Consider the following 61,410-nt stretch of genomic DNA (forward strand, 5'->3'; position numbering starts at 1 on the left):
CAAAGCCAATGTTCTTTACCCCACCATCTCCCATCTCTGTTCCATGTTTCAATGAGAAACTCAGATGCTGAATTCTTGTGTGTAATAGCTTCAAACGAGCTTTTTCCCCCTCTAGTTAGGACTAGTCACATCCGTGGTTGGGGAGATTAGGAATGGGTTAATTCCTAGTTGGTCACATCTACAGAAAGCACATAAAATTATCCATGTATCTCTGTAAATGAAACTGTTTGCTACCCATCCATAATGTCTTGTTTCTGGTTCTTGCCTCAGTGTTTTTACTTTTTTTTTATCATTCTCCTACCTCAATAGAGTATGTATTTCCAAGCAGACCCCTTAACCAATCTAAAACCTTCTGGTCATTTTTGAAATCTGCTGCTTATTCAAGCATCCTGTAAGGTGATGTTCAGAAATACCACCCAAAGGAAACAAAAATGAGGGCTGAAAAATATAAATATAGCAAACTATAGTTTAAAAATAAGATAGAAATCAGTAACACATTAAATGAAGGTAAATGAAGATTTATTTTAACAGTGTCACCTGATAGCACCCAGTCTCACTATTATTCAGTGGGGTGTATTTTTAAGTGTTGTAAAGTGCAGATTAAATCAGCATCAGTAAATTTTAGGACACAGAATCCTCTTCTCAGAGACGATCCTTAAATGGCAATAGCTGATGTGTGTTTGTGAGAGTCTGCTCGTCTCCATGATAGTTAACATCTCTCTGTTGAGCCTTTTGTTGGAGACAAGAATGAAGTATGTTCCCGATTTTTATATGCCTTTGACATTGTCAAATCATATGCCTTAGGGATTCTGGCTCATACTGCATAGATATTTGTTTATCACTGCCTCCCAACAAATGGTTCCTGAGTATTTATTGATAAGTATGACTTTTAAAAATATGGATCATGAATAAATGACTTTGAATTAAATTGGGAAACACTAGAGCAGTAGAAGCAGGAAGGCAATGAATCAAGTTTGAGGGCTTAAAGACAGAGACTGTATCCTGCCCGTCCTGCCTTGCCTCGCTCAGCCCCTTCACATCCATGGCAAGGACCGTCATAGGTTTATACCAAAAATAGTAAAAAATGTTCTGGTTGTAATATGAATCACCATAATTGAGAAATAGGTTTTTCAGATTTTATCTTAAAAAATATTTAATGCTTGAAATGGATTTAACTCTTAGAGGATGGGTGATAAATGAACATTTATGAATTTAAAGAGAATGTCTGTGTTATTTCAAGATTATCAGAGTCTGTTCATCCTCATAAATTACTATTAATTCTTACTTGAATCCTTTGAAACTGGTCTCCGGGATGGACCTGGAGCAGGTCTGCCTTAGGTGGGCTGGGGACAGTGGGAAACAAGGAAAGGCTTAGGAGAGAAGGAGCAACAGGAGCGAGTCTAGGCGGGGCCGCTTTGGCTCACTGAAAACTCAGAGAAAAGGGGCCTTGGAGACAGGCTCCAGGGATCAGTGTGGGATGAGCTGCCGCTGCTCATTGCTCCCCCGGTTGCAAGTCTTCTGGGGACCTTTAGAGTTTTAAGAGAGGAAACTAAAGATTCAGGCCTCAGAGGGAAGACAGACATGGGAGTGCTCCCAGGGAGGGAGAGTGTGCTGGGGGTCCCTCCGTTTGTGGGTTTTAAAGGCTGGAAGTTTAGAGGAGGTCTTAAGGGAGGATCACAATAGCATATTTATCAGCTTTATGCTAATGTGCCAAAATGAAATTTATTCCCTTAACTTCATTTGTCCCTGGGTGTGGCTGGCACAAATGACATTAATTGAATTTCTACTCTCTATCTCCCTGAGTAGGCTGATTTAAGCTGTTTATACTCTGGTTGGGAAGGAGAACTGTAAACCATTTGCTCCTAAGTGTCCTTGGTTAGGGAAGATACGATTTTGTGATTTACTAGATGGCTGTAAACTGCTTAGCTGTTTAACTATCTGTCTCAGTTTTCCTATTCCACCTGTCTTGGTTTACTAGCCTGTCTCACCTGTAACATGTTTGCACCCCTCCAATTGTGTTTGTTTGTTTTTAACCTAAAGTCAGAATTATTGTCTCAAAGTGCAAATCTTATCGGATCTCCCCTCCTACCCATCACAAGTACACACTGAGCATGTAGTTACCTCTTCCTCCTTCTCTCTCAGACCTCAGGTCGACATTTCCTCAGAGAAGCCTTCCATGGTCCCTGAACTGGGTCAGGCCCCTGACACATGCTCCCATTGATACAGAATTACCACTAGCAAGTCAGACAGGGGGCCATAGTTTTTAGCCAAGTGCGTGAATTTGGCAGGAACCAAAGGGTGAACATTTCCCTGAGGTAACTATGAAAGAATGTTAGAGGAATTCAAAGGTAGATTTAGATTTGGGTATGAGAAAGGCATTGTCTGAAGTAAAAGTCACTCTTTGACCTTGGAATGACCCAGAGAAATACTGAAGGCAAGGGGAGGGGAAAGTCACTTGCCATCAGCTGGAGAGTTTGTTTAGAAGAAGGAAGCAATCAAGGGAAGGGGAAGCAGAGGTAACCAATGTTTGATAAGTTTTTTAATGTATCTCAAATCTTGTTTTCAAAGATTTTCAAGAACTCTTACAAAGGCGCATACAACCCTATACAATAAAAGCCTAATATGCAAATTGACCGAATAATGGAATGACCAATTGCTATGACACACATTGACCACCAGGGGGCAGATGCTCAATGCAGGAGCTGCCCCCAGCCCACAGGCCCCAGGCCAGCCAACGTGGGTGTGAGCGGGGGCCCCCAGATCACCCCACCGGTCACCCAGAAAATGGGCCCTGATCACCAGCCAGGCCTAGGGACCCTACCCATACACGAATTTCATGCACCAGGCCTCTAGTACAGTAAAATAAAATATATTCTTATTGAAGATCTAATTGGATTTATTAAATGATCCATGAATCAGGCAGCATCTCATCTAGCAGGCCCTCAGAGAATTTGTACAAAATGGAAGGTTTTCCATGCAGAAGGGTGGGGCAAGAGAACTATTAACAAAAAAAAAAAAAGAAAGGTTTATTTGGAGGCCTGAACATCCTACTTTTGATGGGGGGCAAGAGAACAAGGAAGAGAGAGTTTTTATCATGAAGATTGCTGCTTCTTTTTATGCGGGGGCAGTGTGGAGGGGGGACAGGAGGATAGAAAGGGCCCACAGGACAGATTACCTCATTGATGTTGACCAGAAGGTTCCAGCCTGGTTGATTAAGATTATGTTTCTGGAAGAGGTTGAAATTGCAATTGGATCCAGTATTACATCTAGGTTTGGTACCAAGGGCTTTTAGTATGAATGATGCTATTTTGGGCCTCTGATTCAAATAAGTAATAAATGTGAGAAAAACAATTTATATACATGAGATTTGCAAGAAGTATCTCAGTAAGGTTATAAAGCCTTTAGCCAATACTTTAATTTGGAAATATGAAAAATCTGTCGTTGATTTCTGAAGAAGCTATCTACATATTGTATGGAAATCCACATTAATCGAGACCATTTTGGTAACAACTGTAGGTATCTATGTTTGTGAGTACTTTAAAAGTATGGGAGTAATCTGAAAGGACACACACCAAATATAAATGTGGTTGCCTATGAGGAGAGAGACAGAGACATGGGGTGAAAATTGGGATGTAAGAACAGTTTCATTATTTTTTATCTTATTTATGTCTGAACTTCTTACAATCAGCTTACATTCATGTGTGACTTTTGGAATTAATAATAATAATAATAATACCTCTATAAAGAAATTAATAATATTCAACATCGATATTTTATTATGTAAATACCTACCTATTTATTCACTGAGATCAAATAACCTCAGTGTTCAGAAGGCCAGGTAGGGCAGCCCCATTTTATTCCCCGACTTGAAAAAAGAAAAAGCAGAGGCAGGGAGCAGCTGGGTGACCAGCCTTGGCCATGAGCTAGTGAATAGCAGATTTTGCAGATACCCAGACGGTTCCATTCTTTGCCCTGTGTGAGCCTTTCCTTTTTGTCCTTGGCTCACAGTGTGTCTGGCAGTATTAGCATTTTAAAGCTGAAAAGGGGGGAAATCTTTTGACTGCTGCATTTGATTGCTCATAAAAATGCTTCATTGTAAACTGTCCTACAACTTCTGAATTATGCTACATAAATGGTTTGAGGATTTCTCAGGATTGCAGAAGAGGAAAATTTACTGCTTTCATTTAAAGCCCCAGTACTCTCTGAAGAAAAGTTGCAGTAGCTGAATATCTTTATTATACCCTTAGAGCTAATGTCTGGAAAAACTTTACTGGCTGCAGACAATAGTGTTCAGGATAAGGCATTTCTTAATTCAGAGACTTGAGGTGATAAAGCATGCATAGCAGCCTTATGGGTAACTTGAGCAAATCATATTTCAGCTTATTTGCCTCCTTAATAACCATCGACAACTGCATTTGCCTTCAAGATAGACACTTGCCTAGGTGTCTACATTGCATGTAGCTACTGGTACCTTAGTCAGTCAAGGCACTAAGTATAGATAGCCTTTCTTCTTTCCTGTCATAGTTTATTATAGCTGCAACAACTCCTCGCACTCCTGTACTCACATGCCACCCCTTCCTTCAGGAGGTAGGATCTGATTTTTCTCTCCCTGTGAGCGGGGCTGGCATTGTGACTTGCTTTGATCAACAGAATGTGATGGAAGTGACACCTTGCCAGTTCCAGGCTTGCATCCCAAAGCAGGCAGTTCTACCTTTCAGCCTCTACTTAGACTCAGACTAAAGCATTGGTTGATATGAGGTCCCACCAAAAGAGGCGCTGGAGGATGAGCCATCCCGGAAGGAGCTCCCCGCTGAATGCAGCCTTGTACTTACAGGACCACTAAGCTGAGCCCAAACACCCGTAGGAGCATTAGAAATAATAAATTCCTGCTGTTTTAAGGTAGTTTGCTACACAGCACTAGCGAATCAAAACATGAAACATCCTCTTCCTTCACTCTCCGGCCTCCCCACTGTACCAACCCAGTATCTCTGGACCATCTCTTATGCTTGTTTTCCACACCATCATTTCTGTTTGTGAAAAGGGAGCACTCACTTAACCATTCTTCTTTGTCCAACACACACCTCCCAAGGCTTCAGTCTGAGCTGGGCACTGTGTGAGCCTTTGGTAACTTGGGATGACTAGAACACAGCCCCTGCTTTCCATGACCTCCAGGTCAGTGGAGGAGACAAGTGCAAAAAAGTACAACTTCTCACTTTTAGTCTATAACTTCATAGTTCTAAAGTTCATTCCCAGATTTTCTGAGAATCACACAAGTAGGCAGGAGAGAGATTAGCCAAACCAGCTATATTTGCTTAAGCTCATTAAAAAATGTTACATTTGCCCTAAACGGTTTGGCTCAGTGGATAGAGCGTCCGCCTGCAGACTCAAGGGTCCCAGGTTTGATTCCGGTCAAAGGCATGTACCTTGGTTGCGGGCACATCCCCAGTGAGGGATGTGCAGGAGGCAGCTGATTGATGTTTCTCTCTCATCGATGTTTCTAACTCTCCCTCTCCCTTCCTCTCTGTAAAAAAATCAATAAAATATATTTTAAAAAATGTTATACTTTATTTCTGTCAGATATGGGGGTGTCTTGTCATTAGGAACCTAATATATGAAAATTAAATCTTACAAATCAGACAAATGAAGGAACAATTATTCAGTTCAGAAAACCTGACTTTTCATTTCTTTTAAATTACCTGTTGCCTAATTCATAAGACACGGAGTTGTATAAGGGAAGTGTTTTGAACTGGAAATCAGGAAGCCTGAATACAAATACTAACTCTATTCCTATGAAATTGTCAATTAACTTATGTTTCTTCTTTAAAAAAAAACACACATGTTTTTATTGATTTCAGAGGGGAAGGGAGAGGGAGAGAGAAACATCAACAATGAGAGAGAATCATTGATTGGCTGCCTCCTGCACACCCCACACTTCGGGATCAATCCCGCAACCTGGGCATGTGCCCTGACCGGGAATTGAACCGTGACCTCCAGGTTCATAGGTCACTGTTCAACCACCGAGCCATGCTGGCCATACTTCTGTTTCTTTAGTTTAAAATACCACGGAGTTTGGCTGAACAATCTCTAAGGTACTTTCCAGTTCTGGAAGTCTATGATTACATGTGGGTTTAAAGAAATGAGCATAAGAGAGGCAGAAAGTATTGCCATAAAGTGTTCAGCTCCATGGCCAAATTGGAGCTAAATTGTAAAGCAAAGCATCCCTGGAATGAAACTGAATCCAAGGGAAAGCAGGACTCTATCTTTTGAGGCCATCCCCCTATGATTTATTCTGAGAAGAGGTAGAGCTAGAAAATGAGGATTTGAATGGTCAGAAATTGAGAGAAGAGAGAGCTTTGCCCCAAAGGGCGGAGAACTGAGAGCAAGCAGAACTGCCTGTAGTTAAGCATGTCATTATCATTGATCATTAAATAAAATGTGAGCATTTTAGTCTCCCAGCTAGTGAGACCTGAACACAATGGTTACACCAGATTAAAGACTTTGGACTTTCTCCATAGACAGTGGAAGCCAATGAAGGTTTTTTGGAGTAGGAGAGAGTCACCCTTCAACGAGGATTCTGCCCCATCCCTGGCCCTGGTACTGAGGCTAGCAGAATACCCAAGTACCATGCAGATGTGTAGAAGCAGCTGGCCAAATATGCCTGTTCCAGGTGGTGGTTCACTCTCTATTCTTCATCCTGATCTACCAGGCCTCCCAGTTCAGAACTCACACTCCAGCTTTCATTATCTGTCTTATCTCTCTTTATCTTGAAGGTTTACCTGGACAACTTCCTCTGGTCCCTGCTTCCACCTAGACTTTTAATCTTGCACAGGACTTGATGAAGTATTCCAGCAGCTTCAGGTGAATGGTTTTTCAGTGAGACTCGGATCCCTAATACCATCACAAGCAAGGCTGTTTCACATGAGAGAATGGTTCAGACACACAACTCGTGTGGAAGTCAAGTAAGCCAGACCAGGAAAGGCCAACAGAGATTATTGTTTTTCTTTTGTTCTTAAAGAGACTGTGGATTTGCTACTCTAGGCTCAAAAAAAATAGGAGAGGAGGTTGAAGATGGGTCTGAAGTAGATAAGCCAGTTTATAAAGACAAGGATATGCTGGTTTTTAAGAACCATGTTTTGAGGTCTAGGATGGAAGGAGAATATTCAAGCAGAGGTGGTGCTGGTCATCAGTGGAGGTTAAGTAGGCAGTTGGGATTACCAAGTATTAGGGAGCCTGGGGTTTAGGAAAAGGAAGTCCTGGCACTAAAGAAAGGAGGATAAAGCAAAAGCATAGCCATAAAGGAAATACTTTTTAAATTTATATAGCATTTACATCTCTCAATTCACTTTCACATGGAAATAATACATATGAATAATTTCTTGTCTTGACTAAAAAACCTGTGGGATAAATAGGGCAACTATTATTCTTATTCGATAGATGAGGATGAAACCAGATTATTGAAGGCTCTGAAAGAAAGGAAGAAATGTTGAGCCTTTGATGTAAGGGCTATCGGAGGTCATGGTAAGAGGTTAAACATGGGAGAAAGCTATGGTGAACATTTAAGAAGATTCACTTCTTATGCCTTGTGCTTTGGATCTTCCAAACACATTACTCCTGTGCTAGGATGGCTTTCTATTTTGGAGCATTTATCTGTTGTTGGATATTTTTAATAGTCAAATGCCCAGCTGCAAGATCCATATCAGAAGAGCAACTCAGAAAAAAAGTAAGAAGGCTTGTGAAGTTATGAGAAGTTGTAGTGTATGAGAAAAACAAAACTTTTAGAAACTCATTTTTCTACAGCAAATGACTTCAAAAATCATTTATTTTATTTTTTTGTGTGACCAAAAATCATGTCTGAGTAACAAAGCAGGAGTTGATTCCGTTTAATTTGTGTGCTTCTTAGCACTTATTTGTTCTCTTTGTTACTATTATAACTAGATAATTATTAATATAATAATAGGAAGAAAGCAAAGGGGAGGCCAGACATTATAAGCACGGTCATCTGGGCAGCTTCACCAGGAAGCTGCAACTTTACACTCCCCAGGGGATCCCCAGTTTATTCCCTGCAAAGAGATCCAACAAAGGGGAGGGTGGGTGCACGTGCAGTGAAGTCAGGGTGACACAGGGAAGGTGCTTGCTTATCCTTCCAACCTGGGAAAAAGGTAATTCACCAAAGGGGGTGGAGCCACTGCAAGCATGCAAAATCCTGAAGTATTCATTGGCACATGCCCAGGTTGCGAGATCGATCCTGAAGTGTGGGGCGTGCAGGAGGCAGCTGATCAATGATTCTCTCTCATTGTTGATGTTTCTCTCTCTCTCTCTCTCTCTCTCTCTCTCTCTCTCTCTCTCTCTCTCTCTCCCTTCCTCTCTGAAATCAATAAAAACATATTTTTAAAAGGAGAAACATAAAAGTTAATTGACAATTCCATAGGAATAGAGGTAGTATTTGTATTCAGGTTTCCTGATTTCCAGTTCAAAACACTTCTCTTATACAACTCTGTGTCTTATGAATTAGGCAACAGGTAATTTAAAAGAAATGAAAAGTCAGGTTTTCTGAACTAAATAATTGTTCCTTCATTTGTCTGATTTGTAAGATTTCATTTTCATATATTAGGTTCCTAATGTCAAGACACCCCCATATCTGACAGAGATAGAGTGTAACATTTTTGAATGAGCTTAAGCCAGTGGTTGGCAAACTCATTAGTCAACAGAGCCAAATATCAACAGTACGATTGAAATTTCTTTTGAGAGCCCAACACCGACTTCTGCACATGGGCCACGAAGTTTCAATCGCACTGTATGTGCGCACCCGCACGTGGTATTTTGTGGAAGAGCCACACTCAAGGGGCCAAAGAGCTGCATGTGGCTCGTGAGCCGCAGTTTGCCAACCACTGGCTTAAGCAAACATAGCTGGTTTGGCTACTCTCTCTCCTGCCTACTTGTGTGATTCTCAGAAACTCTGGGAATGAACTTTAGAGTTAATCATAGTAGAATTGTGGAGTTATAGACTAGGAGTGTGCGTGTGTGTGTGTGCGTGAACTCTTCTGGAACCCCATTTCCATGAAACTCAACCATCCTATGTCTTCAACCTCTTCAGAGATGCTCCCTCCACTTCCTGATCTGAACTGAAACTGGGCTCTCCCTTGAGGACATGGCTCTCCCAAGCATCCTTCTCTAACTGAAGGAACTCCTGTATCCACTTGAATCCGAATGGGTACCTCAAACTCAGCAAGAACAAAACTGAAAGTGTCGTTGTCCCTGTATCATTCATTCTCTTTCCCCTGCCTCCATGAGGCAATAACACGGAAATTACCCAGTCACCCAAACTAGGAATCTGAGGGTCAACCTAAAGTCACTTTTCTATCTTTTACATTCTATCACTCACCAAACTGTGCCCATTTGTCCTGCTAATTACGTTTCTAACACATTTCTACTCCTATGCTTCTAAGTGTAGCTCAAGGCCTCAGTTATCTCCTATCCAGATGGTCATACCCTTATTCTGCTTTTAACTCACTCAGGAAGTCCATCTTCTCCCTGGCTGTCAGAGGGACCTCACTAACACAGAGCTGACCATGTTATTCTGCCTATACTCGTTCAGTGACTCTCCCAAGCCTGGCTAAGCTCCCTTTCAGGGAAAATTATCCTTATTGTCATTCTTACCTCCCCCAAATTGCTGCCTCCCACTTTATGCTGTAAACAACCTGTCCCTCACTCCACACATCATGCTAACCACCCTTGTGCTTTTCTTCATGTAGCTCCCCTTGCCTGGAATGACCTTTCTAACTTTACCCCATTCTTTGTCTGGCTGTCTCTCACACATTCAGCTTTGATTGGTTGCCCTCTTATCTAGGAACTATTTCCCAAGGGATTATGCCAAGCTCAGTAACCCTCCTTGTGCTCTCCCAGTATCCCCTGCTTGGTTTGTATTAACCATATGAGTATGTGTGTATCTTTCTCTGTACCTATTTTCTTAGAAGTCAGAGACTCTGAATTTTTTACTTTCCGCTCCCCTCCCCTTCTCACACACACACACACATTTCCATCTGTGGGTCTAGCAAAGTGACAGGAACATATTAGGTGCTTAATAAATATTTAATGCAGCAGAATAATTTCCACTGAAAATGGATTTACCAAGTCCTAGTGGCCTTCAGGCGTGTAGGCATTCATTTACTCATTCGATAATAGAACACCTCCTAAATATTTATATCCTACTTATCTAGCATTCTTGACCTCTCTGCTGTTTAGATATATTGTAACTTCTTGAAATGCCTCAAATTCAGTTTCACTCAGCACTGTCTTCTGAACTACAGAATCTGGCTTGTGCAAAATAACTGATATAGGTGATCTGGGAAGAGGCAAAGCTAGGGTAGCCCATGTCCCCATGAATTTACAATCTGACCTGACTTCATACATCTGCAATATTTGGCAATACTATACAGCATTTTTAAAAACCTTTCAGCAAATGCCAATTAATGACACATAAACTGAATACCTAAATGTCTAGAGAACTCAGAGAGAAAAAAGGTCAGAACTGGGTGAATTTAATAAAAGAACTAGCTACAGACGTTAAGGTCTTTAATGTAGAGACTCAGTGAACATGAATGGCTTAAGGAGGAGGAAAATAGTATTTCTAGTTAAAGAAATAACATGAGCAAAGGAAAGAGGATAAAAGCTCTATTGAGAAAACAGTACGTCATTTGCTTGACTGAACTACAAAATCTGAGCTAGGATATAAGAACAGGAAATTATGTTAAAAGGAATTAGCAAAATTGATAAATATTTGGATGATGACTGTCAGAAAGATGATACATTTTTATTCAGGGAACTGGAAAAAGCCAAGTAGTTCTCTCAACAGAAATAAATAGATAGATGATAGATGATAGATAGATAGATAGATAGATAGATAGATAGATAGATATGACTATTAGGAGAGAACTATTTGAGTTTATTTAATAAATTAAATACAATATATATAAACACATTCAAATAACATTGTCCTGCAGGATTAGAGATGTAGGATTAGAAAGAGGGTATGAGATAAAAATCACTTTAACCGTGGTGTTAGTGGATGTTACAAGTGAGGACAAGCTGCCCAAAGCAATACTCATCATTCCAGATATGGGGTCTGTGAGACTGGATTAGGGTCCTGCCCCACCTATCCAACAAGAAGAGGAGGTTTTGATGGAGCTGGACTCACGTGTGAAGTTAAATGACTCCATTTTCAAAGGCTAGAGGAGTAGATGGAGCAAACCCAACAGAAATTTAAATCAACATTTCAAACGGAATAAAATTAAGGCCAAATTATCAGCTGTTCCCCTCACCAAGCCTCCTGCCTAATTATATGGCATGATTAGAAGCCCTGCCAAAACCTTCTAACTTTGCAACAACAACACTATCTCAGGCTCCGTTTCCTCTCCCTACACCCCAAATAGTTAATTCTTACTTCTTCAGATATCTCATCTCAAAGGTAAATCCTCTGACTCCACAGCCACTGAAAATTCCTCATCTACGTGTAACACCCACCACAGTAAATCCTTCCACAAGTTCTCCAGATAATTAGTTTCATAAAATACTACTTTGGCTGGGATATTCTGCCAACAGCCCCAACTTGCCTAGTAATGAAATAAAGAAAAGATGTTTTTCTTGCCAACTCTCTCACCGCAAGGTTATTTTAATGCAAGTTTAATTAATAGGAAGCAACACACAATAAATAATATCCATAAATGGCGAATGGAAATGGCAATACCTAGTCCTGCTGAAATTCTGCATCTTCATAGGTGCATTTTTTCCCACCTTCTTATAGTGACCGAGGAGGAGAAATTATTTCCTGACTTGGCTTCCCCACTGACTTCTGTGAGGGTCCCTCTGGTGGATCCCTCCTGGCTCCCACCTTCTCCATTCCTTTCAACCCTTCTAGAATACATGTATAGCATTTCTGAGAAAGCCTCAGCCACACATGTGCTCAACACTCTAGGATCCTGAGAAGTCTATTCTTCCAATATGTTAATGGAAAGGCAGATGGAAAAGCCTCCATTGATTGGCTGCCGCCTGCGCACCCCCATCTCCGCCCCCCACCTCCCAATTCCCGCACCCCACTCACTGGGGACCAACACCACAACCTGGGCATGTGCCCTGACCAGGAATCGAACCGTGACCTCCTGGTTCATAGGTCGGTGCTCAACCACTGAGCCACATGTACAGGGCAATTTAATTTTTAATATCAACCATGACCCTAAACATCACTGTACCCAGGTTTTATGAAAAAAAATTAAAGAGCAAGTTAAATCCTTTACATAGATCCTGTCATTGGGTCCCCTGGTTCCTAGCCTTGCTGCCCTGTCCCTCCTCTGAAATAGAGAAAAACATTCTTCAATTCCTTGTGCTGCAAATTTCTACCTTCCTCTAGGAAACTTTATCCTTCCATTTAAGGGGGTTGGTTTTATCCTAAAATATAATCCTCTACCTCCAATTAGAGAAATCCATGAGACATAGCTCACAGCGGTATTTTCCTCCCAAGACTGAGTTGTTCAATGTGAAACAACACTTTGGACTTTCATCTAAACAACAGGCACACTCAACCCTCGCAAAACAAATACACTCAAAATCCCTTTTAAAGAAGAGAAACATTTCCCTAAAGGCACCATGATCTGCAGAGCTGCTCCAGGTCACAAAGGAAATAGCAGTTTTACATTATTGACAGAGAGATATCAATCTCCCTTTCCTATTCTTTTATTTCCAGACCCTGTCCAGGTTTTTGCAAACAAACAAACCAACAAAGGAGTCCATTATGACATCTTTGAGAATAAGCTGTGCCATCAATTTAATTGCTACTCTTTAACTTGCTTTTCTTTATCTTGGACCAAATCCTATCCTAGTCAAACTTTCCTCCCATTCTAATGTTGGAAATAGGGCACAGACTAAGAGAGGCATATTCCACCAAAGCCATTCTCTGCAGAATTGCTTTGTCCCTACTTTCCTGGGGTTAGCTTCCCCACAGGGCCCTTTCCCCAGATCACATACCCCTCCTGGGTTGTACCCTGGCCCCCATTTGTGAGAATCCATGGCTGACCTGGCAGCCCTTTGGTTATACCTAGTTAGGTCACCTTGGCTTTATTATATAGCCGTTTCTTTAATACATTTCTCTAAAGCTGAGCTTGCTCTGTATCCAAAGCCATTCAAAATCCTTCTGCCAAATTGTCTTCTGTCTCTCACGTTATAAATCCTTAACCTTCTAAATCCACATTCTCTAAGTCCCTTTATTAGTTCCCATTTCCTTGTCAGGTTTTATTTCCCACCATTGGGTAACTCGGACTTTTGCCAACTCTTCTGCTCACACCTTTCTGTTGTTTCTGGAATTTCTCTTTTCTTGCCCCTTTTCTACTCCACCTCTCCACATTTTTTTTTCAAACCACCTGACCTCTATTTAGAATACTTTTTCACTTCTTATCTAACAAACCAGCTCTCAGCTATTAAAATTCGAGATATTTCCCAACCACTCCTACACACTCTAAAGCCAATGGTGACAACATCACTGTTGTCGGGAGACAGTTCCTTGGGCTTCATTGATCAAGGCCTTGATGGCTATGCTGCAATGGCAAAATCTATGCATTACTTCTGCTCCCGCATAGGTACCCCAGCTGCCTCATTAATCAAACAACCTTTGTGGGGTAACCCAAGAGTCTAACCACCATTTATATCATTCTCTGTTGGGGAATATGATGTCTCCATTCTAAATAACCACAAAAAACTTTTGAAAGGTAATTGGTTCCTACCTGGCATCTGTAGACCTTATCGTGATTTCCCACCCGCGTGCAGCTACATCTGATGCAGGAAGCCGCAGCTTGTCTGTTTCAAACACCTGGGTAGACGCAGAAGAAACACATTGCTGCAAACTGTGGAAGCCCACTTGCTGATCAGAGTGACAGTAAATGATTTATTTCTGTATATTTTCACTTTTTTTTTTTTTTAAATCACATCTAAGTTTCAAAACCTCCCTTAAGATTTTTAGAGTGAATAGCATGGATTTGGGCAAGGAGCAAACTATTTAGAGACAGGCTGGGTTAAGGCTTGGTTCTACTGTGTATTAGACACCTGGTTGGCCAAGTCACTTCATCTTTCTGGACTTCAGTTTCCCTAACAGTAAGGCAAGAGCAGTAACAACGACAATATTCTCCCTATCAAATTTCATGATTCCTCAGTGAGGCAAGAGCAAGGTGGAGCTGTTGAAACAGGTTGAGGTTAGGGTGACAATAGAAATTCCAACAAGCAGGTAAGGCATAGTAACCAAGGGAATTAAGTAGTGTCCAGTCATAAAGCAGGCAAACATTAGGTTAAAAGGCAGAAGTAGCAGGATATCCCCAAACATGGTCAGAGCCTGGTGAACAGAATGGAGTGGGTGGTATCCACTATCCCAGTGGTCGGCAAACTCATCAGTCAACAGAGCCAAATATCAACAGTACAACGATTGAAATTTCTTTTGAGAGCCAAATTTTTTAAACTTAAACTTCTTCTAACGCCACTTCTTCAAAACAGACTCGCCCAGGCCGTGGTATTTTGTGGAAGAGCCACACTCAAGGGGCCGAAGAGCCGCATGTGGCTTGCGAGCCGCAGTTTGCCGACCACTGCACTATCCCAATATATCATGAGGATCTTTGCCAAAGCCATTTTCCAGCCCTCAGGAACAGAACAAAGAATTAAACTTGATCAGAAGATAGACCACATGCCTGGGAGTCCAGGGAAGCCCTGATCCATGAAATGAGGACAGAGGACACTAGGAGACAGGTGGCCAACTATCATGACACTGTAGGGTGACTTAACCATGATTCCAGACAAATCAATAATTCTAGTGATCATCCTGAGACCCCCATACCCAGCAGCAAAAGAACCTTGGAGCATGTCATTGAAGCTCACACATCATCAAGGAAGGTTATAGGTTATAGGTTATAGGTTATAGGTTATAGGTTATAGGTTATAGGTTATAGGTTATAAGTTATAGGAATGTATACTGAGTTGGCAGAGGGTGGTTTGACAAAAACAAAACCTTTTCCAATAGAATTAAGGTTAGCTCAGTCTGTTGGGGGCTCTGTGCACTCAACCAAGTGCTCACCCCCAGAGCAGCTGAATCCTTCTCACTGCTTCAGGGACACAGCCTTCTTTGCTCCGGCCAGTTACCATGTAAATGCCAGGGCACCATAGGGGTGAGGCATGTCAGCACACAGCAGGTACAAATGTCAGATGAGGATTGAATAATGAATGCAACAAGTTAAAGGCCATGTGTGACAAGTAGGGATTCAAACGCAGTAGCATTTTGTGCAAAGAGGAGCCTGTAGTTTTTTTCATGCAAAGGAACCGTAAGGATGTCTCATTGGTATAGTTGGGCCTGCAGACATCTTTACTGAGTCCTCTGTTCTCCACACTTTGGAAGGTAGAATGCAGCCCTCAAGTGCATTTTAAGAGCTGTGTAGGAAAAGACACATTTACAAGTCAATAAAAGATGAGAAGCCAATTGTCAACAAATCCAGAGTTCCTATTGGAGGTCACTCAAAACTAGTAAACAAAAAAATGTGTTAGGCTGAGCGTTCATCACTTAGTTAATACCTTAAATGACTGACTTATCAGTCCTGATATATCTCCTTTGCAATGCCTTCACGGAGGAGTGTAATAGAGGATGGAATCCAAGGTGTCTGATCGTGGCTTACTGGTGATTACGGAAGGAATGTGAACTAGACTGGTGAGGGCCGCCCTGGAGCCCTGCAGGATCCAAGCCTGAGTGTGAACCTCAACAAGTCTCCATCTCAGGAAAGACACGTGGACCTGTGCTTCCCCAGCACTCATTCCTTCACATTTCCTAATTAGGTTATATTCGATGTTCGCAGGCTGGTGATGGATGAGATACTGAAGTGTAATCACAGCTGATATTATTCACGTCCCAGGAATGCGCGGCCCAGGCTGCTCGGCTAGCTCCAGCAGAAAACAATGGTACCGCTGACAAGTAGCCTTTTTACATTTCAGATTCTGGTTCGGATTTATTCTTTCTGTTTGCCCATGATTGCAGAACAGGTATCTAGAGAGGAGAAATAAACACGCTGTATGTTACACTTCCTGGTTGTGTGAGGCTCATTAAGTCACATAAACACTGGCACGGCCTGCCTGCTAGAATGTCCAGAAATGGGGCCAACTAGGCCGCCTCTGCATCTGCCTTGAGATGTTTGGTTGCCTAGAGGCCCAAATAACCACGGAAAGGGTAATTAAAAATCAACAGGTGTTGTGCCAGACCTTGTGCTCAAATAAAAGATAAAGATTAACTGCCTATTCTGAAATAGTTAACAATCAGGCCAAAAGCCAGCCAAAACATGCCAGCAACTAACACAAGTCAGATGCAACTCAGAACTATAACAGAGAGGTACATAGAGGAAAGATTAACTCTGACTATAGGGAGGAGGGTTATCAAAGGGGAGTCTTGGATGATGAGTAAGAGTATACGAAGGAGGGGAGGGGTGTACATTCCAGAAAGTAAAAAATGGGATGGAGCCATAGTCAAGGAGCTATAAGAGCACAGAAGAGAGATAGTAACCCAACCAACAGGACCTCACTTCCTCACAGGAAAGGTGAGCCTTGAAGGATACGGAGGTGGCAGTCAAATGGAAGGCAGGGAGGAGAACATTCTAGAAAGAGGAGGCAGCACTGCCCACACAAAGAGGTGAAAGAACATGTTTTAAATACCACAAGTAACTCAGTATGTTTGGAACCTGAGGATGGGTTAGAAGATGAGGTTGGAGAAATAAGCAAGGGCCAGGGCATGAAAGTTTTGGGGTTTTGTTTATTTATTTGTTTTAGTAGCCAGCTGTTTTATCCTGATGGCTATGAGAAGCTGCATAAGGTCCAATCTATTTGACTTGGTGACTCATTGGAGCTGGGGAGAGGTTATAGATGAAAGATCCAGGTGAGACAGGATGAGAGCTTAAAACAAAAGCATGAATGACAGGCAAATGAACTCAGGTTTTAAGAAGCAGGAGAGGGAAAATGGAGTAATTCTCCTGTCTACTCAGTAATACTACTTTCCAATGATCACGGTCTACCTTGTTGCATCATTTAGGTGCAAATGTTACCTCCTCTATTAGGTTGTCAGTTCCTTGAGAGAAGACCAGAGAGATGTATGTCTAATTCAACTTCGTGTTACAATTCCTAATACAGGTCTTACACATATTAACCATTCTCCAAATATATATATTGAATGAGCAGAAAACACAGATTTGTGTGGGGGAAAGGAAGAGGGAGGTGGAGCCAGGGTCAGTATTTAAACCAAGAGAAAGTCCTTCAACTACTTGGTGTGCAGAGAAGTTACTTTCCCTGTCATCCTGCACTTCCTTCAGACAATTGTGCCCTCCTTGGAAGAAGGTACAGCATTCCCCGAGGCTGGCGGTGCTCATCCATTGTGGCAGTGCCTGGGGGGAGATGGGGTACGTCTGGGGCCCATTGCTGAAGAAAGAAATGCTAGAATCCCCTGTTTGTGCTGCTTCTGGCAGAGGACAAATGTCCAGAGTTGCTGGAGTTCTGAGATGACAAATAGACAGCAGAAAGTTCCTTATAGTGGGATAGAGAGGAAGAGGAGGAGTGAGGAAGGACAGAGGAGGCCAGAAATAAACCTCAGATCCTTCAGCACGGTGAATCTCACAAATCAAGTGTTGACCCTCTATGGAGGCCCTTTACCGGTTATGAAGATCTGTGCCTGGTATAGGTGGACTCAGACCACATGCCCCATCCTATACAATAAAAAGTCCAAAGATCACCCTGCACTAAAACTTTCTTCAAATGCTGCTTCCTCCACCAGGCCATCTTGATCACCCTAACCAGAAGCAATTTCTCCACTTACTGATCATCTCACCATGTTGATGTGTTTCTTGGAGCCCATGAGAGTTAGAAAGGAGTTTCAAGAAACTCCTTGGTGAAAGGGTGGAGGGTAAGAGGAGAAGGGATCCCCACTATAGCTCAGCCAGAAGAGCTGTGCCTTCACCCCTAACATACATCAGGAACCTTCCTATAATTCCATTTAAAAAGGGAAAAACTTCAAAACCACTAATGTATAGTGAAATATCACTATTACTGGACCATCTAGCCCAGATAATCCAGATGGTCTCAATTTAGATATATGTTTCATTGTCAGAGAACATATCAAAATATGTGTCCCTATTTGACATTTGGAAAATATCATGGACTTGATGACATTTATCATATACTGTCTTATAATAATATTTGTGTGCTCTTTTAATGGTCTCTAAAAATTTTAAGCTGCTTCAGTAAGCATATTCTTTTTTGCATGTTTTGAGTATCTGTCACAGTGCTTTATACTCTGCTGTTCAACAAACCTAAGCTGAATAACAATAAGAATGTTAGGACCTATTCACTAGCAAGCAGATTTGTGCAGCAGGTCCTAAGATTTACAACATAATGGAATGAATGTGCAAAATTCTTTGCTTTCTAGGCAGACCCATAATGAGGAACAACTTAAAGATAGGACTTTACAAACCAAAAAGGAAGTCTTAGATCACCCTAGAAACAGAGATTTTAATATAGGGCCACAAAGAAGACAACTGTCTTTGAACAAGCTCAGCATTCAGTATTAAGTTGTGTAAATCTCACAGCATTTCTGGGTGACAGTGCAAAGCTTAGGGTTACCAAGTATTGACTCCTGTGTGCATGCCTCATTTGCAGAACATGTTCTTCTGCTCAGACAAGTGAGCAGACCACAGTCAGGGGCACCTAGATGTCCCGCCTGGAGGGTTAAGATGAAGGCCTTTGGAACAGTTTCCACATTCAGTCAAGCAGGTTTGGAAAGATAAGAGAAACATAGGCTAGCCCAAGAAGAGTGCCAATCTGATTGACCCAATTTCTTGGCACAGAATGGGCATTCAATAACTATGTACTGAATGTGTGAAATGGCTCCTCCCTGCTCCTGCTCCAACCTATTCAGTCAGTAGTGAGGCAGCTCAAAGCACTCTCAAGGCCACACACCTACCTACTTATTCTTCTTCATGAGGAAAATACCATAGCCATTGTTTCTAGAGAGTGGACAACAAAGGCAAATACATGGGCTTGGAATTATCTACTACACCTGCTGGGAGAGGCAAACTTGAGAGTGCGGTGCATCAGCAGGGCGAGGGCAGCAAAAGGTCCTGGCCCTGAGCCTAAGGCAGACTATTACCTGACCTTGGGCAGACTATTATCAACTGTGGTTTTCAAACATCCCCTACAGAATGTTCTCAGTGAAGTAAAAAGCAAGGACAGTTCTGGTGTCCTTCCTTGTTTTGGTTGTTGTTATTGTTGTTGTTGTTGTTTTTGCTGGTTTTCTTTGTGGGAGTCCAAATTAAGTGACCTGTAATAAACTTCTGAGGAGATGGCCTGTCCTTTGTGCACAGGGACTTCTGTCACTGGTTTCCAGTCAACAATCAGGATCCGACATGCATCATATTTGAAGGCCTCCTCCACAAATAAAATTGGTGCAGCCTGAGTTCAAGGGCTAATTCAAATGCCAAGAGTCCTAGGATTTGGTGGCTACTGTGAGCTCCTGGCTAACCTGCTCAGAACTATATGCTGGGCCTGCGCTCGCCTGCTCACAGAGTCTCATATATATCAACTGCTACATTTGATTAGGCAAAACTGATCTCCTAACCAAGATGTGACCTGAAGTCCTTTATTTATAAGGAAGTCACTGCTTAGAAATTCCTTAGGTTTTGGCAATTGTTCAACCAAATTCATTATTTTCAGGATTGGTGAAATTCTAATTGGGTTGCAAAGAAGGGAATCCTCCAGTTACAAGGACATTCTCATTCAAAATGCTCTAAACTTCCAGCTTTGTCTAACATTTTTCCTTAAAGCTTACTTCAGGGGGTAATCGAGAACATGCACACACAAACTCAGTCTGAATGTGGCATTTTGGAGGAAAACCCCAGCTGAGTACACATGAGTGTTCTTCAGCTTTGCCAGAAGAGAAATAGTTATGTGTAGGGAGCGGTTATAGGGTTAAGCCTCGGACTGACCTGCTGGCAAAGCCGCAAACAAGTCCCAGCTTAGAGGGCACAGCCCTCTTAGCATAATTAAGCTTGATCTTGTGACTGCTCCCTAGATCTTTCCTGGGTAGCTAATGGGCTGTGGGAGGTGCAGCAAGTGCTGCCAAAACAAGTGAAACTTACAAGAACATTGTAAATTACCTTGTTTACCTCTGACTATAAAATAAAGCATCAGCTTGCAGTCTGGATCTGTTCTGTGGTCTCAGTCACCCACAGAAGATCCACCTCCAGGGGTGGGCAAACTTTTTGACTCGAGGGCCACAATGGGTTCTTAAACTGGACCAGAGGGCCGGAACAAAAGCATGGATGGAGTGTTTGTGTGAACTAATATAAATTCAAAGTAAAGGAGCGGAGGGGAGAGCAAGAGAACCAGATAGAACAGCCGGATCCGGCCCGCGGGCCATAGTTTGCCCATGGCTGAGACCCAGCTTATTCTCTTTGTCTGTCTTTTCTTCATCCTTCGCTGGCCCTCCCTCAGGCTCGCCAAACCCTTGGTTGTGCTGGTGCGGCACAGTTATGCATTATACATGGACTATAAAGACACTTTTTTGTAAGCCTTACTCAAAAACGTTTGAATTTTATAACTTAAAATGTTCCATGTGTTTAGTATTTCTTGTTCAGCTAGACTAAAGAAAAGTGGTTGAAAATTCAGTCTCAGCATACATGTGGTATATTTCAGGAATGTTTAATATATTATTACTTCTGGAGCAATGGAGTTTGTGAACACAGCTTTTATACTCATTGCAAGTTGTAGTCAAGGGGTCCATTTATTCAATAAATATTTATTGAGTACCTACTCTGTGCTAGGCCCCATTTTAGTTATGGAAAATACAACAGTATACCAAATTCACTTTTTATAGAACACAGGCCATAAATGAATTTATTAATAAATATAATGTCAGGTACCTTACATTGTATTCTTCCTGCTTTAGGCTGGGAAAGAGAATGTGGGAAGGGCTGCTATTTGAGGAACAGCCTCTAGCCAGACATCTCATTTGAATAAAGACAATGGATTATTTTGGTTACCTGGGGAAGAAGGGGCCAGGCAGATGGAGTGCCCCAGGCACTGTTGGAGTGCCTGGAAAGGCCGGAAGGCCTCGTGGCCAGGGCAGAATGAGAGAGGGAAAGCAGTCAGAAATGAGGTCCTACATAAAACCTCTGCCCAAGGGGTCCTTGCCCCTGAAGTGGAAGGACCACTGAGTCCACAGTTCAGCTTCATTTTTTTTTTTTTTTTTTGGCGGTTCAAACAGTGGTAACAAATTGCAAGGAAAGCCTGCTACCAAGCTACAGTCACCTGACTCCAGAAAAAAATGCGTATTTGTTGTTTCGTCTCCTGAGCCCATCTACCGATGCATTTCTCCTGCCCTCTGGACCTCTCTCCCCACTCCATTTCTCCCATATTTCAAAGCTTAATTTAAGCTCGGCCTCCTGTAAGAATCCTCCCCTAAATCCAGTCTAAGTGACACTAAGTAGCTCTGTGACCCGAGGCTTTTACAGAGGACTTTCTCGCCATCAATAGATTGGTGTTCAGGAAAACCCTGAAACTGAATGCGAAAGAGTTTATGTGTAATTCTGTGTGTGCTTTCCTGTGTTCATAGTCCCATGAGATTTTAAAATGTGTCTGTGATTTTAAAAGATTGAGAAGCACTACTCTCCAGCAGGGCTTCTCAGACACCAACCGTGCACAGGAACCATTTACATACATTTCATTAAAACGAAGGTTCCAATTCAGTAGCTCTGGAGGGAGTTTTGGTGTTGCTTGCCCCAGGACCACATTTGGTGGCAAGAGGCTAGAATATTTCTAGTCAGCACTCGCTTGCCTGCGCTGGCATGTTCTCTCTGCCCCTTAAGTAGATTGCAGGTTTCTGGACAGCGAGGGTGCTTAATGCTGACGCTCCTTGGCACTTCTCCCACAGTTGGAACTAATAGAAAAACAGCCCGCCTTTGGGCCTGACAGATGCTTGCTCTACAGACATTAGTGCATTGATTGAACCTGATTAAAATACCTTCTCTAGGTCCACTGTCTTAGTCTCACTTAGGCTTCTAAGGGTACCACCAATTTTTCAAGGCTAAACATTTCCCTAATTCAGAGCAGCATCTCAGAACCCTGAAAATTTCCCCAAAGCCAAGCTTTTCTCTCTCTTCTGTATTGAAATAAAAATCCATCAAACCTAAAAGCCATCATAGCACAGGAAAGGCATTCCTCGGAAAGGATAATTCACTATATAAGGGCATTCTCCCTCACTGGCGGTGTTCGGCACCAAGAAAGATGTTCAGTACAAATAAATAATGTAGAGCATCAAAGAAGCCCGGATAAATCAAATCAGCATCAGCAGGCCCTGGAAGGGGCAGGTTCTGGATAAACTGTTTGGAGCCCAGATGTGAAACCTCATAAAGGATAGGCAGACAGTGAAAGTCTCCAGAAAGTGAGGAACAGTACAGACAAGTAAGGTTTGGGGATTAAATTGCTGCCTCAAAGAACCTGCCACTTTATGCTTGCAGAAGCTGTAAAAGAAGTTATTTAGTCATGTGGAAATAAAGTGTTGTTAACAGCAGTTAACAATAGAGCAAATGAAAACAATTCTACACACAAAACATGTGCAAAAGAAATTTTTCATGTGGTATTTAATATACATACATACGATTTGTACTTATGAAAATGCCATATGCAATGAAAGCTATGCATATTTATAAAAAATACCTTTAAGTGGGCCAGTAACATTTAATATTTTCCAATAAATTCATACATAAAATATATACATTAGTGCCAAGTGGAACATATATTTTGAAATATGAACCCCAAGTAAAACTCCCAGGAATCTGGAGTAAAACCCACGTATCTGCCAAAGGAAACTTGGGAGCAATTGCCATTTGCAGAGGGGAAACAATGCCTGGTCTCTTATCTTCATGGACTGTTTTGCTTGTCAGATTTCTAACATCACTTCAGCCGAGTTTTGTATTTGACTTCCAACCTCCTGGCCATTTGACCCGCCAACTATTATTTTCTTTGAGGCTTTTAACGCTCCACCCTAGTATTTTGTTTTCCAGAGCAGTTGTGTCCGTTTCCTTTTCACTTCACCTAACGTCAGCGGTGGTTTACAACATTGGCTTCACTGGCATCCTAAGGTTTCAGACAGACCCGAGGGCGTTGCGGTGATGACCCACAGCTGATACCGCTCTGGAAAGTCAAGGTCCCTGGAGGGTCTCTGCTTTGTGCCAGGATTTCCAGCCAACCGCGGAGTCCCTGGCCCGGAGCGCCCTCCTCTCCCAGGTTCCAGTCCCCGGCCCAGGCCCACGGTGAGGCTGGGACCTCGCCGCCGGAAAACACCGCCCTTTCCTGTCGCCTACACGATCCCCAGGCCGACGACTCGAGGAGGAAGAGACCAAGGCGGATTAAGAAAATTAATTAACCAGGTCCCGGCTTGGCTTCCGGGCGGAGAGGAGGGGCGGGGCGGCAGCGGCGGTCGCCGGAGTGACCGGCGGGCGCAGGTGTCGCGAAGGGCGAAATTTCACGCTCCCAGCCGGCAGCTGCGCCACTTGCGCCTGGTCGTGCGTCGCGAGCAACCGCCACCCGCTCGCCCCAGCTTTAGGCAAGTCTCTTAGGACCCGCGGGAGGAAAAAACACCTCCTTGTGGACTGGAAAAACCTGCAGTGTAGGCTGCTCGTGTGCCCGCTTCCTCAGCCTGCAGCTTCGGCGTCTCCAGTGTACGCAATCCACTCTCCGGGTTTTGGCGACAGCTCCAAGGGGAGCGAGCTGGAAACTGACAGCACGCGACCCTCCTCCGAGCGCGGAATCCTAGTGGTGCGGGGACCCGCGGCCGGGCTGGGGCGGTGCGGTCGGGGGGCGCTCCTTCTGTGCTAGTCACCCGCCCGCCGTGCCGGAGCGTCGCTGGGCTAGGTCGGCTCGTTGGGACGAGGAGAGGTGGGCGCAGGAGGGTTAGCGCAGGTGTCTGGGTTGCCGGCGGAGTCCCTTTGTCCTTGGGTACCTAGGCGCTAGCACCCCGGGGTCCCTTTTCGAGCCGGGCGTCCCGCGACCTCTCTTTGTGCGGAGGGACCTGAACGCACCTACTCCGAGGGAAGCCACCTCCCTAGAGGTAGCGATGGGGAGGTAAAAATGGGTGCCCATTGTCCTCCGTGGGCTCGCAGGCACTGCCGCCGGTGACCCCTCGCCCGTCCACCCGCCCCAAGGCGCTGAGCAGGTACCACATCGGGGTGGGTCAGCTCGGCCGCCCGCGCCCTCCGCCCCGCCCCCCGAGCAGCGGCCCCGCCCCGCCCCGCCCTTCGCAGGCTCAGTCCCTGAGTCCGGCTGCCGCGCGCTCAGTCTCTCTCGCACCTTCACTCTCTGGTGTGGCAGCAGCGGGCGATCCTGGAGACCAGTGGCCTCGGGCGCCTTCTCGCAGTCGGGGAGCGGATAATGCAGTGAGGAGGCCCCGCGCCAGGCCACCCGCTGGATCTGCGCGTAGCCGGCAGGGACTGCGTGCGCCTTCGGAGGCGTCAGTGCGAGGCGTCTGGTCTCGGACAGTGGCTGCAATCCTCGGGGGCTGCTGGTGAGTTGCTTGCTGCGTGCCCACGGCTCCATCCTCTCTGTTTGTCCATGCGTCTGTCCGACCGGCGGCCGCGGCCGCTTCTGGCGTGCACGGGGTACTAGGCTTGGAAACCCCCTAGGGCACGAGGATACCAGGGCATTACCTTCCAGCTGGCGTCCAAAGGACAAAAGGGGACATAAAGTATGCTGAGAGAGGGGCGCCAGTACCCGGACGCAGACATCCACCGTCCGTGCCCACCACTTTTCAGGGTGGGGCTGCACGTTTACTGCACCCTTCGAGCTATTGAAAGCCACTCTGGGCGCGTATTGCGTTTTTCCATCTGAGAGCAAGCCGCACATGGCTACCGCTCGCCTCCCATCGAGGACTGGCACCAGGGCCGCACACGGGTGCGCCTTGCAGATCTGCGGTGGCAGTACCCCCCGGGAGCCCTTCCCTCACTTTTACGGTGGCGGGCGGGTGGGGCGAGGGGCAGGCATTGTGAGCAGAGCCCCAACCTGTAGGTTTGGCATTTGGTTTGGGGTTTTTTTGGTCCGTGGTTTTTGAACAGCTGAAGCTTTTTCAAGATGTTTTTCCTCTTGAAGCTAAGTGTCTTGACGCAGACAAGTATCAGATATGTGAGGACGAATGGATCTGGTCAGTCCGTTTTTTTGTTATGAATTATTATACTCCATTCCTCTCCCCTAGACTTTGGAAGGCATGTGTTTCATCTTATAAATAGAAAGTAGCATATTTTTTGGCAGGACCTGCTTTAATACTGCACAGTCTAGGAGAGGTCAGTTTAAAAATAAATATGCACTTGAATGTTACACTACTGAGAGCCAGGCTGCGGCTGGGACAAGCTGCGCGGACAGCAGCATCAAAGCCGGCAGCGCAGCTGTGTTGAAAGGAGTAAAAGCCCCAGAGTGCAACCCAGGCTGACAGTCAAGTAATTACATTTTGTTAAAAAAAAAAAAAAAGTGAGTGAATTAAAATGAGGGTGGGAGTAGGAATGTCAGGACAGTATTGCAATAGGAATTGTTCCAGTCCTGGTTTATTCGGGAAAGTGGCTCCTGGTGTGTGCTGAGGCATTCTTGGAAGGCGGTGCTGGGTGGGGGAGGGAACTGATGAATATGTTAAGGAGACTAAGATTTGCTCCCACCCCCAACTCTTGGGCCTCACAATAGCAAAGCGTTTCTTGGCGGTGTTGCCTTTAAAGGAGGACAGAAATTAGGTGAGCAGCAGATTGTCCCTATTTGAATAGCAAAGCCAGGTTGGGGCACTTCCCTTAACATCATGCTGATGATGCCCCTGGGTATCCCTACAGTGATTTAAAAGACTCCTCTAATGTTCTTTCTTCTGACAACTAGAAGACACAACTTCTTTTCTGGACAGTTCCAGAGGTCTTCTCTTTGAGCCCTTACTAGCAGGAAGAGTAAGCTACCCAAGTATTGTGTGACAAATCCTTTTCAGAATAGATTTATTTTTATTTATGTTTTATTTTAGAGAGGAAAGGAGAGGGAAAAAGAGAGGTAGAAACATCAATGATGAGAGAGAATCATTGTTGGGCTGCCCCCCTGCACATTTACTGGGGATCGAGCCTGCAACCCTGGCATGTGCCCTGACCGGGAATCGAACTGTGACCACCTGGTTCATAGGTTCAGTGCTCCACCGCTGAGCCATGCGGGCCGGGCCAGAATAGATTTAAACACTCAGATATAAGTTGGGGCAGTTGTGCAATGTTTGGCATTGTCACATGTGAAATCAGTGGTAAAGACTATATAGTCAAGGAAGGGTTGAAAGTTCTTCATGAAGTCTCCCAAAGAAGGTAGGTTTTCCAATAGGCCCCATTCATTGAATGCAACACCCAGTACCAGCCTCTGGGCTCACCCATCAGAACTTCAGAAGCATTTTGGGATCCATGGCAGTTTCAGCTTTCCAGTGGATATCGCCTGCAAGAGATTTATATTATGAAACCCATGATTGGAACATGGTGCTGTGGCTGTGGCAGCAGCTACAGATGAGAAATAAGTAGCTCCCCCTTCTCTCAAAATCTGAGCAGTGCAGTTCTGTTTTGTATCCCAACGGAACATGTAAAGACAGCTAGAATAGTGAGTATTGCACCTTTTTTTTGCATTATAGTGTAAATTTAAATGGAAGATGAGTGAATACAAAGCTGTAAATAACATTTGTTGCAGAAGTGCTCACATGAGCTAGTGTGTTCTATCTGCTCTATAGTGTTTCCTTTAATGTTGTGTTTTATATCCAGCATGTTCACAAAAGCTTCCCTTTTCACTTCTAAAATCTGTGGTATTCAACAGTATTGGGAATAAAATGGTTTTAACCCATGTCACCCAAAGATTTTTACCAGGCCAAAAAAAATTTTTTTTGAGCTCCTTGGCTAGGAGCCATAACATTTATCCAGTAGGTGGAATACAGTTCATAACCCGGAAAACCTCCAGCAGATGTCCAGACTGTTCTGACTATTTTAATTACTAAAATTCTTGCTTTCGGTCTAATTTCACTTAGGCCTGGCCTAATTTCTTTCCAACCGGAATCCTGTGGACCTGTTTATTCATTGGTTGAATCAGAACTTAAATCTATTTTTAAATGCATTATGTTTGCCAGAGAACAAATAGGGTCATTTGAAACTACTACTGGATTCAGCCAGCCACAAAATCTTCTTTACCAAGCATTGATGCCCAAGGATTCTTGACTTTGGACGTTAAAGGTCCTTCCTATATGGAGCTTGTCCTAAGTGCCAAGCATTCTTCTCATCCCTTTATTTTGATGAACTCATTTATTTCTGACAGTTCTACGTAGAAAGAACATTTTAGAGATGTGGGAACTGAGGGCAGACCTGTTCTATAACTTGCCCCAGAATACACAGTAAGGAACATACCTAAACACAAATACAGGGTGGGGCAGAAGTAGGTTTACAGTTGTTCATATGGGAGATAAGTTAATAATAACAAGAAGAAACTATTTCACATACCCCAAACTGTAAACCTACTTTTGCCCCAACTTGAATGCAATTTAACAACTCAATAGGTGCATAGATGAGTGGCTAATCCTGCATGAAAGTCAGCACTTCCTTGGGGTAAGGAGAGGGAAAAACATCCTGAGGTTAAGAAACCTCTGAGCCCAGGCTGCCTGGGCTCGTGTCCTAGCGCAGGTGCTTACTATTTGTGTGACTTCGGGCAAGTCACTTAGCCTGTGCACCTCAGTTCAGCAGTTATGAAATGGAGATAATAGTATTACTCTGAGGATTGAGTGAGTTCAAATATAATGCACTCAGAATAGTACCTGGCCCAGAGTAGGCACAATAAATGCTTGATGCTTTCATTGATGCTTTTGTTGTTTTCCTTGGTGCTTAATACTGGTTCTATCCTTAATATTCATCACTACTCTTTGAGATAGATAGTATTGTTCTTATTTTCCAGATGACAGCACAGGCTCAGAAAGGTCGTGTAACTTGGCCAAGGTCACCCAGCTAACTTAAGTAGCGGATTCAGGTTTGAATTCAGGTCTGTTTGCGCTTGTGCAAAATACCAAAGCTCACGGAGGGGCAGGGAAGCTGTTACATCTGACTCATGGTAGGGTTTTTAGCCTCTGGCAGAGAACTATTTCGTAGTACTGTGTATCTTGCAATACGAGGTCCAAAGGAAGGTAACAGTAATTGTCAACCGTAGTGAGTGCCATTAGAATATTTTATTACTGGAGCTGGTCCAGTCCCATTGGATGTGGCAGCAGCCTTCTGCAGAGGATCCAGCATCAAACTGCTAGAGTTAACCCAGTTTAATTTGTATCAGGAGGGTTACTAGGTAAACACGTAGGACTCTGGAACACATAAGAAAGCCCTGCCACAGCCAAGAACAGTGAGTTTCAGGGGCCAGGGATGATGTGGAGCTTATTACAGACTGTATCCTTGCTTCTAAGTTCTAGAAAGTCTGGGTGGCAGGGCTCAGTCAGCAGTCGGGATGGCTACCTTCTTGAGCCTAGTGACCACATCCACAGTGCATGGCCCTTCGGTCCCTTGCATTCGGTGACATGTTATATATGCTTCATAATGATGTTGCCTCAAAAGAGCTAAAGCAAGAGGCAGAAGCCCCAAGTAAGCGGGGCAGGAAGCTCTGTCCTTGGCAGAAGTCAGGCCTCATTACAGTTCTGCACATGCCCCAGTCCCTGCCAGATAAGCTTCTGGTGTGAGAGATAGAGGGAGGCCTTTGAAATCCAGAGGGATGCCCTGGATAACCCGCAGGGGACCTGCCCGGCCTCCACTGCCTTTGATTCTGTGGATTTGCGATTAGCTGTGGGGAGCTGCTCAGGAGACTGTGTTCGGACTGAAGTTGGGGTTCTGAAAAGGATGGCTTGAAATAACCCAGGCGCCTCAAAACTTAGGGCTATATAACTTTAGTGCTGTCCACCCTCCATTGAGACACCCACCTTCTGCCTTCATCCTTTAAAATAAAGGCTACAAAACGAAATAACACCCCACAAACCAGAATAAAATTAGTAGCCAAATAATTCAGCAGGAATTGTATGTTTCTTTACTTAAAAAAGAAAAAGCCTTCCTGACCTTGATATACTTATTCATTGCCAAGTTGTACCAGTCTCATGATGATGGACAGTACCTCTGGTGCAAAAGCAGTTTTTAAATTGAGCCATACAATTTTATAATACAAAGCATGATTTCTGAGTAGTCAAGCAAACTGATGAATTTGAAAGTTGGTAAGTTTTAAATTAATATATGCTTGATCCTTATTGCTTTCCTAAGTCATGAATTAACAGCAGAATCCTGAAATTGCACATTTAAAAACACCCAGATATTCAGTGATTTGGTTTTACTTGCATCTTTGAAAAAGTCATCATTGGCCTTCTAGCCTTTGATTGTTTGTTAGACAACACACCTGCAATTAGCTAATACAGCACCGCCCAACGTGTGCCCTGAAACATCAGAAACGGATTCTTTGGGAAGCCAGTCTGATTAAGGCCCCTTTGTGCAGGGCTTTGCCAAGCATTTAGTATGTCACCGTGTACAGTGACTCACAGGGAGATGGTGTCCAAGCCCTTTTGCCCACAGAGCAGCTGGCAGGACTAGTCTGACAAGAAACCCTCTGGGAACCCCCGAGCCAGAGGCAATAGTCACACACTGCAGTCTGCCCTACAGAGCAGAAGGAACCAAGGACATTTTAGAGAACCACCAGGTGTGCAGGAATAGAGCCACAAGAACACACTAGAAGATGCCAGCAAACACTCCGTCACTTGCTATTTGATACAATCAATGCAGAATTAAATGGAGATGGTCACAGAGGGACTGGCCTTAGCTCTGACCCTGTAACTGACCTCTCAGGGTCACTGTCTCATTCCTAAGATGAGGCATGTGACTCTAGATGATTTCAGATAATCTTTTGCTTTAGAATCCGGTGAGCCAGGATTAGTGGCACCTATTAGCATAGCAACTTTATTAATAATAAGGTAAAACCCTGGGTTGAAAATACAGACCAGCGCAGAGCAGCCTGAGCCAGCATGGAAGGCAAGGAACGTCAAAGTCAGGCCTCTATTTAGTCAGCTTACACATTGGGGAATCTGTCATGTTCTGGTGACAACTTGAAGGTCCTATTTGTAGACACATCAGGACAATGATAGATCACTGTGTGTTTAGCTGAAAAAGACCTGTTCTGTTCAAATCCATTATAATCACTTAGGCTACACACATTTTTTAAACAAGCAAAGGCATTTTTGGTGAAATGTGGGTTTGCCATTTTGGAACGTATTTGCTTTCTTTTCCTTTTTATTTATTTATTTTTTATAACTTTTTCTGCCAAGGGTCAGTTCAGACATATAACAGTGATTTTTAACACAGCAGGAGATGAGGCTCTGAGGCCTTAACCTGCCAACTATGTCACCAGGCAAATCCCTCCTTGGTGAAGAAGTGGGGCAGGGCGGGGGGTGGGGGAGAAGGGGGATTGAGGATGCAGAGAAAGGGATGGATTTTCTCCTGGCTCTAAATTGCTTTAATTCCATTACTGTTTCCTTGTATCCAAGGCATTTCTATAGTGTCTTATACCTTCTCCTATTAAAACTGCATTTAAATTATGGTTTATTGACACTTGGAGCTGCCTAGTTAAACTATTGGCTCTTTGAGAATAGGGACTAAACCTAGTTAACTTGGGCATTCATCTGTTTTCCAGTAGGACCTAATGAAAAAGCGGACAATCTAATCCTAGCCATATTATCTGATTCTGCCTGTGGCAACATCGTAGTGTTGTCAAGCCAGAAATTGTTATCACTTACCTAGCTTATTTAAGTCCTGTCATAGTAAAATGATTCCTTCCCGGGCTACAGAACATTGAAGTTCAAAGGGAGGCCCCTCCAGTGGTTTGACATTCCTTACGATCATCCAAGGTTTTTCTGAAAACCAGGCCACCACCAGAACTTCCTCAAAGCCTATGCTGGACAGTTGCAACTACCACAGCAGCTTTCTCGTGCCCAGGTCTGATTGTGGCAGCTTGGCACCACGTGTCCACTAGGAGCACAGTCTGGGCAGCCCAGTTGCTGAGGAGAATAAGGGTTGTTGTGTTTCCTAGTGCTTGCCTAGAATCCTCAGCCATGACTGTATGAGCCATGTATTGGTGTGCATTTTGATCATTAGTCTACACTGGATGTGAGCTCTGTAAGTGCATCATAGCTGTAGCCTCAGTTCCTAGAATACTGTCTGGCCCTTAGCAGGCCCTCAGTAGATGTTGAAGGTGAGTGACTAGCCAGGGGCCAGATGAAGGCACATGGAAGGCTTTTCTCCAAAGCCTGCTTCTTATTAAGTGAATCAGCTTAAGCCACATGTCCCATGGTGGGCATGTCTTAGTACCAAACTGGAAACTTTTCTTGCTCTCAGATGACGAGTGAAATGTTTTCCACAATAATGTTGATTTTGGGCCTTATTTAAGTTTAGTGTAAGTTTATGGTGGATTTTGTTCTGTCTTCCTCTTGAAGAAGCCCTTAAGTTATGGGCTTTACCTGAGGGGCCAGCTAGGTGGAGTTCCGTGGCCTGATATCTCGGGGGGTGGGGGGGGGGGGGTGGGGAGGAGGGGCATGTGGAATTAAATAGTGACTTCATTCTAATTCCCGTTTTTCTCAGAATGGGAAATCATGCTTGGAACCAGAACATCTTGGGGGATATTCACACTATATTTATAACAATCAGTTCACATGTTCAGATCCCAAGGTCTGAAAGAAATAAGGTTGGAAGAAATACCCACTATGAACTTTCAGCCTGTCTTGTTTCTTATGCAGCTCTAGTTTTTTAGAGTAATTAACAATAATTGCCCCTTCTCTTGATTGTAAGCTCAGTGCCCAACAGGACTTTATGTGTGGTGTCTGCTCCTAAGATGACACTGTTACTCATTCTGCAGATGAGGAAACTGAGGCTCCCAGAGAGTCACTGGCATTGCCCTGTGCCCTTAATTTAATACCAGGAAGGATGAGCAAGATGATGAAAAAAAACTGGCAAAGGTATTTTGAGTCTAAGGATAGTCTTAATTTAAAAGTATTATATTTTTTTTCTTAAAATTCCCTAGAAGCTGATGTTTCTGAAAACATGTACAGTCATAGAACCCTAACATTTCATGATGGACAGGTCCTTACCTCAGCCCCACTCTCTCATTCTGACTTGATAAAACTGAGGCCCTAAGACTTTGAGTGACAGAGAGAGAGAGAGAGAGAGAGAGAGAGAGAGAGAGAGAGCGCGCGCGCGCGAGCGTGAGCACGCATGAGATTTCCTTCTTGGCCCAGTTCCTTTTCAAATTATTATTTTTTTAGCCAAGGAAAAGAAAGAAAAATTTAATTCCAATATACTAACATAATAGCAGAATTTCTTTGGTTAAAGAGGAGGGAGGGGGCAGATAGGGAGGTTGGCATTACTTCTCTAGGTCTTCCTGTTCTTCACCAGTGTTCCAGAGGTGCCTATGTTGACCCCTTAGGGTCCCAGGGAACACAGTGTGTGTAACCACTGTCCTAAAACACTTTGTAATATTCAGTTAAAATAAATCTTAAGCACAAGTCTATGATTTTCATCACCTCTCTGTGTGTATGTGTAGGTTACTTGGACATCCCAGGGGATACTACCTTAAATTAGGAACATGAAATAGAGGATATTTATTGCCCTAACTCCTCTCCCAGTGCAGGGGTGCTTGCCTGCTTTTCTCCCTCATTCCCTTGCCTATGGAATCCCCATAGCAATCTCAGATTCAGTGTGGGAAAGCTTCCTGCAATGGGCCTCTCCCCATTAACTGAGTTGCTTTAGACTTGTTTTTCATATCTAGCCCTACCTGGCCTCCCCATGAACCTTAACCATATGCCCTTAAAATTTTCTTTATCTGACCAATAATGGTTGATTGTAATTTTCCCAACTCAAAGGAATCCCATTTGTTCTCAAGGCTGGAAGAATTGCACCTGGAGAGAAAGGTTGCATGTATGTGTATAGAAGTTAGCCCTGAGTTCTGTTGACAGAAGGAATTATCCTCTGATCAAGCTGGAGGGTAGGAATCCCTTCTTATTGTGGAGATTGTTCACAGGGCAGACACACACCATTTTAGCCCCATCTACAAGCATTGTACTGTTACCCCTTCTTCATACTGTATTTCAGTAGATGTTCTGTTTTTTTCATTTGGGATAAAGATAATGCTTTGTGTTTGCATCAGTGCTTTATTGGTATGAAGATTTTCACTCTCAGCTTTTATAGTCACCTGTGAGATAGGCAGGTTTGGGGTAATTATCTCCATTTGCACAGGAGGTACTGGAACCCCTATGTGTCTGGAGTTCTACAAGGATCCTACCAGACTGGTCCAAGTTTGGGCCCAGGCCTCTCCTCCCTAAGGCCTACAACAGCAGTGAGAGTTCTATGGACAGTTTTGTTTGCCCAGGCAGTCATTCATTTGATAGGTGTTTTTCTTTAAGTACCTGATCTATGCTAGTCAGACATTGATTCAAAACAACCCTTTTCCATAGAATGTTCATTAGAGTTTCTTGAGTTTCCCTTGTACATCTTGTGCCAAATAATGCAAGTTCTCCCCTTAACTCATTTCCTTTTGAAAGGAAAGGTCAAGAGAGCAAGCTTATTGTTTCTCCAGGGCCTCATTCTTTAAGAGTGACTTTCATATAACTAGTGAGTCTGCGTTCAGGGGAATGTGTTGTGAATTTTTTCTTAAGGCTTGCCTGTCTCGCTGAGACTCTGTTTACATATTGCAGTCATGGATAGAAGTTATTTTTCTTTCAAATCAAATATTATTTGCCTTAATATGAAAGACCTGTAAGAGCCTGTAGGACTACTGTGGCTTGCATTGATAGACTGTTAAATTCTTAACCCTGCATGGATAGAGAAAGGTTAAAATGTCTTATAGATGGAAAAATTAGAGAAAGCCTTTGTCACAAGAAAAGAGGCTACAATTCCTTGTTAAATGACTGTATTGAGTTCATTTTTTCTTGTAGGAGTCATAGAAAGATTCCCTCTTGCATTCCCAAGAGGGCAGGCAGGGTTGAAGAGGAAGGAAGTTAAGGCAATCACATTCAAACTTTCTCACTTGTTCATTCATTCAGCAAACATTTATTCAGTACCAACTGTGAATTAAATATCATGTCTCTCCCCTGAGGAAGGCAGTCTACTCCGGGAGACAAGAAGTGATTTCAGGGAAAAACCAAGATGGTAGCATACATAAACACCTAAACTGCTGCCTTGTACAACAATATCAAAACTACATCTAAAAGACAAAACGGACACCATCCAGAACCACAGGAAAGCTAGCTGAGTGGAAATTCTACAACTAGAAGGAAAGAGGAAAGCACATTGAGAATCAGAGGAGCTGCAAAAGGCTGAGGTACGGAGACGCACAAGCCCGTGGAGAGGACGGGCAGCTGGCTTTCTAAAGTGGGAGGGAGACGGAAGCTCCTGACTGCGCTGAACTTCAGTTCCGGGTGAGTTACTGGGAACCCAAACTCATTTGGGGAGAAACTGGACTGTCAGGAAAAGAGAAAGCATACTGAGACTCAGGGGAGCTGTGGAGGCAGAGGTCCGAAGGCACGCGCACACAGAGAGGACTGACTGCTGAGTGCACAGGCGTCTGAGTGCACGGCTGGTTTTCTAAAGCGGGAGGGAGACAGAAGCTCCCGACTGCGCTGAACTCCAGTTCCGGGCGAGTTACTGGGAACCCAGACTCATTTGGGGAGAAACTGGACTGTCTGGCAGCGGGCGAAACTCGAGGGCGGCTTTCTCTCAGAGGTGCTTACAGTGATTACCGAGGGACACTGAGACCCAGGGGCCTCATAGGGCAGGGCTGACGGGAAGCCAAAGCTGTCTGCTCCGCCCTGAGACTCCGCCCCATCCAAGCTGAGCACAGAGGCTTTTGCAATTTTGCAAGTCTTGTCCCATAAGGGTGTCTCCCGCACAGAAGTTCTCCTGGTGTAGACACAGCTGATCCTCACAGCCAATTGGCCTGGAGGTCAATTCCTCCCAGTGATACCAACAACAATCAAGACTTAACTACAACAAGGCTGTACACACAGTCCACAAAGGGGTGCACCAAGAGTGTCCACCTCAGGTAACTGGGGAGGCTGAGCCACTGGGCCATATAGGACACCTAGCACACAAAGCTACTCTACCAACTCAGGGAAGCAGCAAAAATGTGGAGACAAAGAAACAGATCACAAACGAAAGAAATGGAGGAAAGCAAATGACTGGATATAGAGTTCAAAACCACTGTTATAAGGTTTTTCAAGAATTTCCTAGAAAAGGCCGATAAACTTAGTGAGACCATCGAGGATATGAAAAAGGACCAACTAGAAATTAAACATACACTGACTGAAATAAAAAATATTATACAGAGACCTAACAACAGACTAGAGGAGCGCAAGAATCAAGTCAAAGATTTGAAATACAAAGAAGCAAAAAACACTCAACTGGAAAAGCAAAAAGAAAAAAGAATCCAAAAATTTGAAGATAGTGTAAGGAGCCTCTGGGACAACTTCAAGCATACCAACATCTGAATTATGGGAGTGCCAGAAGAAGAAAGAGAGCAAGATACTAAAAACCTATTTGAAGAAATAATGACCAAAAACTTCCCCCACCTGGTGAAAGAAATAGTCTTACAAGTCCAGGAAGCACAGAGAACACCAAACAAAAGGAATCCAAAGAGGACCACACCAAGACACATCATAATTAAAATGCCAAGAGCAAAAGACAAAGAATATTAAAAGCAGCAAGAGAAAAATGATAGCTTTGCTGGGTAGAGTAATCTTGGTTGTAGGTTCTTGCTATTCATCACTTTGAATATTTCTTGCCACTCCCATCTGTCAGTTGATTTCTCAACAGAAACTATGTAGGCCAGATGGGAGTGGCAAGAAATATTCAAAATGATGAATAGCAAGAACCTACAACCAAGATTACTCTACCCAGCAAAGCTATCATTCAGAATTGAAGGTCAGATAAAGAGGTTCACAGATAAGAAAAAGCTAAAGGAGTTCATCACCACCAAACCAGTATTATATGAAATGCTGAAAGGTATTCTTTAAGAAGAGGAAGAAGAAGAAAAAGGTAAAGATAAAAATTATGAACAACAAATACATATCTATCAACAAGTGAATCTAAAAATCAAGTGAATTAAAAATTTGATGAACAGAATAAACTGGTGAATATAATAGAATCAGGGGCATAGAAAGGGAGTGGACTGACAATTCTCAGGGGGAAGAGGGTGTGGGGGGTGCGGGAAGAGACTGGACAAAAATCGTACACCTATGGATGAGGACAGTGAGGGGGGGAGGTAAGGGCAGAGGGTGGGGTGGGAACCAGGTGGAGGGGAGCTATAGGGGGAAAAAGAGGAACAATTGTAATAATCTGAACAATAAAGATTTATTAAATTTAAAAAAAATTATTTTTAAAATTTTCCAAAAAAAAAGTGATTGCAGTATAGTGTGATAGTTGGTAGGTTCGAGGTGTAAACAAGTTTGAGAGGCATTGGGGGAATTGGAAGGAGATAGAGCCACAGGAGTGGACGGGACCCAGATTACTAAAGTGGACCTCATCAGTTATCTTATTTCCCAGCCTAAGGGTGGGTCTGCCATTGATAAGATATACTAGAGCAATCTAGATGGCCCACTCTGATACAGAGTGGAAGATAAAGTGGAAGGAAATGAGGCCAACCCACTGTGTAATTTTCAGACCTTTGTTATAAGGGATGGACAAAAGGGAAAACTAACCAGGCTTATTCAATAACATTTGAGGTTCTCTTGTGTTCCAAGAGGAGGCTCTGGAAGTGATTTTTATCAACAGGTCTTACATTTAGCTCCTTTGCCCACTTATTCTCACTGTGCTCACCACCTACCTGGGGATATCAGACATACAATCACACAAAAAAGGAGAATAGGGAAATAACAGAATATAGTCCAGTGTAAGCTCTACAGGAGCCCTAAGAAAACCTGCAAGCAGGCAGTATGGAGCCTGGGTTGCATGAGGTGAGCTAGAGAATTCCTTGAGGAAGGAAGTGACTGAAGCAGTCTTGGAGGATGTTATGAACAGTGGTCAATGGTAAAAAGGTGGAAGTATAGTCCATGTAAGGAACACAGGGTTCTGAGTTTCAGAAAGGTAGGAGGGAAGTGAAGTGTCAATAGCAAGGAAAGGGAGCTATTGTCCCCTGTGAAAGTCCTGTGTTGTACACAGCCCGGTGCCCGAGCTTCCTCTGGGAAAAGAATTAACAGCACTAACGCTCTTTTCTAAGAGCAGGATGTTTGTTCTTCTCCTTAAGACTCAGGGGCTTTCGTTGCTTCAAATTTTTAAATCTTTTGGCTTTTCTTTTCGTAAAGTCAAATTCCTTTTGAGATTCTTTTTGACAAGAGTACAAATATTGAAAAGATTTTGTGAGTTAGAGTTGGAGGAGCTGGTGTTTGGGACCATTTTACTCATTCTTGGTTTCTGACAAGGCCAGTTTACCACCTCTGCCTCTCATTACTGTTGAGATTATAGTGTGTTATTTCCTCTTGGTGCTGTCAGACTTCTAGACACATAGTCTGGAATGGGCCATTCTATTCTCATCCAGCTCCACGGCAGTCCTCACGCTATCCAGGCAGTGGCAATTAAGAGCACAGACTGGAGGCCAGTCAGTCATGGCTGAAATCCTAGCTCCTCCACGTTTGGGCCGATTGACCTAAGACTTAATCTACGACTGGTTCCTTAGGAGTGTCTTCTAAGACTTGCTGCCTGGCCCACAGCAACTACTCAGAGGTTAGCCATTACTCTTCACAATGTAAATTCCTCAGAGAACTAGGCATTTCAAATTTGCTACTTTCTGTGGACTTGGACTGGGAGTTGGCACCCGGGGGCAAACCAGCTCCTCTCATGATGGAAGGACTACCAGGGGTTATGGATTCAAGCACTCCTTAACTTGAAGTTCACTGTGTGCCATGTGTTGTGGGAGGCCAAAAAAAAAAAAAAAAAAAAAATGGATAAGACCCAGTTCATGCTCACAGAAGCGTTCTCAGCCTAGTCTGAGGGGATATTCTTTCAACCATTGGACAAATATTTATGTACAAATGACACAGGAGAGCCTGCCATGGAGGTGGGCTGAGAGTGGATTGGCCACCGTGTTTCCGAATATACTCAGTGCTGGTTTGATGCGGAGAAGCCATGTTTCAGCCCATAGACTGAACATGGATGATGGTCAAGGGCCCTAAGCAGGATGGGAGAATAGCATGGAGGTCCCAGGTAAGTCCCTTCACCCCACTAGGAAGTCAGAATGTTCAAGGAGCCTAAACTTGAGGATACGCTATAAAGGCTAAGGACAGAGAACTTTGCTTTCTATGGTGGTATGGGCCAAGAGACTATAGCCTGAATTTCTGGACACCTGTCAAACCTGTTGTTATGGATCATTTGATACTACTGCCACTGGACAGGAGTTTTTAGAGAATAATTGCTGACTTAAATATTAAGGGTTTTTTTGTGAGCAACTAAGCAACTTCACAAGATACTTTCTTTTGAGCAGAGTTTAGAAGGAATATCCTGGCTGAATATTGCTCAAAACTTCAGGTTCTCTTCCTGTATTGATAGAGTCCTTGGTGCTTCACAAATCAAGTGGGATCCATTGATTGTGGAAGCTGGGAGCAGTTTCCAGTCGTAGCCTTATTTGATTCATATCCACCAAACTGAGTGCCTGCCTTGGTCCTTTGGACTGAGTCCCGTGTAAAACGAGTCATGATTAGTGAGCCAGGCAACTGCCAGGGATCAATGTCCATATCGAGTCCTTCCCCAGTCACTCATTTTAATGAGGAGAAAGGGTCTGATGGCCTCTCTTCAAAAGTATAGACTTGGTATTTTGTGAGGTGGATGTTCTGTCTTCCAATTTTGCGTCTAAGAAGTCTTTCAAGTAGTACAGTCAGGTCCTATAAATGTAAAGAGCGTACACAAACTAGCAGTGAGTCTCTCATATGGTATTTGTGGGTTTCTATTTAATCAGGGTTGTAAAAGAAAAGTAAATACAAGCTGTAGCTGAATCATAAGTGAGAAGTCCATTTATAAATAATTGAAGGTGAGACATGTCATAGACTTTCTGAGTGGGTCTATAAAATACAGCCTGGCCCGTCCGTCTGCAAGTTCATTTGCATGACGTTTAGGCAGCTGGGACCTGGGCTAATGCAGTTTTACAGTTTCAGGGCATATAGCTCTGTCTTCAGTTTAGATGATATGAGGAGAGGATGAGAATCTAAAAATAGAAAAAGCATCTTCTTATCTTCTCATGGGGGGAGTGACAGACTGAAACTATGAAAAGCATCTTCAGGATGGTGTTGGTTCACTGGGTCTTCTCCCGTTACATTTATTTCTGCCTTAGATTTTCACTGAAGTTCAATGTTGAATTTCTAATACTCTGATTTTTCCTCCCTTGGATTTTAAAATTGTTTGTGTGACTGAGAGAAGAGGGTTGCAAAAGGGTTGGCGTGAGTGTCCTGGTTGAAGTAATATTTTACTGTTTCTGATACCAAAGGGTGGCTGGTCATCCTTATATTAGTAAAAACACAGCTATCTTCAAATGGAAAGTCCTCCAGGGAAAGTATGTGAGTGTTTTTATAGGCGAATGTGACATAGGAAATAAGCAGTGACAGTGTTCCCTTACAGGAGACTCGGAATGAACAGGTATATAAATACCATCCTAGGGCACCATTGGGTGGGCCCAGAGTCTGGGCTGCTGCCCGCTGTGAAACCCTCGTCCTTACTCAGGTCCCCTCCCCACGGCAAGGGGGAGGAGCCAAGATCTGTTTCCCTGTAGCTTCTCCTTAGTAACCCTGAGGCCTTTTCCATGACAGAGAAATGAACCCTTCAGATCCCTGAAGCATCGTGGCCCCTCCATATTTGGGGTTTCTTGAGCTGCTACACTCCTTCAGCTGCTTCTCATGTGTCACAACTTAGTTTATTTGTCTTCTGCTGGACCCCTCAGAGCATGTAGGAACGCAATCCAGGTGGCCTTTGTCCCTTCTAAAGTGGGGAGCCCGGGGTCAAAGGCAGTTTTCCCGGACGTATCACGGAGGAATTGTCTTCTTGTTGGCAGCAGAGAGAAAGAAATACGCCAAGGATGCTTGGGGGTAGGGAGGTGGTGGAGGGTTCCTGCCACCTCCTTATCCTTTCCTGGGACTGTTGGAGGAATCATTTAGTATTTTTGCTGGGGGCCCAGATGATGCTGTGTCTGGGTGCCAGGAAGAAGGGCACATTGTACAACGCTGAGACAGGGAAAAGGGAGCAGGAGCTAGGATGTCCTTGAAGGATGTGACAACTAAGCAAGAAAAGGGACGTCCGGTGTAGGCTCACTTCCCGCAAGTAGAAGGCAAAGGGCTGCAGCTCCCTCGGGATGGTCCTACCCCCTCCCTCCACCTGCCCCTGTTTTTATACATGTGTGTTTTAAATTAACATTGCAACCTATTTTGTAGGAGGCAAGGAATTTTTCATCCTCTCTTTCCACTAAGAATTGATCTAAAAACAAATAGCAGACAAACCAAACATTCCTTTCTTAAAATAAATGGAATTTTAAAGAAAACTCCAACCTCTTTGTTCCTTTTCAGAGCCCTGTGAATTGCCAAAACAGTCAACTCTAAGTAATTGAGGAACTGATTTTTTTGGTGGGTCACTTTGTCACATCCCCTTGTTTTTTCCCTCCTCCTGGCCACTGCCTTGTTTTGGTCTTTTCAGCGACACTCTGTTTACCAAAAGGATGACAAGGAAATGAAGCAAGGGGCCACTTCCGTTTTTCCTTCATTGAATTAGTATTGCTGTGGTGATTCCTCTGATGAACACTGTCACTTAGGCTTAAATCTGTCACCGGTAAGAAACTAGAGTTGGCTAGCCTACTGCAGGAATGACCACTGGGCACTTGTCTTTCTTATCAAACCTGTGGCTTTCACTTCCTCTCCAGGCCTTTTGTGCCTTGGATTTCTCACAAGTTCCTGTAAGTGGGAGTCTGTGCATTTGCCGCTGGACTTCCATGCCTGCACATCTGCCAGACATTCTCTCTGGCCTTGATAGGAGGTGACAAGCAACTGACTGGGGAGTTGAACCCTTCTGGTGGCGGATCTGTTCTCTCCAGTGCCAGGAACTCGGGCCTTCGTTTTCAAAGGCCTGCAGGTGAATATTATCTTGAGTGTCACCTAAGAGGGGGAAAGAGGAGCAACAGTGATCCAAGAACTGAGGGAAAGGGATTATCGATTGATTGTGGAGAGTTCAGATTTCGAGGTCAATGGGAAGGGTTTTTGAGAAAGGGCTTACACATTGGAAGGTTTCTTGATTTCTCTCTCTCCTTCCCTCCTCCCTTCCTCTTTTCTTTTAATTTGAGGAAGGTAGTGGGAGTAGAGGACTAACGGTATGAAAGGAAAGATGGAGAACAGGAGAGGTCCGAGTGGGCAGGCTACACCCTCGGATGGTTCGGGACCTGGTAGTTAGCGATGGGGTGGGTAGAGGCCTAACTGAAACACCAAGGCTAGACATTCTTTTCGTTGGGCCTGGGAGACACCCACGAGGGCTCGCTCAGCAGAACTGTTAGTTCTGCTCTAACAGTTCACTGCTGGCCTGTGAGCCCTGCGAACTTAGCTCTTCCTTGCCTCTTCTCCCCCCACCACCCCATAACAAGAGCATCCTGCTTCCTTGGGGCAAAGAGCAAAGATTTGGAGTGTCCCCCTGACTCGGGCAGTCCCACTCTGCTACATCCCTCACTCTACGACCACATTGGTCGCCTGCCAGTTTTTGAAATTGGCAAGGAAGGACCCGATTTTGTATTGTGGCATTAGGACCATCCCACCATAAAAGGTTGCCAGCTGTGTCACTGGTCACCTCCCGAACAAAAGCTGTGTCCCGTAGGCCCAGAGCCTCCGCTGCCTGTGCTTTCCTCCACAGGGACACCCTGCAGTGGCCATCCCTCCGGTGTCCTTAGTGTCCTTGTGTCAGTAGATTTCTCAGGTCGTGTGTATAAAATTGGCTCTGCAAGAAAATGCAATCTGAGCCCTAAGCAACCCAGGGCTACTTCTTGGCCAGTGTGGCTCAGTGGCTGGGCATCAACTCATGAACCAAGAGGTCACTGGTCAATTTCCAGTCGGCACATGCCCGGATTGTGGGCTTGATCCCCAGTAAAGGGTGTACAGGAGGCAGCCGATCGGTGTTTCTCATCCATGTTTCTATCTCTCTAGCCCTTTTCCTTCCCCTCTCTCTTAAGAAAATCAATAAAACCATTAATAAAATACCTACTTTACAATTCACTCAAAAATGCAGTATTGCCTGGCTGGAGTGGCCCAGTTGGTTGAGCCTCGCCCTGTGCACTGAAAGATTGCTGGTTTGATTCCCGGTCAGGGCACATACCTGGGTTTCGGATTTGATCCCAGGAGGCAGTCAGTCGATGTTTCTCACTTTTATCCTTTTCCAGCTACTTCCTGTCCCTGTGGGCAGTCACATTACTTGTGTGTGCTTCCAGACATACAAGCCAATACAAATGTATCAACACACTTTACACCTACCACTTTTTCCTTTGAAGATATGTATCTTTGAAGCCCTTTCCATATCAGCATATAAAGAGCTGCTTCATCATGTTTTAGACCCGTGTTATGTTCTTCTGTATGGATTCACTTTAATTTATAATCTGTGACAGTTAGGTTCTTTCCAACTCCAGGCTGTAACAAATGGTGCTGGATTGGTAACCTTGTACACATATATGTAAGTTGGATAAATCTCCAGAAATGTCTGTAAGTGGAATTCCAGGGCCAAAGGCATGAGATTTGCAGTTTTGATAGATATTGCTAAACTGACTTCCAGTGAGGGTAGACCTGTTTCAGCTTATGCTATCAGTGTCTGCAAGGCCTGTTCCCTGCCCTTACCAGCCCCAATGCCTTATCACACACTTGTTTCTTAATCAGGCTTTGCAATGCCTCCCCTTCATAATTTGGGAGCTGACTGAATTCCTACGGAGTGTGCTAACTTAAGTGTCAAGACCTCAAATTCTAGAGCCTGGCTACTTGGCTTAGTGCCTGGTTGCCGTGCACTAAGTATGTGCCTCAGTGCCTCAGCTGTAAAATGGGCATATTAACAGTAGCGGCCTCCTGGGTTCCTGTGAGTGAGCTGGTACTAGCACATGGCAAAGGTTGGAGCAGTGCCCGGTACATAAACACTCGCTGTTGTATTCGGGGTTGGTGATTTCCAGGAGACACACACATACCCTCTCCAGGACCAGCCGCTTAGTTACCTGTGAGGAAACTGCCCATTGGGTTTCTGCATTAGCGATGGCAGGGGAGATCCTGAAAGAGAAATCAGCCTGGGAAGGAAGCAGGGCGTGGATGTCCCCTGGCTGTGATAGCGAGGGAGCCCAGAATTCTAAGTGGAGGGGCAAGCGTGGTTGGCCCTGAGCTGGAGGAGAAAGATAACGGATAAGATAGACCCCAGTAGTGTCTGAGCTCTCAGATATCTTCCTCATATCGCATTGAAAACATCAACTCCCCTAAACTTATAAAACTGACATTTTGCCCCAATTCCTTTAAAAAAAAATATCCAAAAACATCCAATTTATTTGGGAGCTCTTAGCACTGGCACAGAGCAGAAGTTCAATACAAATTACTGAAGTCTAGAAGCCTATGTTCCTGTTATGCAGTAAATACAGTGTAAATATTTTCAGAAGAAAGAAAAATGCCTTTTAAGGTATCTTCTTTCCTCTCCCACTCTCCAGCATCTCACTGCCAGCAGCTTATCGAGCCTACTCGCCAGCCCTTTTCTTTTTTCTCTATATTTTGTCACTTCCCTGCCATCTTTGGGTCCATGCCAATGGCCTAAAACCCAGCTTCTCCCAGGCTGAGCCAGCCTCGGCTGCGGGGCCTGCAGTGCCCGTGCCCGTGCCCAGGCAGGGACCGTGGAGCGGGCATTCCTGGAGCCTTCCAAGTGCAGCAAGCGCTTTCTCTCCCCCTCCTCACCACTCCTCCTCACCCTCCCCAGCTGTCCAAGGAAGGGGTGAATGTGAGTGAGTGCGCGAGAGACAGAGAATTGCACTCTGGCTGCTGCTACTTTCTGGCCTCTTACTAGTATTTTCCTAAATAATGTGACATGGCCTGTCTCCGTTTCTGGCTTTGCAAAGCCCTGGCACCACCAGCTGAGCACAGCAGCCCTGGCATGCCCTTGAGGGGTAGTGGACACACTGTATCTTTCCATGGAAGCTGTCCTCCTAGCTGAGTGTGGGCAGTCACCACTCCAGTGGGCAGCTATCCCTCAGGGCTGTTCCCACCTTCTGCAGGAGGCGCCCCAGCTGCTCCTGCAGGCAGTCCTGGCACTGGGCCCAGTGGGCAGGAGGGCAGCGCCAGGCCCCTGGGGGGCAAGGCCCTAGGCTGTGGTGCACTTACAGGGGAAGGAACTTCTGAGGTCAAAGCAGGAAGACCCAGTGTTTAAACTTGTAACTGCTGCAAGACCCAGTTGAGAGTTAAGACAGAGAAGGTCTTCCTATGATTGGGTTCCCCATATTCTTGCTTGAGCATCTCGTTGAATGACAGCCTCCAGGCATTTCTAACCTGAAGTGAGAAAGCAGACCCCCAGGGCCACAAAATAGCACCTCAGGGCGGTTGAGCCAGTGCCTGCGGGGTTCTGCTGGGCAGCTTCCAGGTGAGCCCAGTGTGGGTGCAAAGCCGGTCATGCTGCCGCGGCTCCTCCCCACGCCCTCAGCCGGGTGGCGATGGGTCTCTCCTGCCCATCATTCTCTGCCGCCTCCGGCCTGGCTGCAAGTGGCTTCCCAATGGAGCCAGTTGTCACCTTGCCAGTGGGGGCTGGAGCACAGTTCTCACCACCTGCCACAGGCAAGTGAATTTAAAACTCTTGCTGAAAAGAAAAATATGGGGTAGATGTAAGCCAGCCTCCAGCTGCTACAAAGCAGGTGTGGCTCTGTTCAAGCCACCACCTGGCCCACTAGCCCACTCTTCCCAATATTTATTTGTTTACTTGCTCTGTGGCCAAGGAGAGGTGGGGATTCCCACAGTGGGCGGGGCTGGAGCTTTTCCTTGGGAGCTGATGAGACTGAAGAGTTGGAGGGTGTTTTTCAAGGGTGACGATTTTCAAGGGTGATGATCTGTAAAATGAGGGCCCCCAAGCCTTCTTGTAGCTCATCACCTCTAATCCCATGTAGCCCTGGGCAGGGAGGCTGTGTTCCTTTTAATTGCCACCAATCCTTAGTGGCTTACAAGGATACCCATGTAATGACTACCCATTTAATGACTCAATTTCTTCGGGTCAGGAATGTGGGCAGGGCTGAGGCTGTGAACCAGGTGTCAGAGCTGTAGACTCATCCGAGGCTCAAGGCTCGACTGGGGAAAGATCCACTTTCTGGTTCCCTCAGGTTGTTGGCAAAATTCACCTCCAGAGGCCCTCTCTCAGCAAGGTTCAAACCACTAAAGGGGGGTCCCCACCTCCAGTCTGCAGAGGTGGACTCTTTTATAATGTAACCTAATTGAGGTGTGACATCCATTACCTTTGCAATATCCTGTTGGTGAGAAGCAAGTCACGGCTTCCGCCCACAAAGCCCTTAACACCTTCCGCCCACAAAGCCCTTAACACCGGGAGGCAGATCACGAGATTACCTTGGAATTCTGCCTGCCTCAGGGAGAGGATACACGCTTATCAGTAAATGTTTCCAAAGTATTTTCAAGTGAAGGCCCAACCTATTCTGTAGGATCACATGCTTTTCTTTGAAAGGAAGCAGGTTTGTTCTTTTCTCCCAGCTCAGAAAGCCTCCAAGTCCCGACACCCCGGCCAGCCACGTTCTTTTTCCACTTTATTCCGGCTCCTGCTCTTCCATTGGTTGGCTGTCTGTTATGGAGAAAAGGTGCTTTTTTGTTTTGCTTTTTTTTAATTGTTGTCTTTTTTTACTTTGAATCTTAGAGTTTTCTCACCTGGAAGAAGTCATGTCATTAAGATTTGGTTGGACACTAGCATATAATAGTCACAGTCACTTAGTAAATGATATTTCCAGCCCCTTTCTTGTAGGGCTATTTATTTTATCCATTCATTGTATTAACCCACAAAACTCAACAACAGAATCTAGTCTTGCTAGTGTGAGTGCCAAAGCAAAAGAGAAAATGTATTTTAAAATAAATCCAGCTGTATGTAAGGAGCTGAACTCACTCTGGTCATGAAAGGACTAAAATCTGAGGCATGTCCAAAGAATTCTGCCCATGGCCATGTTTCAAAAGTGCTGATGTCACAGGTTTGGGTTTTTTTTTTAATATCTCTCTTTCTCTTCTTTTTTTTCCCCCCTGAAGTAAGATCTAAGGTTAGTGGACCCTTGTTAAGTTTTAAGTTTTTATCCTATTTCATGGAGGGAAACAACAAAACGGCTTCAGATGGGAACTGTCCTGCCCTTATTCGCAGGCTCTGGTGAAAAGGCAGGCGCGGGTGAGCCTGAAGGGCCAGCTTCCTGTAACCTGCGCTGCTTTCTTTTCCAGGTTTCCATGTTGTGGAAGGGCTTGGAGGTTGTGACCGGCTCTCCAGAGAGCCCCACTTGGCTGTAACTCCAGGAAGGTGTCTTCGACCTCCGTCCCCTCTCACGGCCCCTTCCGAAGCCACTGGAGGAAAATGGTGTGACAGTTTCCTACCAAAAAGGGTTGTCGGGCACACAGAACCCCTGTGAAGAAAGTGGCCCTTTTCCCCTTTTGCAGAAGAGACATTCTCAAATTCCAAAATGCCAGCCAAGACCCCCATTTACCTGAAGGCTGCCAATAACAAGAAAGGAAAGAAATTTAAACTGAGGGACATTCTGTCTCCTGATATGATCAGCCCTCCCCTCGGAGACTTTCGCCACACCATTCACATCGGCAAGGAGGGCCAGCACGACGTCTTTGGAGATATCTCCTTTCTCCAAGGGAACTACGAGCTTTTACCTGGAAACCAGGAGAAAGCCCCCCTGAACCCGTTCCCTGGGCACAGCGAGTTCTTCCGGGCCAACAGCACCTCCGACTCCATGTTCACAGAAACGCCCTCCCCTGTGCTCAAAAACGCCATCTCCCTCCCCACCATCGGAGGGTCCCAAGCACTCATGTTGCCCTTGCTGTCCCCGGTGACATTTCATTCCAAACAGGAGTCCTTTGGGCCGGCCAAGCTGCCCAGGCTTCACTGTGAGCCTGTGGTGGAGGAAAAGGCCCCCGAGAAAAGCCGTCTGTTGGAGAACGGGATGGTCCACCAGGGGGATGTCTCGTGGGGCTCCAGCGGGTCCGCGTCCGTCTCGCAGTCCAGCCAGGGCAGGGACAGCCACTCCTCCAGCCTCTCCGAACAGTACCCCGACTGGCCGGCCGAGGACATGTTTGACCATCCGGCCCCGAGCCAGCTTGTCAAGGAAAAGACTAAGTCAGAGGAATCCCTCTCGGATCTCACGGGCTCCCTCCTCTCCCTGCAGCTTGATCTCGGGCCCTCGTTTTTGGATGAGGTGCTGAATGTCATGGATAAAAATAAGTAGCAGGACACCTCCAGCGATTCAACAACAATCAAACCACAACAACAAACCACAGTCGAGGAGAAGAGCTTCACTGGCTATATTTGCAGTTATGTGATGGGTTTTCTAAGATAATGTTCCTACAGAGTATTTTTTTACTTGTTATGCCCTGTTTGCAAAAACATTAAAAAAAAAAAAAAAAAAAAAAAGGAAGAAGGAAAGAAAAAAAAAAAAAAGACCTGTCCTGGCAAAAAGAGGAAGTGAGTCAGTGAGAACCCGTTTCGGCAGGCATGGCTGATGTTCAGCTCACAGGTTTTGTTTGCAGACACATAGGAATCTGGTTTGGCCAGGATGGCACCAGCCACCAAGAGCTGCACAGTCACAGGGAGGAACTTTATAGCACTCTGCATTTTCTGAGCGAGAAGAAGTCAAAATTTTATTTAACACCTAAGCCTTTCTTTCTAGACTCCTTCCTATATTCTGTTGTTTGGGCTCACTGTAGCAGATTCTTCAGTGTTAAAACTGTTCTGTTTTCACATTTGAACAACTTCATGGGTTTGTGGGATTTTCTTATAGCTCTTACATATACACCTATATATTATGTCAATATTGCAGAATTTTGACTGTCAGCTACATGTTGGTAGGACAAGCAAAGTATTACTGTAACTAAGTTATTTTTAAAGTTGAAATATATTTTTATGTGCCTTTGGCTTTTTTATTGCAGAGTCTGCATTTTATAGATACTACATCAAATGTTGTCATTTGACTTGTTTCCATTGTGGTTCCATTGTAAGCTGCATATGTGTATGTTTGGAAAAGCTAAGTACCTTAGCTTTATTTTCTCTTTTCTTCCCCTGTTAAAGTTTTCATAGCAGCCAACCATGGATTGTCAAGTGTAAAGGCACAGGTTACTCATGGCGCTTCTGCAGAGACTGTGGGCTACACCACGTAATGTTCTTTGGAAATATGGGTATTTTAGTACAGTACATACCTGCATTACATAGGTACTTCATACAACGCAATAAAGAGTAAATGTTAAAATGACCTTGCATGCTTATAGTAATAAACAAAAGAGTAATAATATTTTCTTATTATATAGTCCAGAGCTAGAAAAATTGCTAAAGTGTACATGAGTCTTTAAAATAAGGTAAGAGGTGATTTCCATTCACTCTGTAATTTCAATTATTTCCCAAAGGTTTCAGATCCCCCAAACGGGGCCCCTACTGATGCCAACCTCTCAAAACTCATTTGGTTGGTTCTTCTCCCTCACTTTAACACACTCTACAGCAAACCTTACAACCCCAAGCCTGTCTCTACAGGACAGGTGTTTCCATGGGGCAAGTGCCATTTAGACAAGATTAAGGAGGCTAAAAAGAGAGCAGCAGAGAGCACTTGCCCCCCAAGCAGCCAGTGATGCCCTGAGGGTGTCACTTAAGGAAGTAAGAACAGGAAATGCACACACTAATTCCGGGGCCCTTTGTTAACCGCCCTTTCCCCTTCAAAGACCAACCCTTGCACACAATAACTTGCATTTCTAGCCCTGAAAGAACTTCCTCTCCCAAGTCCTTCAGTGATTCTCAGGATTTGGAGTTGTTGCATTTCTACTAATCATCTGATCATCTGAAGGAACCTTTGAACTGCAGGCCAACCACAGCAGGATGACTAAGGAGAAGAGGAAACCTGTTTGTTTAGCGCATTGAGTGCCTGCCTTAATTTCCCAGTTGTATTTCTGTCCCATGATTTCCAGTGTTCTTTTTCTGTCGACCACACCCCACTCACAGTTCACAGTTCCAAATAGATTTCCCGGCCATTTCTCCATTTTGTGAATGAGGAAGAGTCTGATGTATCTCCTAATTTTTAGCCAGACTCTCAACTGTCCCCATCTTAATTATGATTGATTATAGTCATTCTCTCATTTTACTTCTCAAATACAGCATTACCTCAAGGAGAAGATTAAACTATTAGGTAAAATGATGAGGGATGTCTGCATTTCCTCTGCTCTCTCTGACATATGGAGAACAGTTCTGCCAGCATTGGGTTTGCTTGATAGAATTCAAGCAATAATGCATCCTTGCAGGCACTTGGCTATTAAAAAGGGCTCCTCTGAGCCCTTTCACATACAGTCTCTACTGTTATGTTAGGTACAGTTGAGATGGCAACATAGATGCCCCTAGCAGAGAGGAAACAAAGCCACATCCGGTTTGTGAACAATTTTGTTGAGTCAGTTCTGTGGCAGCCTTTCAAATACCTGGTTTCTCTTCGGGGGAGCAGGTGCAGAGCTGGTGGCTTTCTCCTGCAAAAGGGCACTCTTGACTGGCACCTGCTGAGAGCTGAATTGGTGCTCTCTGCCTGCAATCAGTCTACTTTTAACCTAATTATCAAGATGCACTTTATTTGCAAACTCAAAATGGCAAGCCACCTGTGACCCAGTGACCAGGAAAGAGACCATGCAATTTGTGTAAGTTGAGACCCTTCATGTTACAGCGAAAATCATCTGCTTAAAAAGATAAACACATCAGAGTACTTCGCTCTTCACAAATACAATGGCATTAGTGATCACATTTCAGTGCATGAAAAAGTCACTGTTAACATAAAAGACCACCTGGTTGAACTGAAAAGAGAACCCAGGGCTCTAGAATCACAGTCTTTTCCTTTTTTATGTTTTTGAAATGTGCCATGTTTTTCTCAAGTCTCCCCATGAAACATTTGAAGTCATTGACTGGAGGAAGTCCATGAGTCTGTGAATTAACTTGATAAATATTTTAAATCAGACAAAATAAAATTACCTATTAGGTGATGGTCCTAATGCTCCTAATCCGGAACCTAGAGAGACAATCATTTTTACCATAAATTATATAAACAATAGAATGCATAAACATGATGCATTCTATTTCTCTCCAATAAGAGTTTCTCCTTTGGAAATTGTTATCAGCCTTGTCCCAAATAGTTCTAATAAACAAAATTCTCAGATTTTAGAATTAGTCCACCAGACTAATATGAATGCGTAACTTATTTTTTTTCTTATATGTCAATAAGCTATATAAATAAGGTTATTGGGTGCTGCCCTGTGTCTCCTCCCATACTTTGGGGTCAGATTCAGCAAAATAAGAAATTTCCAGATGCCGAATGATAAGCTACCTTTGACTCAGATGCATAGACTTCTGGTTGGTTTGGTTGTACAGGACTCAAGAATGTCACAATATTCAAAACTATATTCACACACTAACTTACTGGTTCTGGGTAGGCAATGCATTTGTTTTCTCAAAAAGAAGATAGTCTCCCTGACAGATTTTTTGCATCTTTGTTTCATCTGACGGTACCTGGAATGTCACATGCTTTATTCTGATGGCGCAGCATTTCATCCACTCAGCCTTTCATCTGAGAGTGTTTCATTTTCACCTTATTCTTAGAACAAGTGCTTATTAAGACATAGGCCTGAACATTTCTTACTTGTTGAGTTATCAGGGAGACAACAACGTTACAAATTCATGTGGAAGAATGGGAACTATGCTTATTTTATGAAATGATGTAGAACACAATGAAATAGATTTTACAACTACACTGTATTTAATTATCTCCCATTTTTACTTTAAAAAATCTGATAGTGAATTCACTTCCATTGGCTTCCAAGGAAGGTCTGTGCTCTTCATCCTTGGAAGGTCAGCCAGATTTCCTCATGGGAAGCATTTGACATGGGTGATTGATAGATAAAAATATCTGCCCAAATCAAATCCACTCTGCAGAATAGAGTTAATATTCCAGAGACTTATCTGCAGACAGAGATATCTGCCCCGCAAGGCTAAGTTAAGTGGGTATTACCTTCACCATGAAATGATTATTGGAGTAAGTCATGAGGCATGTGTGATTCATTACCAAAAATTCATTGGGGAAAAAGTGCTTTGAGTTCTGGGGAGGAAAAGATTTGGGGTGACTTCATGGAAGAGGAGGACCCAACAGGGAGCTCAGAAGACTGGTGAGGTAAAATTCTTTTAGGGGGAGGGGCATACTCAGGGGGAAGAAGATTATAAACAAACAAAAGGATACACTCCATCCTAGTAGGGCTTCTACTCAAAATAGTCTGGGAACAGGAATTAAAGTAGAAAAGGCTGGGTTCCAGGCCTGAAAGAATTGGGCCCATGCCTGAGAAGGTTCTCCCAGTGGAGTAAGACACTGGAATCTGAGGCTGCTGAACTGGTGGTTCCCAGAGTTAGAGATGGGTATGCAATAAGCCACCATGTTGTGAAGGCTTATGCCTATGCAATGGTGCCTGCAGTGTAGCCTGCAGGCAGACTGGGGACACTGCAGCAGTGAGGCTGGTGGGTGTGCAGGGACAGTCATTTATGAAGATGAAAGAAGTGAGAGGGACAGGTATCTCCTGGAACAGCCCTGGATGAATCAAGTTCATATTACAGTCCAGACTGAACACCCTTGGACAGCTCCCCCACCAGTGCTTTCCTCACACTCCTTCTCAACCCACTCCCCTACCTAACCCCCCGGGGCTGGGTTGTAATTTCTGATTGAGCATTCCCAGGATTAAAGGAGGAAGCACCCTAGGACACAAAAAAGAAAGTCAAAATGTCACAGAAGAATCTCAGGATAACTAACTCAATGAAGTAGAAGCAATAGCCCCTGACATTCTCTCAAACTCCTTGAAGTCCAAACTCACAAAACAGGAGCCCAGAGAGATTTAGAAGTCCCTAGCTTCCAGAGTTCAGTTTCCTCTATGAGGATCTGCCTCCTCCCAGGGGTGACTTCTGGGCCGCTCACCCTTCAGGGAAAACTACTTTCACACTTAGGGTGAGCCCTTACCCTACAAGGACATCAGGAAAATGGTCATCTCAGCACAAAGGCACAAAGTCTCCAACACTTACACTGCAAATACCCACAGTGAGAAGTGGGAAGACCCTTTCATTACATTTGGGCCTTGAACAAAGAGTTCTTTGAGGTACCACTTCCATGGGAAATTCTGTGGTTAATATGAGTCACAATCAATGCACATTAAAACCCCCAAAGGATGTTACATATCATGAGCAGCCCTATGTACAAGTGAAGTAGGCAGCACCTCAGTTCCAGGTCTGAAAGAACTGGGACCCTGTCTTCAGGGTCACTGACTGACCCTGGAAAAACAAACCTGCTGAGGACAATTTCTTCTCTGTGTAGCTGCCCCAGAGCCAAAAATCCACCCTTAGAGATGGGTTCCTTTGAATACTCCTAGGAGTAGGGCATCTTAAAGCCATCAACAACAGAATGTGAACTCACTAGATGCCTACTCTAAGAGCACAGCCTCTAGCAAGGGGACTGGGACAAGGGAGGCACAGAGAGTAAGTGAGACCAGGAAAAGCTTGAAGAATGCGTTCACTTACTGCAAAATTTTGCCGGGGACCCAAAATAAGAGGGGGTGGGAAAAGTGGCTTTTCTAGGAGATTTACCTGTCCCCAAATGTGGTCTTCACCAGAGGAGATAAGGAAGGTTGTAGTTGGCTGGTCTACCTGGTGCCAGAGGATTCCATGCAACCATTGAAATCAAATCTACTTTTGAATCAACACAAATTAGATAGTACGGGAGAGGGTTAATATCCAACCCTCAGTGATTGACGTGATTCCACTCTCCCTTCAGGCCACAAGGTATCAAGGCATTAATTATGGTTCCATGCCAAATGTTGATATTTTTAAATCTCTGTCTAACCTTCCCTCCAGCTCCCCTACCCCACCCCTTAACTATGGTATCTGAGTGACACAGTTTCCTTGAAGAGATTATCATTTTATCCTGAAGACATTTTTCTAATAGTTTTTCTGCATTCTAAGATAAATAACCATGTCCCAGAAACACATGAAACTTTGAAAAGCCTGAGATAGCTTTAATACTACATAGAGTTTTTCAGAGTAAGCAGTAATGTTCAGGCATATCTTTGTAAAGTAAGCAGAGGCGTTGCTCACTGTGGGAGAAGAAATTTGCTAATTATCTTTTAACCTCTACTCTCATGGCACAAAAATAAAATTGGGATGGGACTAGAAATGAGAAGCAAAACACTTTATGGTGCTCTGGCCTCACATTTTTCACCATAAATGACAAGAAGAAAGAGCAGATGAACACAATCTTAGATATCAGATTAGGATCCAATAAAGTTCTCCCATTCTCGAAGCAGACCACCGCCCCTCTGACCTAATAAAGCACTGTTTGTGAAGAATCACTCTGCAGTAACTTCTTCTTCTTCAAGTGGTGGTTTCACTGTTGATTTAAATTGTTCATTTTCAAGACAGTTGGCTCTCTGGACTTCATAAGCACATTAAAACTGATTAGGTGTTCTAGGTAATTGAGAGAAAAAATTGTAAGTGTCTTGATAAGAGAACACAGAGAGGATCAGGCCTTGTTGTATAAGAGAAGGGGAAGCAAGTCTTCCGATCCAAGACCCCACTCCTGGATGTTGCTCAAAGGATTGCCAGTGAAATGGCTTTCAGGTGTGAGGTACCCACCCCTCTAACCAGCCACCAAATAGGAACGCATAGAGACACTCTCCTTTCTTCCTGTCCCTAACCATCTGAGTGTTTCCTCCCCAGGAGACTCCTTGGCTTCCCAGCCCTCACTCCTCCCTGCAGGTCCTAGGAGAAGGTCATGGGAGAGGAAGGAGCCAGCCCATCTGGAGAATTGTTTGCAGGGTGTGATCCTGGACATGACCAGGAAAGACTCCTCTGGGTCTCTTGCCCTTCCAACAAGGGCTCCTCTCAAAGGTTGAGGTCACTATTATAACACTGTATGATAGCATATGAACAGTATACCTGCGGTAGGCTGCATCATGGTCTCCAAAACTATCAGGTCCTGATCCCTGGAATCTAGACATGTTACGTGATTTGGGGAAAAGTATCTTTACAGACATAATTAAGGACCTTGAGATGGGGAGTTATTCTGGATTAGCTGGGTGGTCCTTAAATGCAATGGCAGTTGTCCTTATGAGAGGGGTAAAGAAAAAGCCGACACACCGAAGAGGAAACAAACTACAGAGGCAGCGGTTGCTGTGATGTGGCCACAGGTCACGCTGAAAGAGAGAAGGGGCAGATAGATTCTCCCTTAGCGCTTAGAGCCTCCAGAGGGAGTGTGACCCTGCTGACAGCCTGCCATCCGCCCAGTGATGTCAGCTGACTCGGGGCTTCTGGCCTTAGAACGGTGAGAGAATAAATTCCTGTTCTTTTAAGCCACCACATTTGTAGGCATTTGTTAAAGCAGCCGTAAGAAAATAATGCAATACCTAAGCATTGGAGAAAAATCAGAAAAAATGGAATATTTTAAGGATGGAAAATGCTATGGGTTGAATTATGTTCTCCTTATGTTCTATTCGTCTGTTGAAGACAACCTCCAGTGTGACTGTATCTGGAGATAGGGCCTTTAAAGGTGTAATAAAGGTTAAATAAGACCAGGTCATAAGGGTAGACCCTAATCCAGTAGGACCGGTGGCCTTAAAGGAAGAGAAAGAGAATCTCTCTCTCTCTCTCTCTCTCTCTCTGTCTCTCTCTCTCTCTCCACATACACAGAGAAAGAGCCATGAGTACACAGCACAAAGGTGCCAGCTGGTCTGTGGTATTTTGTTATAGCGGCTCCAGCAGGCCAATACAGAGAGTTCATAAAGAACACCTCCTTGAAGAGTTGGGTTCTTTAAGGAGATAAGACCAGGGTGGCCCACCTCCCTGGACCTCAGCCTTCACTGTTAGATGAGGAGCTGACACTGATTCAGGGGTGCTCTGGCTGGTGTCGAGGTAGGAAAGAACATTGCAGGCAGGAGATCCGCGGGAGCAACGTCTGGCCCTGCAGTAGCTTTTCCAGAAAGCACCCCCTACAAGTGCGCGCGAGAGAGCGGCTTCCAGGTGCCTCATGGCCAAGGCGGGCAGCGCAGTGTCTAATCAGACACAGGTGTGATACCTCAGCCCGTGGGAGCTGGGTCGGCCCCCTCCAGGCTGACCTGTCACTGTCACTCACACCTGATTGTTGCTGGTGTAACGCAAGTCAAGTGTGTCCATGGTGGGCCACCTTGGGGGAGATGGAGGGAAATAAAAAATTTAGAGCATGTTTTGAGGCTTGTTTCCAGCCCCAGACAGCATTTGATGTGGGCAGAGGCCAGATTAGCCCTGTCATCCAGATAGCAACCAGAGGAAAGCCGAGAAGACTGCTGGGGCCCTGGCTGTGGCTGGGGATATTCTTCCGCAGCTGTTGCCTCAGAAGTGTCCCTTCCCACACCAGTGCCGGGCACAGTGAAATCAGCCCGCCCGGGATGCGGAGGGCAAATCAAAGAAGAGGCCAGAGGGCTCACTGAGTCCCAGGAGCAGCCAGGGTGCTGAAGGCGGAGCCAGCCAAAGGGAAGGGAGATATGTGGAGGACACCTGGGGAAATGAAAGGGCTGTTATGGCTGACATAGCCCAACCTACCCGCCCCCGGGGCCGAGGGTTGAATACCTCCAGGCCCTTTTTAGGCATTTAATGTCCAACCATTGCATTGTGGGAAGTCGCACCCAGAATACTCATCATCTCACTGGCCCCCTAACATTTACGGGACCATCCTGAGCTCTTCATAGGAACCAGAGTCCTGCAACCCAATGTGACACAAACAGGTGAAGGAGAAAGTGATACCTTTGGAGAAAGTGATACGCACCAGGCGAGGCCTGAGTGCCACGTGGCAGTGGTGGCGGCCGCAGCAAGGCAGGGCAAACCCGTCTCTTGTGACAGTGGGCAGGAAGCGCACCCAGGACCGAGAGCCTAGGAGGCCCAGGAGCCATCTAATGAGTTAAGAAATAACAAAGTAGCCAAAATCTTCCTTTGGACAGGAAGGGCAGAACTGTGACTTGGCCTCTGACCTCCATGGCTAAAACAGTCAGCGACTACTGGAGAACGTGGTGCAGAGAACGCGCTCCAGTCTCCCCCACTGAAACCCAGGGAGCCCTGCCTCGAACCCCTGGCCCACGCTCAACCTTGACAGGGTAGTTTACACCTGTCTCCAGGTCTTTGTATGTCTTTGCAGGAGCTTCTCTATTCCAAACCCACTACTGCCTCCTCTGGGAAGCCTGCATTCGAATCAGTTGTTATCTCCTTTTTGGCCCCAACACACTTGACACAGTGACTCTCCCATGGTGTTATAACCACGTCCACCCTCCTAATGCCCCAGCACAGTCCTCAGACTCGGCTCTCCGCCAGGCACAGAGTTGTTGTTGAATGAAGGAAAGGATGAAAGAATGAATCAATGGATAAAGAGTAGACACTGAAATTAATACCGAAGAAGAATTGCTTTATTGGCCCACAACATATTAAGTCCACAAGAAGTTAAGACATCTCAGGAGCCTTGACCAGATGCAAGAGATGCCATAAATTCTGAGAAAGAATTTTTGAGGAAAAGAAAACAAGGTACAATGCATGTCTCCAATGTACTGAAAGGATATTGAGACTAAAGACTGAATCCTTTTAAATATATACATGTATGTACTTGCAAATGTTTCCATGGATGTGGATTGCTTTTCATGTTTACACATTTTTGTTATTTACCTTATAAAAGAATATAGCCCTGTAGGAACGTATTATTGTTTGCTAAATAAGATAGAGCCATTACAGTTTTAAAAATGCCGTTGGTTTAATAAAGGACAAGAATGTGCTTTGGAGCCTGTAAGCACTTTGGAGTCCTGAACAAGCCTAAACACACATTTTTAATCAGCGTTAGTGCTTTATGAAATTTTTAATCTGCCACTTAAGAGACACTAATGTAGAAGTTGGCAAAAAACAACAACAACACCCAAGCCTGTCACCTTTACCAGACATTATCTAAATGAGCTAAACCAATTGTGTTTCAAATGCCCTACCCCGCTGCTACATGAACACACAGGAAGGCAGTACATTGGCAGCAACTGATTTTATGTCCTAAATGGTGGCATTGGTCATTTCTAGGATAGCCAAACAGTATCAGGAATAATGACATATAAATTATTCATAATAACAAAAAGGAACAACACATAAAAATTGCCTATATTGGCTCCTAGTTGAAGGCAAAATTTGTATCTTAGGCTATCGAAATATTTTTGAATGTGATTTTACTTTACTAGTTTTCTATGGTAAAAATATAGAAACATAGGCATGAGTTACACATAACACTCCATTATCTCATCCAACACGGCAGCTGTCACCAGTCTCAGGACACTTGATCTAACAGGCAACCAAAGATTTAAAGAGCCAAGTTCTAACCACAGACAGGAGCGCACACAACAGGACATCTCAAAGAATTTCCACTTGTGCCATCCTGGGCATCTTGGCATTCTCAGCATACTATGACCTGATTGTCCAGATGCCAGGTCTGAGAATGATCCTGACTCTCTTTTCTGTGTTAATATGGGGCTCTTTATATCATGAGTTTCATAGTTCCTAAAGCAAGGAACAAATTCTATGCCTACATGTTGCCTATATATTAAGGCATTATGTGCATTGGTTGTGTGTATGCGTGCATAGTGGTGTGTGTGTGTGTGTGTGTGTGTGTGAGAGAGAGAGAGAGAGAGAGAGAGAGAGGGAGAGAGAGAGAGAGAGAGAGAGAGAGAGAGAGAGAGAGAGAGAGAGAGAGAGAGAGAATGCCTGGCTGACTAAGACAGGCAGATGATCAAAGAGACAGAGAGAAAGCATGGCAATTATCTGCTTGGAAAGAAGCTGAGGAGTGCACAATATTACAAAGCATACATTGATTTTTGAAAAGGAGACAACAGAGAAAGAGCAACCTAAATGAGTGGAAAACATACAGGGAAGTACACACCTGAAAACAGAGAGGAGAAACTACAAATGAAAATAAGAGTAACTTAAGAGGAAAGAAAACAAGATGACCACAAGTAGGACTGTCCCTGGGGTGTGTACTGGGCAAATATTTTTTGCAGGGTCCCCGACAATATAAACAATTTGATTTTTTAAATGTTTTACAAAATTCATGGGCCTACATGAGGCATAATGATTTTTCAATGAAGATTTAGGATAATGGGTAGGGAAGAGGTATTTTCACATTTGTTCATTGACCAATCAGTGTTAAGTGAAGATTCTTCATTGTGTCTAGGCACCATCGTTTCCTGTGCAGGTGTCAGAACCATCTGTGTTCTCTGCTGTTAGATGTGTCAATTTCACCTTCCCACTGGGAGAAACGGGTGACAACACTATAATTAACACTCACAATACTATGGCTCTTCAGAACATTTGTGTATGGAAACAACATAGACCTTGCCTCTGCATTTCCCTAACACCATTTATTTAATGTTGGTTATATCATCACTCATGATGCTTCATTATCCATCCTGCCACCATGAATCCCAGCTTCCAATGACTCTCTCCAGGCTTGTCACTGGCATCATGGATGATGGTCAGAAAGGCAAGCTTACCCAGAGCATGAAGGGAAAAGTGAATGTTAATTCACTTTCTGATTGTGTGAAATGCACTGTTTGAAATTTTGTAGAATAAACACAGAACAGCATGTTTTCCAACCATATCTTCTGTAGAATTCTTTGGGTAATCACTGAATTCCTAGAAGGTGATTTCTTTCAACACTGACAGCACCTCTGCCTTCCACAAACCCCACCACAGGGAGGGGTGCAAACAAAGAAGAGTGGCCCATTATGCAAGGAATATCCATCTCTCACCCACATGTCTTAAACATGGAGTTCAGTGTCAACACATAGATTGGCACCTACACAATGCATCAGTCAGAAGGGTCTGCTGGCATTCACAGAGTCATGCTCAAAAGCTCTCTGAGAAGAAGGGTCTGGCCACCTCTGGAGGACTGCTTAGGTAGGGGGTTTGACCATTCTGGTGCCAGTGATGGATGGTGAGCAGGATAAAGGGTGTATGATGCCACTTTTGCTGCCTTGGGGTGCTATAGACCAGGGACTATCATATAATGGAACGTGGAGGGGTGATAGCCAACACATGGACCCAACATGTGGCAGAGTGAGGGTTGACAGTAGGCTATGAGTACCCCAGAACTCCGAACTTGTGTCTCCTACCTAAGAGTCATCAAAATCAGTGTGTCTGCACCTGTATGGTGGCTCAATCTCCTGAAATCTCAACAAGGAATGACTGGGCTATATCTGGCAGCAATTGCTTGTCAGGCCACCCTCCGGGAATCAAGGCCAGCCAAGGGCCCAGAATGATCCCATAGATATGAGTCCTGGAGTTTTTGGGGACATCTGGTTGACCCCCACTGGTGGATAGGGAGTAGAGAGCAAAGAATATCCCAAAGGAGAGAAATGGGAACCAGGTCCCCCAAGGATATTGGTCCTGGGACCTTACCCAGATAAGCCTGCCACTCCAGTTGTCCCCAGGTACATGAGGGAACTTTGAAAATGTTTGAAGAAGGTACTCCAAAATGTAGGAGGCCCTGAGATGTAGGGCCTGGGACAGATACCCTTGGGTCCAAAGGCTGTACTGATGTCAAGGATGACCAACAACATTAATTAATACTGAAAGAGTTGTGGAGAAATCTGAGACATGGGGCAGTTAAGCAAAATGTCCCATACACAGTTTCTAAGTGGTGGAGTCTGATTTGAACCCGTACAGTCTGGCTCTTGACCTGTATTCACCATTGTGAAAATATCTAAAAATATTATAGACTTTATGTTCTGACAGACTTAGGTTTGACTCACCACCCTGTCAATGCCAGTAGGTAACCTTGGGATCAAGTACGGATAAGTATGTACTTACTTCATAGGATTGTTTTGCAAGGATCAGCTAACTTTTTATATAAAGGACCAGATAATACATTCTTTAGGCAGTCCATACAGTCTCTGTTGCAACTAGTTAATACTATGGAGTGAAAGTAGCTATAGACAATGCATAAATGAATGGGCATTGCTGTGGTTCCAATAAAACCTCATACAAAAACAGATGGTGGGCTGGAGTTGGCCACAGGCCTGATTAGTTGGACCATGGGTTTGAGTATTAATTCAGAAAATGCCAATAAAAGTTTTATAATAGTTACCTGTACTTAGTAAATATTCCAAAAGTATTAGCTGTTATTATATCAATGAAATGACTACATTTTAAAATTGTTGGTTTAAAGGCTTTAGTGTGTCTGCCACTTTTTAAATTTTTTTGGTATCATTATTTTCCAGTTATAGTATACATACTTGAGGGGAAAATAATGGGTGAATAAATGTTTCATTACTTGAATTCTTTCTCATTCTCATTATTTTTCTAAGCCCTTTTAGAGTTACTTTTCATCTGAAACTGTCATTATCTTTGAAATGTGTGAGTCAGGAGGAGCTGGCATTGGTTAAGTATAGCTTTACCATGTATTTAAAATGAAATTTTTCTATTCATTCATAATTCTATTTCAGTAGTATTATAAAACGAAGCCCAGTGCACAAAATTCATGCACGGGGGTGGGGGGGGAGGGGGAGTGTCCCTTAGCCTGGTCCTGCACCCTCTTGCAATCTGGGACCCCCTCAGGGGATGTCTGACTGCTGTTTTAGGCCCAATCCCTGCAGCAGTTGGACATCCCTCTCGCAATTTGGGATCACTGGCTTCTAACCACTTGCCTGCCTGCCTGATAGCTCCTAACCACTCACCTGCTTGCCTGATTGCCCCTAACCACTCACCTGCCTGCCTGATCACCCCTAACTGCCTCTGCCTGCCTGCCTGATCAGCCTAACTGCCTCTGCCTGCCTGCCTGCCTGATCACCCCTAACCACCTCTACCTCGGCCCCCCGCTGCCGTGGCTTCATTGGGATGGTTGTCTGGAATGACGTCCAGAAGGTCGTTCAGCTGTCTCATCTAATTAGCATATTACACTTTTATTATAATAGATAGTGGGAATTTTAGATGTTACAAATCAAATTTTTCTTTGAAACCTATATTTCAAGAATACATG

General features: G+C 44.3%; 1 protein-coding gene across 6 annotated transcripts; it reads left to right on the top strand.

Annotated features, from left to right (window-relative positions):
• Nucleotides 1-23,109: 23,109 nt before the first annotated feature.
• CDC42EP3 (CDC42 effector protein 3) lies at nt 23,110-48,586 on the top strand. 6 transcript variants are annotated; one of them, XM_080686748.1, is made up of 4 exons: nt 23,110-23,865; nt 24,418-24,610; nt 45,842-45,945; nt 46,565-48,586. In XM_080686748.1, exon 4 carries the CDS (start codon nt 46,801-46,803, stop codon nt 47,569-47,571), a length of 771 nt encoding a protein of 256 aa, XP_080542874.1. In that variant the 5' UTR covers nt 23,110-23,865; nt 24,418-24,610; nt 45,842-45,945; nt 46,565-46,800; the 3' UTR covers nt 47,572-48,586. The 6 variants fall into 6 exon arrangements, with proteins under 6 accessions (XP_080542874.1, XP_080542871.1, XP_080542869.1 ...); XM_080686747.1 differs by having other exon boundaries at nt 23,797-23,985; XM_080686745.1 differs by lacking the exon at nt 45,842-45,945 and having other exon boundaries at nt 23,502-23,865.
• Nucleotides 48,587-61,410: the final 12,824 nt, after the last annotated feature.

Source organism: Plecotus auritus (genome assembly GCF_963455305.1).
Source record: "Plecotus auritus genome assembly, chromosome: 8".
In the NCBI taxonomy this organism is placed as follows: Eukaryota; Metazoa; Chordata; class Mammalia; order Chiroptera; family Vespertilionidae; genus Plecotus; species Plecotus auritus.

What these genes read in the sequence shown, in the direction of transcription:
- CDC42EP3 (XM_080686748.1), top strand. Translation starts at nt 46,801, where the DNA reads ATGCCAGCCAAGACCCCCATTTACCTGAAGGCTGCCAATAACAAGAAA.